The following is a 71,405-nucleotide window of genomic DNA, read 5'->3' as shown; positions in this document are numbered from 1 at the left end:
TATACAAATGGGCATATAATAATAACCTAGTTTTAAACCCCTCAAAAACAAAGTACCTTATATTTGGATCTCAGTTACAGCGCAGTCGGATAATTTAATTCTGATCCTAGATTAGTGATTAATGGTAAAAGGATTGAGAGAGTGGATACAGCCAGAAATTTGGGATTGATAATAGATAGTGATATGCGCTACATTGATCATATCAATACAAAAATAAGAAACTCATTTTACAGGCTAAAAGTTTTTGTATGGTATTCGCAATTACCTAACGGAAGAGGTGAGGCTGGTTTTGGTTGAGTCGCTAGTATTGTCACAGTTTAATTACTGCGACACCGTTTATGGACCATGTCTGCTGGCTAAAACCGCGCATGCAATTCAAAGAGTCCAAAATTTTGTTTCTCGGTGCCAAAGCGAGCCCATGTCACACCGTTTCTTAACGAGAGGAAAATTCTAAATATGGCAGCACGTAGAACCTTGCATATTGCTAGTATGGTTAAAAATGTAGTTTCTAGTCAAAAACCAGAATAAATTCCGTTGGATGAAAGACGTTCACGATCGAAACACTCGCAGTAAGTATCTAAATAAAATGAGTGCTCCGCAATATAAAACAGCTGGTTATCGTGGCTGCTTTAAATATTCGGCGTCTAAGATCTGGAACGACCTGCCCCCGCCTTTGCGCGCTAAATTGTCCCTTCCAACTTTTAAACGCAAATTGAGCTTACTATTAATAATGACCAAATTGCCACAGAAGATATAATTATTTAAAATAGTGCTGTGCTACACTTAGGACACTTTCTTGCATATATTTTATAATTTGTTAAAAATATTATAAGTATTTCCTCATACAAAAAGTACTTTAGTCTTTTTTTTGTAACTGTCAAACTAGTAGACTTGTTAATGAAAAGTATTTTATTAATAATTTTAGGATAAACAGTTAAACTTGTTAATTAACTTGTTAATTGTATGAAATTTTGTAAACTGTATGAAACTGTAATAATATTTTGTTAGAGTTTAACTATGAAATTTTTCGTGTAATCTAATTATTCTAAATTTAACCTGCATATATATATATCTGTAAAAATAATATCCCGCGCACATATCAATGTGGTTCAGTAAGGGGGCGGACTGAAAATCAGCGCTGTGCGGTCAATTCCTGGTGAACTGGTTGGCGCAGCATATGCTGAGCCCGCTCCTTTTGTCGCGCATGCCAATTTTTTATGTTATTTGTTTCCTGTAATTTCTCTTTTGTTGTGTGGCAATAAATGTTTTCTTATTCTTATTCTTATGCTAAAATAAGTTTTAAATTTACCTCCGACGTTTCGAGGACGGCGTTGTCCCCGTGGTCTCGGAGAAACGTCGGAGGTAAATTTAAAACTTATTTTACGCGATTAAGTCCCGTCGTTGTGAATAGTTACAATCTTATGAAGAATAGGGGATATTACTGCAATGTTCTGCCACTACCTATCGAACCGCGCTGTATGCGGGTTCGTGTCCTCCGTGGGTCTGCTAGTTCCTTTCCAAAGCAAACGTTCAGCCAACCAACGCTATCGAACCACGCAGTATGCGGGCTCGTCTCCTCCGTGAGGTCTGATACCTGACCGCTGACTGATGGGGTCGCTGCACGTCGGCGGCTGCGCCCTGTCGTTGATACGACCACCACGCACCACCGGAGCACTGCTCCACGGTGGCCTTAAAAAGGTCCTGTTGCAGGCAACTGCGGTGGTGCGTGGCACAACCTCGTGGTCTTCGTTTGTTTCTTTGTTTGGTAGGGAGATGCTGTAGCGTGACGCTACATCTGTCGTTTTGTTTTGGAAACTACTTGCTTGTCAGTCATGTCTAGTTTGCTTGTTTGTTTAGTCGTGTCGTATAGTTTGAATTGATTCACGCAATTACGGTTAGATGGCGGTTTAAAGAAACACATGGAACCTTTTTGGACGATGATATTTTCGAGATTGGCAGGTTACAATTGCGTTGAATTTTGAATTTCAATTCTGATTCGGAAAGAGAAATTTGTTTTCTTCGTGATACTTCAGATGGATGTTGGGATTGACGTGTAAAGATCTGTTTGTGATAAATTAGATTTTTTCCTGGTTTTTTCGTCAAAGTTAACCTTTTAAGTTTGAAGAGGAACGTTTTCTTCTGAGGTTGCTAATAACAACTTCGAGTGCGCTTTACTTCCCGTCGTTCCGCGGCCTCGTTGGCCGCAGTTGCCTGCAACAGGGCCTTTTTAAGGCCAACGTGGAGCAGTGCTCCGGTGGTGCGTGGTGGTCGTATTAACGACAGGGCGCAGCCGCCGACGTGCAGTCGGCAGTGGATGGTCGTCGACCCCATCAGTCAGCGGTCAGGTATCAGACCCACGGAGGAGACGAGCCCGCATACTGCGTGGTTCGATAGCGTTGGTTAGCCGAACGTTTGCTTTGGAAAGGAACTAGCAGACCCACGGAGGACACGAGCCCGCATACAGCGCGGTTCGATAGGTCACGGTACAGCTTCGGTTGGCCAAACAAATTGTCATCGTCTACGGAGTTTGAATATTTTTTTAACGTATTGGAATCGGTTCCCGTTTAATTTATTTTTCCCGGTTCATTGTTATTTTTTTGTGCAATATTTCTTTTAATTCTGTAAAGTCGCTTATCCGTATTCCGCATTTATTTAAGGCATTGTCTTATAAAATTCTAATTGCCCCTAATTGTCAGGCGAAACTAATATTCGGCAATAAATTTAGGTACCTATCACCCGTTGAAACAGCCATTATCGTCCATAATCTCCATCTCATTAATCCATTTCTTTCCTTCTACAGCTAAATTTATACGCCATTATCTTTCGCTCGTACGGAAAGCGGACTGTCAGAAAAACAATTTGTTTTGGTTACATTAATTTTTTAAATTCCAAGTGTAATTTTTTTTAGTAACTTTCGGAAGTGCTTATCAAATTATACGTGTTGTGCACAAGTATTTGTTTTACTGCAAATTTGAAGAGCAAATGCCGTAAAAATTTGAGGATTGTCTAAAACCCCCTGGTAAATACGTTCATACCAAGGATCACCAGAAGGATCCACGCCACGCGCGAATGAGATAAGCGCAACTTGAGCGCGGGACAAGGCGTCAGGAACAACATTAAGAACACCCTTCTTATGCTCAACTTCAAAGTTATATTGGGAAATCAAAGTTGCCCAACGAGCCAAACGTCCAGTAGGATTATCAAGGGTGATCAACCATTTAAGAGCAATGTGATCAGTAACGATCTTAAACTTCATTCCATCGAGATATCCACGGAAATGCTTGATGGAATCAATAACGGCGAGAAGCTCATGTTCGGTTGTACCAAACAAATTGTCATCGTCTACGGAGTTTGAATACCATAGGCACCCAGGGCCAGTTGGCGGGAGTGGTAGTGTTCTCGATTTCCGCTAACCTATGTGCGACGAACGTTTTGTACCTACGTGGGTCCGACCGTATCCACGTGAGTGCCGTTTTGGAGTCAGACCAAAAATACTTGTCCTTTATTACGTAGTCTGACTCTTTGACTATGGTCTCCGCTAACCTAGTCGCTAGTACGCAGCTCTGTATTTCCATACGCGGAATACTAACTACCCGGACTCTTACCTAAGACGGATATGGGGCTAACATAACCGATCGGATCGAATATCGACATCGCACTACTCGTAACCTGTCGTTTTGTAGGTAATTTCTGACCGTTAAGTACGTCCTCGGGCGTGTTGCGAAAGCTTACGTTGAAACCTAAGGTGTCACGCTTGTGATTCCATTTCAAACCTAACGTACGTTCGCTCTCGCTAGCGCCTTACAATGACGTTTCCTCCTTACTTTTTGTGCCAAACCTATAATGAGTGGTCAGCATGCAAAATAACCCTGGATTGAAAATTACATTAACTTACTTTTGATTTGTACAGCCACCTTTGCATGATTTACGCTGGGCTGTGCATGGTAAGCTGACGTGACGACACCCACAACCCACAACGCATGGTTTTTGCAGCCAGGTTTGCAGCCAAAATGGTCCAAGAGGCTTAATTGCGACCAAATCGCTGTAACTGCCGACCATTCTGGAGTCCAACTCTCTTTTTCCTTAGTCCATCCCTAAGAAGATGTACATGATGTAGTGTTGTGATCCTGCCGGTGAGTAAGGTTGCCAGAGCTCGAGGGAGAGGAGTGTTAGGGTCGGCAACGCGCATGTAACTCCTCTGGAGTTGCAGGCGTACATAGGCTACGGAGACTGCTTAACATCAGGCGGGCCGTATGCTTGTTTGCCACCGACGTAGTATAAAAAAATAGTTTAGCTTGTAGATTTTTTTTAAATATATTTTGAAGAAATTTACACTCATTAAAACTATTCATATTTCGTGAAGTATGAGAGGTATCGGTGTCGGGTTTTTTGTATAATACTTGTTATTTATTCAGTAATATATACGTGCATTAAACTATTCATGCTCTATTTTTTTTTTTTGAGAAATCAAGTAAAAACTATCAATCGAGAAAAAAAAAACTTAAGATGCCGTTTTTTGTCAAAAGTATTCAGTATATATTTTTGACTATTTTTTTAAAGTAATGTATATAATGAGCTTTCATTTGAGATATTAAACATTTAAATCGGTTCATTGGTTTAACTTGTAGAATTTTTTGAAATATTTTTTAAAGAAGTGGCGCCATCTCTGTTCCTAAGGGGTGAAAAGTAAAAAATGCTGCGGGTCAAATCACTCAGTTTGGTCCCTTCTAGCCTCAGAATCATGACTAAAGCATAGAAGTCGGGCAAAAATGCTTCGCAAATATGTATACCCGTACTTTACTTCCTTACGAATTAGATAATGTGCCGAAAAGAGATGCATATATGCTTGTTATTTCTAATTTACGTACGGTGTCATAAGTTTGATAATTTGCTAGGGATGTAACTGTGTCGACTTTTTATATCGATAAATTATGCATAAGTTTATGTGCCGTGTAAAATAATAATCACGAAATTGGCAAATTGATAATAGTCTGGCTAATGAAAGTTGAACCTGAAAAAACGCGGCAATTTCAAGAAATCTGTAGCAGGCGGCTCGTTGAAATGAAATGAAATGCGTGGAATACAAGGATTGCATAACTTTTACACTTTACTACGTATGGCCCACGTGGCCCACAGAACTGGATGACACTAGACTTGCACTAGACCAAAGAGTATAATAATATAACAAAGATAATATAACACTACGTAAATTACTTAATATGACTAGAACGTAGTGATTATATGCTCTTTGAGTATGACATTAATACTAAATAAATTTAAAATGTGTTTAAAATATGGTAAGATATATTTTAATTTCACATTACCGGTCCAACGCGCTACCAATGCCATTCTTATAATTCTTCCATTTTTATTACAGGGTTGACTTTATCTCTCCTATGCGTAGTTACAAGTAAAGATCCGAAGAATTTAATGGAAAGTGTGCAACCAGCGGGTTCTCCCGTTAAAGTAACGGCGGTTTTCATTAGCTGTGAAATAGATGTAAGTCAGCTATTTACGCTAAAAATATATTCATGTTGACTGAATCTCGTGAAGGTATGATATCATATCATTTTAAAACTAAAGTCGTTGTGCATGATTTATAGGATATACAAAAAAAATCGAACGAAGATGATATTGATAATCGATTTGAGCGTGAAGAATTATTCAAACATAACGCTTTGCGTAATTGCGACAAGAAATTGGCGCTTACTATCAAGCTTACCACCAAATCCACCGTAAGTATTTTAACCCGCACATTGACAAACTTGTACTGGTACGAAGACCCGGATCCGGGCCCGGGTCTATTGCTATTGCTGGCCGTTGAGCAGTACCTAGTATTAATACATTCACCGCCTAGTGGGCGCTCGTAACTTTCCTCAGATGTCACACAACCCACTAGACGGGTTGTTGCTAGTCATAGATCACAAATAATAGCAAAAGCGCCAAGCCACTTGCCACAACTGGCACCTATAGAATTGCATGGTTTTTGGAGTACTGTTTAATTTTTTGTCTGGCAGTGAATGTTTTAAAAGAACTAACTACGGTTATAATACTGACAAATGGGGTGAATAGGGACAATTTTGAACTTTGAGAGAGATTTTAAAGGAATTTTTCCTTGATGGCCACTAATGTTAAGTTTTATAAATTTTTCTCTTATGTTTGAGAATCGATTTATAATAAAATATTTCTTAATTATTTCGTTTTATAGTCCTTTTTAAAGAAAACAGGCCATTTTGATTCATACTGGATCCGGGGTGACTAGGGACGACTAAGGTACAAATATGGACAAGTGATCACGATCAGGATTGTCAAAAATATAATAAGTTAACAGGTAAGTACGACTAGTACGAGTACCTGGTCTAGATAGTTTATTGTACAGTCGCCAACAGATAATTATATCGGAGCGGCCGAGGTACACAGTACAAGGCTCACAAATATCTGAACACGTTTCTATTGTCAAGGCGTTAGAGTGCGTGTTCAGATATATTTGAACACCTTGGCTGCTCCGATATATCTGATGGCGACTGTACTTAGGTACTTTAAAATGATTAGGTAAATATTATAAGTTAAAACACGAGTTTGTTGTAGGTAATCGTAAATATATATATATATACTAGCTGTTGCCTGCGACTTCGTACGCGTGGATTTGTATGTTGGTAGTAATAAATTTTACATGACTATGAGCATAGATCATTATGCAGCAAAATATATCAGTAGGGACGGTTAATCATTTGTTAATAATTATACAACGTATGAAATTTGTCTTTCACAAACTACGAAGTTTCAAGCCCCTAACTGAAAATAGTACATTTCGATGCTAGTGCGGAAAGTATTTCCGCACGTGTATCGAACGACGTTTTTTAATACAGTTGCGAAAAAATAAGAAAAGCAACAAGTAAGGAATGGAATTCGAACCTTTTATATTATTAATTGTGTGACACTGACATCATTGACATTGACATTATGAAGAGGTGTTTTTCTAGCTTTTATTCGACTAGAATAGATTTTGTTATTATTATTGAACCCACTTCAATGAAAGTTTTTTTTTCAAATGCATGTTCTATATAGAATAGAATAGAATTTCATTTAATCAAGTAGGATTTTACAATCTCTTTTCAATCGTCAAAAGTACCTATACATTACAATTAAATTAAAAAATAAATAACAGCTTACAAAATACAAAATTCAACAATTAAAATTTTAAATACAATACAAATACATTTCATAATTCATTCATCTACTTATAGAAGGCCATGCATCTTTATCATTAATATACTCTTCGACTGTGTAATATGCCTTATGCGGTAGACCAGATTTAACATATTTTTTAAGTCCAGGAAATGGTAAATCCAGTGCCTCCCTTGGTAACTTATTGTAGAACTGTATACACTGTCCTAGAAAAGATTTCTTCACTCTCTTAACACGAGATCTAGTTATTGCTATTTTGTGATTATAGGTATTTCTAGCACTGTGCATTTTCTGAAAAGTTTCTACATTTTTAGAGCATATAATATGCAGTCATATAGGTATTGTGATGCCATTGTTAGTATATTTATTTCTCTGAAACGTTCTCTTAATGAAACACGTGACCCTAAATTACCTATATATATGTTCCGCACTGCTCTTTTTTGCAATACAAAAATGGTTTGTATACCGGCAGCTTTACCCCAGACTAGAATTGCATATGACATTAGGCTGTGGAAATAGCTAAAATACACCATTCGGGCTGTTTCCACGTTAGTTAGTTGCCTAATTCTTCTGACTGCGTATGCTGCCGAACTCAATCGGTTTCCTAGAGAAGATATATGGGGACTCCATTGCAAATTTTTATCTATGATCAAACCTAAGAAGAGAGTCTTATCCACCATTTCTAGACATTCATTATTTAAAAATATACTCCCACTAGTAATTTTTACATTAGGTAATGTGAATCTAATCCACTTTGTTTTTTTGGAATTCAACAGCAAATTATTAATTGTGAACCAATTTACGACCATATTCATGGTACTATTTATGTCTGTATAGTCTTCAATATTTCGACTAATTTAAAAATTAAACATGTGTCATCCGCGAATAACACAATTTCACAATGATCTTTTACAATACACTATATAAGACAGAAACAATTGTAAATATTAAAACATTGTACTATTATTACCTAAATATCGTTATTTACGATTATTTGTGTATCGTATATTTATAATAAAAACAATATCGAATGTTGCCTTTGGAAACTTAAAACATTCTTGCAGGAAGAAAATACGCCTCTTGCTAGACAGGCGTTCCGTTCCATTCAGACAACTTATTAAGAACGGTTTTTCAGTATTAAAAAATAAACGTGTTATAATACTTAAAATGATGAAGAGGTAAGTAATAAAATATGAAATATGCATATTGTTCGTATTCTTACATTAACAGTAGGTTTTTATGTTGATTACGACGTTTAAAGGAAACTAATATTAACACTTATCAATAAGTAGTCATGAATTGGAACAAGTAAAAATTTTAACAAATTGGAAAATTAAAAAGCACTAGTTCGGGAAAACCAACTTTCCGCACGCTAAACAGCCACGAAAACTATCACTTTTTGAGCGTATTAAAAAACTGTTCTCGATATAATCCCTCTCAACACTTAGATTTTCAAGTCCATTATTTAAAAAAAAATTTCGCTCCCGATGTAAACTTTATTAATACAAACTTTTCAAACACGGTGCAATTAGTTTTCGTCTATTTTAATATAATGCCCTTTTACCAAGTTTTATGTTTCTAGCTTAAACGAAAACTTGTACCACGTATAAACTTACATCCCCTTTTTAACCCCCTTAGGGGTTGAATTATTAAGAACGTTGTAATAACTTATTTTGTAATATTATACAATGCCTTTCTAAGAAGTTTCAAAGCATTTGTAATGGATTTAAACTTTCAACCCCTTTTTAACCCTTTTAGGGGATGAATATTTAAAAACGCTTAAATTACTTTTCTTGTATTCTAATAATATGCCTTTATACAAAGACTGAAGTCCTGTACTCAAAAAAAGGTTTGATCTCTATACAAACTTTCAACCTCTTTACCACCTTGGGGGATGAATTTTCAAAAACGATGAAATCAGTTTTCTACTCTTTTAATGAGATACCTTTTTACGAAGTTTCTAATTCCTAGCTTAAAATAAAATTTGAACTCTATACAAACTTTCAACCCTTTTTTAACCCCTTTAAGTGGTGAATTTTTAAAATCGCTGAAATTACTATTCTTCTATTCTAATAATATGCCTTTATACAAAGATTCGAGTCCCGCACTCAAAAAAATGTTTGATCTCCATACAAACTGTCAACCCCCTTTTCACCACCTTAGGGGGTGAATTTTTAAAAACGCTGAAGCGGCTATTATGCCTTTCTAAGAAGTTTCAAAGCATTTGTAATGGATTCAAACTTTCAACCCGTTTTAAACCCTGTTAGGGAACGAATTTTTAAAAACGCTGAAATTACTTTTCTTGTATTCTAATAATATGCCTTTATACAAAGATTCGAGTCCCGCACTTAATAAAAATGTTTGATCTCCATACAAACTTTCAAGCCCCTTTTCACCACCTTAGGGGATGAATTTTTAAAAACGCTGAAATTAGTTTTCTTGTTTTTTAATATAATACTTTTTTGCAGTGTTTCAATTTCCTAGCTTATAATAAAATTTGAACCACAAGACAAACTTTCATCCCCTTTTTAACCCTCTTTAGGGGATGAATTTTCAAAAACGCTGAAATTAGTTTTCTTGTATTCTAATAATATATCTTTTTACCAAGTTACAAAGTGCTAGCTTAAAATAAAACTTGAACCCCATACAAACTTTCATCCCCTTTTTAACCCCCTTAGGGGTTGAATTTTTCAAAATCGCTTCTTATCTCTTGTACACGTTACGTTTTGCCTCCTCCTTTTTGGTACGGACGGCTAAGGTATGGAATGCGCTCCCGCCATCTGTATTCCCTGATCAATATGACCTCGGTCTCTTTAAAACAAGAGTGAATAGGCTTTTACTGAACCGGTGAGCTCCATCTTAGGCCCCGTCTTCACTTTCCATCAGGTGTGACTAGGGCCAATCGCCGATCAGTTTATAATAATAAAAAATAATAATAAAACACTATAAATGCAACCTGGTGTGCAAATTTCAACTTTCTAGCTTTTGTGATTTCGCCTCTGCGTTGATGAGTCAGTCAGTCAGGACACGTGCATTTATATATATACACGGTGTTTCATGACCCACTGAAAACCTTAAAACAGTTTGTTCAGAATCGATCGCGCTATGTTATAATGGGGGTATTTTTTTTTCACCTCAGCAGCTCGAACAAGCCTACTTTCGTCACTCCCTGGAGTGAGGAAAGTGCGACTTTCCTCACTCCAGGGAGTGAAACAATGTAGCTTTTTAATTTAGTGAAGTCCATGAACTTCATACTTTTATTACATTTTTTTTTATGGTACGGTACGGTACGGTACGGTACGGTACGGTGTACGGTACGGTACGGTCCGGTCCGGTCCGGTCCGGTCTCGTATTGTATCGTATCGTATCGTACATATTATAATACTTTTTTTTCTGTTTATTCTGTGTAATTAGAAATACATTTTAACCTTCAATATGTTCTCACTACTGAGGTGAAAAATTATGTGTGCAACACGAGAGCAAAGTTATTTTACATCTCGTGTTTTTGAGTCCCTCGCTACGCTCAAGATTCTACCTTAGAATCACTCGCTTCGCTCGTGATTCAATTATAGAATCTTTCGCTTTCTCGGGACTCAAAATAAACACTCGCAAGAAAAACTAACTTTCCTCTCTTGTTGCACAAATAACTATTTACATGCCCATTCTGCAGATTTGTAATGCATCAAGATCAGTAACTAGCATTTGACACATTATTTGTCAATGAGCAACACACCCTTAACTGGCCATTGGTAAACCTTATCTCGTTGCAGTAAGGTATGCATATGGTCTGTTAACAGTGTTTACGAACTGTAATAGATGTTATATATTAAAGAAAAAGTGACGAAGCCCTCTAGTGGTGAAGGCCGGATTCGAACCGGCGTCTTTAGCTATCGCGGCTAATGCCATGAATCCCTAGGCCACCTCGCCACGGCGGTACCCGTCCCAATTTTTCGACTATATGGCATCTTAGTAAGACTAGGCGTCTTTGACCAGCTCTAAGGACAAGCAGTGCGCGCTTGCACCTCCTAAACGAATTCCTTACGGATTTACGTTGTAGCGAGAGAGACTGGTGGTGGACACAAATCAAAATATTTAATAAAATAATTTGATTTGTTCCTAAACTTGTTCACAGATGGCAGCACCAGTCTCTCTAGCTACAAGTAAATCCGTAATAATATAATATAATAATAATATATAAAAAAATATTCGTTGCTTAGTTTTTTTAACAATTCTATTCGACTGGTAATTCTACACAAGATACTTCGTCGTTTAAGTGACATCAAACATACATATTACCATCGTAAACACTGTTAACCAGGGACCGGACAACCCTTTCCGCGATAAAACCCTTTCAATGGGCGACACTTAAACACGGCTAACACATTGAAAGACTTTCCCTTTTGAACTGCAAGCCCATTCATACCCCTACCTTTGACTAACCCTTACCGAAAAGCTAACCAAAAATAAGGCTAGCCCTTAATAAGGGTTACCCTTATCTTTAAGCGCTTTTTATAAAGGTTTCCCTTTGCGTGAAAGAGACAGGATTAGTATATATCTACGGTAGTGTATGAAAAGGAAAGAAAATACGTGCCTAGTCAAAGAACGCCGCCGTCGCCGCCGACGATCGCTCGGATTCGAAGTAATGTGTGCTTTATGAACAAGGTAGACGACTTAAATTAGCACGCTTATATGCTAAAAGTGAAGCCCTTTATAAGGCTAACCCTTATAAGCAATATGCAAGGTGTTGGTGAGCGGATGATAAGGGTTTTGTAAGGGTATTTGGGCTACCGATTACTCAAATGTGGTAGCTTTATATAAGGGTTTTTAAAAGCAAAACAAAGGGTTTCGTCTGGCAAAGGGTATGGTGAGTTAAGCCTTATGCAATACCCTTATAAAACCCCGATAAGGGATAGCGGGCCGGTCCCTGCTGTTAACTGACCATTTGCATACCTTACTGCAACGAGATAAGGTTTACCAATGGCCAGTTAAGGGTGTTGCTCATTGACAAATAACGTGTCAAATGCTAGTTATTGATATTGTTGCATTACAAACTTGTAGACTGGGCATGTAAAAATAATAAAAAATAAAAATAAATTACCCCCATTAAAATATAGCGCAATCGATTCTCCTGTCGATTCTGAACAAACTGTTTTTAGGTTTTCAGTGGGTCGTGAAACACCGTGTATACCTATCTATATCCCATTCAGAAATTCAGCCTTATGCTTTACTTATACATTAGTACTCAAACAAAAAAACACCAAACAAAGAATACCTAATTATAATAGTTATTTTTAACACACTTGCTCAAAACGACGTTTTTATTCCACGCGTGTGCATTGGTCATTACACGCATCAGCTTTCTTATTGCGCGTTCGCTTACAGCTCGCGCGCACAATATCGCCTCGTGTGTAGTGACCAACTTAGCACACTTGTATCACAATGTACTATTACGATACAAGTGCGGAAAAGAGGGAATTCGAAACGATCAGTGGCGATAAATTAAAACACGACCGCAGGGAGTGTTTTAAATCGGCACGAGTTGCGAATTACCTATTCGCACGGGCCATATGTACTGTAAAACGTTGTACGATACACGTGCGAATAGGAAATTCGAAACGAGTGGCGATAAATTAAAACACGACCGCAGGGAGTGTTTTAATTTATCGCCACTCGTTTCGAATTTCCTCTTTTCCGCACTTGTATCGTAAATAACTATTTTGGCAGCCCTGTTCCTATTGATCCTTTAGCGTCCTTATTCCCACTTATTGCGTCCCTATTAACTACCATTGGCGTCCCGCTTCATCCCTAAGTCGCCCCTATTCATCCCCGTTGCGTCCCTATTAAACCTCGTATTTTTTCGAAATTTTCATGGAGCTCTATTTTCACACTTTTTGCTAAAAAACAAAAATTATTTATAACTAGTGGCTCTGTGAGCTGTAGACCTCGCGAGCATAGCTTAAGATAAGATGGATGTGTAGAGCTGTCCTGCCGACTAACCACCAAAAGATCAGTAGATAGCGGATGGAATGTTTATTGTTAAAAAAGATTAGAAATTAAATTAAAATTCTTGTTTGAGACTTTGACAAGGCACTGATATTTTCAGACATTAATTAGCCTCATGCATGAAGTTTATATTTGAACGAAATATGTTTTATTCGGATGTTTGTTACCGTTATATCATGTTACAAATGCATTTCCGTTTTTAAATTACCATTTAATTGCTTAAAACTAGTGGCTCTGTGAGCTGTAGACCTCGCGAGCATAGCTTAAGATGGATGTGTAGAGCTGTCCTGCCGACTAACCACCAGAAGATCAGTAGATAGCGGATGGAATGTTTATTGTTAAAAAAGATTAGAAATTAAATTAAAATTGTTGTTTGAGACTTTGACAAGGCACTGATATTTTCAGACATTAATTAGCCTCATGCATGAAGTTTATATTTGAACGAAATATGTTTTATTCGGATGTTTGTTACCGTTATATCATGTTACAAATGCATTTCCGTTTTTAAATTACCATTTAATTGCTTAAAATTATAAATAAAAAGTACAAAAATTTGCCCGCGAAAAGCTAGTGAGCGAAACGCTCGAAACGCCACGTGACGTCACGCGTTCGACAGATTAGTGTCATTAGTAGCAAACGTCAGTTGGGCCGCCCAACGTGTGACGTCATCACGCTCTGTCGAATTCGCGCCAAAAATTATGAGCGTTTCAACCGCTCAAAAATTTTCAACATTTTAAATATTTTTTAATAAAATAATGTTAAGGTTTACAAAAGTATTTTTATCATTTCCGGTGTTCCAACGATATAAATTATGAATCCAAAAATAAAAATAAATTCATGCATGGAGCTAATTGTCATGTGCTCGTAGCATCCGTAATCTCTCATTTGAAAAAAATAAACAGATAATAGCTGAGATACCCACATGGTTCAAACCCATGGTGCAATTTTTTTTAAATAATTTTAACATTATAAATTCAATATACAATATTTTTTTTAAATAATTTTAACATTATTTTTAAATAATTTTAACATTATAAATTCAATATACGCGATATAATCCGTTTTCATAGTTTTATTTCATTTTTTTTAAGTTAAGTGTATGTTATTCCTATTATCAATTGAGTGTCGCGAATTCTTCTGCCGATAACTACAAAAACGCTTCTATTGCTAGCTTAGTGCTGTTGGCGTGTGAGTCACATTTTTGAGTTGGTAACAAAATTTTACATTTACTATGGAGAAAACGTGAAATTTTATTCACATTTTTCTATCTCGCCAATCAGTCCTGTTACGTTTAAGAGGGTAGAATAGCTACAGACAGTAGGTACTTCTTTCATACAATTTCCATTTCGGCAGAAAACGGTTTCCACTTACTAAATCTTAACAAATCACTTTGATTTTGATGTTGATCGCTTCAGCATAATATATTGTAGGTTTGTAAATTTCGCTTTAAAAATAATTTTCATAAAAAAATAGCATGTGAAAATAGTTATTTGTTATACAAGGGTGCAAAGTTGTATTTTACCCGCGAGTGTTTCAACACACGAGAAGTAAAATACATTTGCACCCGTGTGTAACACAAAACTTTTCCCCTCACTATAGCGAGGAAAGTGCAACATCCACAGGCGTTAGATCATCTTCATCACTGGAATCACTAATTTTTTTACGATATTATAACAGAAAACACTAGAAATTCGATTTTTACGTACAGTAAAAATTTTGTTGACAATGTTGACATTTCTGTTCTGACGTTCAGAAATGTCAACGATGCGTTTTGAAATTGCATCGACTCAACTTGTGCGTTCAGAATTATATTTAACATCATTACAAAAAATCTAACGTTTCTTATGGAATTTTAAGGTTTATGACTTAAAATTATTAAATAAAGCTAAATTTGGTATTTTTTATTAGATTCTCAAACCAATTATTTAATGATAATTAATATCGAACGAACCATTATCATGAGCGTTTTACGTTTTGTTATCTGTCAAGCTACTTAAACACGCTCCATCCAAGGTCAAATTACTTTCCCCACTAGTGGATAAAATGCGTTTTTCCCCGCTTGTTTTAAAGGATAATAGACGGCTTTCCGAGCTAGTGAGGGGAAAATAAAAGTTTTCATTTTCATACAAACTGTATGGGAGAAGTTTTCCTCGATGGGCCGTATCAGGGATACAGCCGCAGTGGTTGGTGTGAAACGTGACGTGGAAGTTATTGCGAAGACTGTATAGATTAATTACCCAAAATTTTTGTTCTCCAATAGCTTTTGTTCCATTCGCGTTTTTCCCCATTCTGCTTTTTAACCAGGCGTTTATTTTTTCAGCAGTAAATTTAATCACACGCGTATGTCCCAGTCGCTTTTTTCCCCAAAGAGTAATATTTCCGAGAACAAGCCCTTCGTACCCTGAGCCGACGGAGCCCCGCTACGCGGGGCTCCTATTTCTGGGCGGTTTGCCCTTCGGGCATCTGTACCCAACGAACCTAACCTACCTACCTATCTATCGACTTAATGTGACTATCGTGAAAACATTACTCTTTGGGGAAAATAAGCGACTGGGACATACGCGTTTTATTAATTAACGCCTGGTTAAAAAGCAGAATAGAGAAAAACGCGAATGGAACAAAAGCTATTGGGGAACAAAAATTTTGGGTAGCTAATCTAAACAATCATTGCGAAGACCGCATAGGGCCGCTTAGGGACCTCATAGCGTAAAGCAGGCGCCCTGTATGTGAGACTTAAATGTTGGGCTTTACCCTAACCTACAGTGGAAAAGTTGTAGGTAAGGGAAAAAGGCGCCGCAGGCGCCCTGTACGTAATCTTTACAGTGTAAAAGGCGCCGCAGGCGCCGTTTACGTAAGGCGCGCTTTTGATTGTCGGGCTTCGCTCGACACTACAGTGCAAAGCCTGTGTGAAAGAGCGCACTTCGCACGCTTGAATGTCGGGTTTCGCCCGACCTTACAGTGTAAAGGGCGCCACAGGCGCCCTGCATGTAATCTTTACAATATAAAAGGCGCCCCGGGGAGCCATGTATAAAAAACGCGCTTCGCGCGCTTGAATATCAGGCTTTACCCGACCCTATATTGTAAAGCCTGTAGGTAAGAGCGCATTTGAGCTTTTTATGCCTTAATTTTCACACACGGTGGCCTCAAACAAACGCAGTCGTGATATTCCTGTAAAAATGCCACATTTTAACTCTTTTCCAGCTTTTTATAATACCGCGTATTTTAATTTTATAATATTTCAAAAAGATCTATCAAATGAACTCAATTGTATCGAAATCGGTTAATGGACTGATGAGTAATTATTAAATAAACACTGCAAATAGGGGTAATTTTAGATCCGAATGCGTCGTTTCTAGGGCAGAATCAGCGCCATATATGTCAGCAGCACATGCAGGTCCGAGTAATGGCTACTTTCGTTGATACACTGATATCAAAACCATTCATGATATACCGCCACCGCGCCATAACACTTTTTCGTTAATATCGGTTTTCGATCCGAGCCCCTCTACGGGTTTTTAAAGACGTGCACCTTACGTTTCACGTTAAAAAAGTTTGTCAAAAATGACCCTTTTCTCGCATCCTGTAGGTACCTATGTTTTTTCCAAAATCTGTAAACCCCAAAATTCATTAATTTGAAATTGAGGGAAGGTTTTCTAAGACCATTTTCGCGTAGCAGCACGGGATCTGGTAGCTGCCCTCACTGACCCAAACTTGCCCAAACCAACCTGTATACCTGGCTGATTTTTGAATTTCTAAAATTATTGAAATGCTTAGTAGTGGAGATATGTCGAAGGGAGCCACACGAAATCAAGCGCACGAAACTCAAAACCGCACACAAGTGCGGGTCGGACTCGCCCACTGAGGGTTCCGTACGTTTTAGTATTTGTTGTTATAGCGGCATCGGCAACAGAAATACATCATTTGTGAAAATTTGGGTTCATTAGATACAGCCTAGTGACAGACAGACGGACAGAGGAGTCTTAGTAATAGGGTCTCGTTTTTACCCTTGGGTACGGAACCCTAAAAATCGGCCCGTTTAGACCTGACGATGTCACCACCTGTCGAACAAATTAGGTACTACTTAGTTAGGTCACCTGTGTTAAAGTGACATCTTTGTTAGTTATTATTAAACAACTTGTTTGACATGTATAGTGTAAAGGTCACTCACACAAACGGCCGTTGAGTAATATTTTCTCAATTTTTTATTGAATTTTTCAATTGAATAATTGGCTCCATAAACCCGCTCAGACAAACGAATCCAACAACACCTCAAAGTTTATGGTGCAAGAAATCTACGTATTTTATAAGAAAAACTGTAAATAAAATTGTATGAAATTCGGAAAAAGGAGAGAACCACTTAAAGCTAACTAAATGTATGCCTCCGCCGTTCAAAACACTTTAGAAAATTAAAATAACAAAAATAAAACATATTTTTTAGGGCTAGTTAAATAAAAGCTTGTAAAAATGAAACGAATACGCTAAGCCCGCACTTGATCAATTAACTTCAAAATAGAAAAATAAAAAACAAATTAAAAAAACAATACGAAATTTAACTTTAAATGTAAAAAACAAAATACAAAAAGTTATGTAGCAGCATACAATTACTGGGGATCGAACCAGGGACCACCCGGTGCAAACGAAAAAAGCGAATGTTTGCAAAACACACCATTATAATGCTTACCTAAGCTGACGAAATTCAGCTACTCATTCTCGAGTAAAAACTAAATATCTAAATACAGCCAAAACCAGCAATATAAACTTTCTGAATTTTTCGAAATTTAATCTGTAAACATATCTCAAAAAGAAAACACTATTATGGTATCGATACGACTTTAGGCACGAGCTATCACGACTCCGCCATTTTGAAAAATTTTAAAAAACCGGATCGACAAAAAAAATCTATTTAGTCATAGAATTTGGTTACAAAATTTCACGAGAATCGGTTGAGAATTGCGACCTGTAGAGGAGAACATCCGGACATACAAAAGCAAAATGCGCGAGTCAAACCGTCATTACCATGTAACTAATAGGTTCTCAATTAAATGCCAAACCAACTTTTCACTATCAGAAGTGTCACAAACAAGTAAAAAGTTTTAAAGCAATTTTTGGAGCTCATATCAAGCATTTGTTGACAGACTCAATTTTAAACTGTTAGTTTGTCAATATATCACGACTTTCATGCTTTTCCAGTCTTTCAATAACAAAAAAACCGGCCAACTGCGTGTCGGACTCGCGCACCGAGGGTTCCGTAGATTACACAATTCAAACAATGTATTTTTGATGTAAAACCGGTAGTACTATTAGTTATTCTGTGGTAAAACGTGAGTGAAAGGTAAATTGCTGTTTGCGATTTATGACATATAGCACAATCGTATTAAGTCTCACCTCGAAATCCTTCCAAAGATATGTATTATTGTATTTATTTGGTGTGTATGTTAATTAAAGGTCTCTTTTTCATGTCCACACTATTTGACATTTGGGGACCTCGAGGAATCGCAGCCATCTTGGAAAATGTGTACCATCCTGGAGAAATTTGCGTGTTACTCTAAATATACGTTCTCTTTGAAAATATCGTGTAAGGCAACATTAAAGCTTATTAAATTCTACACAAAAAAGTCCTAGATAACTTTGCGGAAAAAATACATCTTGTTATAAATAGAAAATAATAGCTGAATCCAGATTTAGCGCTTATACCCTTTCAGGGGATATTCTCTTAATATGAAACTTGGAGGAATATGAATTCCACTTTTGTCTATACATTTGTACACGTTCTACTCCAATATCAACATTTTACTCGACTGCGACTTAAACAGAAAGTAGGGTTATGGGTTTAAATACTGAAAATCAGTACACCCTGTAGCTCAGGATACTGGACGGATTTTTGAAAATGACATATCGGTAGATTCCTCTTGCCCTTCACAACCTGTTTACACCTGTTTTATTAAAGAAAAATTAATACAGCCGCCTTGAATAGCCGGCGAATAGTAAATCATATTTTTACTTCTAGCGCCTAAACTATTGAGTGGATTTCAATAAAATAGACATCAGTAGATCCATAATTGGTACACGAGTGCTATGCAATACAAATTTACTAAAATAAATGGAGGAAAAATGTGTAAAACTTAAAAATGTGACTACAAAAACAGATTTTAGGACTTAAATGGGGTTTAAACAATAGTGACAGTAATGAAATTTGACACCTACAATTTCAGGGATCCCTGTTTGCGTGTCATAAAATTGGAGCTTCGGGGACCACGGGGATCAAACGCCATCTTGAAAAGTATGTCTTTTTTGGTTTTTCTTTTTTTCTCGGAATATCTGGGCTTAATGTGAATACTGTGTATGGCGAAATAAAAGCTTATTAAATTCCACACTAAAAAGTTATACTACACCATGTCCCAAAAACGAAGCCTTTTTCTAGAAATAAAACAAACAGGTGTAAACAGGTTGTGAAGGGCAAGAGGAATCTACCGATATGTCATTTTTAAAAATCCGTCCAGTATCCTGAGCTACAGGGTGTACTGATTTTCAGTATTTAAACCCATAACCCTACTTTCTGTTTAAGTCGCAGTCGAGTAAAATGTTGATATTGGAGTAGAACGTGTACAAATGTATAGACAAAAGTGGAATTCATATTCCTTCAAGTTTCATATTAAGAGAATATCCCCTGCCGGGCTAGCACATGATTGGCGCGAGAGTATCTCGCCGCGACATAGACTACCCGTCCCCCTTTAATTCATACAGTTAGTAAAAGACGGGTAGTCTATCTCGCGGCGAGATACTGTAGCGCCAATCATGTGCTTGGCCTACTGAAAGGGTATAAGCGCTAAATCTGGATTCAGCTATTATTTTCTATAACAAGATGTGATTTTTCCGCAAAGATATCTAGGACTTTTTTGTGTAAAATTTAATGTTGCCTTACATCATATTTTCACAGAGAACGTAGATTTAGAGTAAAACGCAAATTTCTCCAGGATGGTACACATTTTCCAAGATGGCTGCGATTCCTCGAGGTCCCCAAATGTCAAATAGTGTGGACATGAAAAAGAGACCTTTAATTAACATACATACCAAATTTCATAACTTTGGAAGAGATTTCGAGGTTAGTCTTAATCAACAATCGGTGCTAGGCGTATTAGTAGTCATTATAACTTAAGTACTTCACTCTGCTATTAATAGACCAGGAAATAAATGCCCAAAAAAAGGTATCTATAGAGGGAAATGCTTGGAACACAATTTTTGACTTTGTAGCTTTGTTTGACTAGTTAGGAGGTGAACATATTAAAGTCCCCGGCCGTAACCCTGGTGCTGGGGGGATAGGGGGGTTTAAAAGGTTCAATTTTTCGGTTTTTCGATTATATTTCTGAAACTATGCGTCTGAGCGACTTGGCCACTTATACAAAATGAAAAGAGATTTAATTTGTTACAGGTTTTATTAAGTCAAGTTTTTCAATATCTTGTAGTTTTTGAGATATCCGCTCTTGAAGGTTTATTTAGGGCTCTCATTTTTATCTTGATTATTACATCAGTGAAGCTGCTAGGTGAGCGACCGGGGGTGCTGAATTCATTTATGGTATCAATATTGACACCATTCCTAGGTAAAAACAAAATTTAAAAAAAAGATTTTTATAAAACTCCTCTTTACGCTTAAACCGCCGAACCGATTTCGTTGAAATTTGGTATAGGGATGGTTTGAGTCCCGGGACAGTACATAGGATAGATTTTATAACCAAAATCATCTTTTGAGGGTGTGAAAAGTGGGGTGGAAATTTGTATGGGAAATCAATAACCGCTGAACCTATTTAAATAATATTTGGGATGGTCTACATGTTTGATTTAGTTGAAAATGATACCAAACATGACTTCAATGAGTTCAAACCTAAATTTAAGCAGTATTAACCTCAGGAATTCAACTTCGGCGTAGAAGCTGAATTCCCCTCACACCAAATTTCACCCCTTCAGAGTATGATTTTTGAGATTATTTATTTAATCGTATGGCATATGGTGATAATTTGTAAAATAGAAACAGTGTAAGTGTTGTAAGTTATTAAAGATGTACACATAGACCAGTCAGCCACTTTATGGCTTCGTCGCTCAGGGTGATCAGGTCTTCGGGAGGGCCGGCGACATAACGCGTTATAGAACAGTCATGAATGATGTGCTGGATGGTTTGTGCTTCCGCACCGCAGCCACAGGCCGGGGAATCCACCCACCCACATCGGTGTTTGTAGTAGGCGCATCGACCATGACCAGTACGCAGTCTATTAAGTTTGCACCAGTTTCGTCTAGGGAGGTCCGATCCCATTATTCTGGAGCCAGGCGTGATATCAGAGCCTAGTTTTCCCGCCATTAACAAGTCCCACGATTTTGCCCACTCGCGTTTGAGATTAAATTGAGTATCGGCTAGGTTTTTGGCGATGTTATATGAGGGATTCCTGGATTTGAGCCGTTGCTTGTTTGGCTCTAAAAACTCTGCATAACATGGTAGGTTAGGGGTCTTTTGGATCTTGGACACTTCCTGAAGCAAGGCGTCCTTCCTCCTGAGTTCTGGCGGGGCAATCCGTGACAGCACGGACAGCCAGTGGCAAGGCGTAGGTTGGAGCGTCCCGGATACGACTCGCATGGCTTTGTTCAGCTCGACATCTACTCTGGAGGCATGAGCACTGCCTAGCCACACCGCTGCACAGTATTCTGCTGTTGAAAACACCAGAGATAGCGCTGATGTTCGCAACACTTCGGCACTTGCTCCCCAAGAGGTGCCACTTAGTTTTTGCACGATGTTGTTGCGACTCTGGAGTTTGCGAGCTGTGTTGGAGAAGTGTTGTTTGAACGTCATGGAGCGGTCGAGGGTGACTCCGAGATACTTGGGGGTGAAATTGTGTCTAACTAACGATCCGTTCAGGGTCACCTTTAATTCACGCTTCGCTAATAGGTTGTGCAAATGAAAGCAGCAGACATCCGTTTTACTTATGCTAGGAGTTAATCGCCAAACTCTGAAGTAGTCAGCCAACAGTGCCAAGTCACTGGATAGTGTAAGTTCCAGGTTGTCAAAGTTTTGGTGTTGAGATACTAGGCAGATGTCGTCGGCGTATATAAACTTCCTAGCGCTGGTGCTTGGGAGGTCAGATATGTACATATTGAACAGTATCGGTGCCAGCACTGATCCCTGGGGGAGTCCATTACTTAGCTTTCTGACATCACTAACATTAGAGCCCAAGTATACTCTGAATTTTCGCTGACAGAGCATGTTGGAAATCAGGTTGGCAACGGCAATGTTTGGGACAACCGAAAGAAGCTTGAAGATAAACCCCTCTCTCCAGACGGTGTCGTAAGCTGCAGTAAGGTCGATGAACACGGCTCCGGACTTCAATCCCTTCTGGAAGCCGTTTTCTAGGTGTGTCGTAAGAGCCAGGACCTGTGGTCTGTACAGCTTCGACCGGGTCGAAAACCCGCTTGTTCTACTGGGACTATACGATCTATCAGGGGAGCTATCCTACAATAAATGAATCTCTCGAGCAGTTTGTAGCAGTTGCTTAGCAGAGCAATGGGGCGATAGCTGGAAGGGTCGTCCACCTTTTTCCCAGGCTTGAGAATTGCTATAACTTTCGACTCTTTGAAGGTCCTGGGGAGTTTGTTCCGGCTGAGGACGTTGGAAAAGAAGAGAGAGAGCCATTTCACCGCATTGGGCCCCAGCTTTTGCAGGAACTCGTTGTAGGCTCCATCCACTCCAGCGGCTTTCCCGGCCGATAGTCCTTTAATCGCGTGTATTTCTTCAGCTGTGAAAGGTCTTGCCAGGTCAGGGTCTTCCACCAGGTTAGACTTCAGCTCCTTAAACTTTTTCTTAATCCTCCTGGTTTCTAGTTTATCGCCCTTAGCTCTGGATGTCGAAACAATTCGGTTTGCTATCTCGTTTGGTTGAATTACAGCCGTGAGCCGTGAAGGTGCCGTTTTCCCCGTAAGTTTGTTCAGAACACTCCACGCTTTTCGGCTGGATCGCTTGAAGTCCATAGATTCGACTGTGTCTTTCCACTTCTTTACTCTGTTGGCGTCCAGGGAAAGTAAGAGCTCGGTTCCTATAGAGCAGTCACCCGTTTCCCGGTAGGATCTGTATAGGCTTTCGCTTTCGCTACTACATCCGGGGACGCACTCTTTCCTGAAACCTCTGCAAATGTTGCGTTTGGCAGATGATTTTTGAGATAAGAACTATCTTATATCCTGTCTTGGGACTTAAAACATATATTTACCAAATTTTAACTAAATCGGTTCAGCGGTTTAAGCGTGAAAAGGAGTTTAAAAAAAAGTTATTTGTTCAAAGTTTATGTTTTTACTTCGGAAAGGTGTCAATGTTGATACCATATATGAATTCAGCACCCCCGATTTCAAGAGCGGATATCTCAAAAACTACACCAGATATCGAAAAACTTGACTTAGTAAACCTTGTAACAAATTAAATCACTTTTCATTTTGTATAAGTGACCATGTCGTTCAGACGCATATATACCGAGATATAAACGAAAAACCGAAAAATGGAACCTTCAAACCCCACTCTCCCCCCAGCACCAGGGTTACGGCCGGGGACTTTTGATATTTTCACCTCCTTACTAGTCTAAACAAAGCTACGAAGTCAAAAATTGTGTTCCTAGCATTTCCCTCTATACCTTTTTATTGCTTGGCCTATAAGATTGTAACAACCTACTTGGAACAGAATTCAGCAGATGAGTATGTACCTATCGATCACGTCGTGGACGGGCGCAGCAAGAGGCGCGTGCGGCTGCTGAACCCCTACGTGTTGCGCCTGCGTCGCGACGCGCCGCTCGAAGCGTACAGGTTGAAGTTTATCGAAGTAAATACCATTACCTATTATTCTCTTTACGCAGATGGATTCGTTATTATACACTTGAAATTAGCATGACCAGCAAAAACCAACGAAACCAATAATCATTAACCAAATTATGATAAACTTAATATGTAAATCATTTACAGACTGTAAGCGGATTGTTGGCGACCTCAAAAAAACAGAATCATAAATATGCTAACGAACAGTCGAGAAGGGTAACTTTGTACAGTTTGTACTTCGTTTTTTTTTTGCATTAGAAAGAACTTCGTATGCGTGTATCTTTTATCAGGCGTGCCATAACATAATATTGTTAAAAATAATGGAATTTTCTAATTTTGCATGGTCATTGGTCAATACTTATAATTTACTTCAAAATTTTACTGCAAAAAGTACCCGAATTAGAATCACAAGTTTACTTCTGCGAAGTTCTTTCTAATGCTAAAAGTATAGTTATAAAATCCGACTTATGTGGCTCAGTAATATTAATATACTATTACCCACAATGATTTTATCACACTTGCAAAGAAGATAAGGAGAACAGCAAAAATTATTCGGCCATATTGTTCTTTTTTGTCGTGAGGAGGGTCAATACAGGTAAGCGTGGCTGGCCTTCACACTGTGGCCTGTTTACGCATGTAGTGTTTATTGCGAGTTTATACATTTGATCCTTGCTACTACTGGAGTTTAGTGTAGGGTTGCCATAAGTGTAGGGACGTCGACCGGGACAATTTTTTTTTTTTGCGTTTATGATTTAGCGACACAGAGGAGTGCAAATATTGCTCCGTTGTGTATCACCGGGACACCAAGCTTCTAACGGGGACATGTCTAGGTGTAAGGGGACGTATGGCAACCCTAGCACAGAATAAGTAATAGTATTATCATACAGAACGGCCACGCACCGCCCCGCCCCGACTCGAATTACCTCGCCCCGCGACAGCAGATTGACGGCCGTTTGCCGGCCGCTCAGTACTATTTTTAAGCAACTTACTCACACTACGACGCATGACGCGTGTACAGACGTGCCGTTCACACATAGAAACGCAAGTGATTTTTGATGTATAGCGTGTCCGCCCTGTTACCTTAGTTTAGTGGCAAATGTATGAACTCGCTATAAACACATATATTAATGTTTAAACGTGCCTCCATGTGAAGGCCAGCTAAATACACTTACCCGTATTGACCTTAAATGGGAATTGTTACTCCTCACGATGCCACACTTATTAGTTATTAGTATTGACCTTATCTCTTTAGATTATTAATATAACCATTAACTCCATAAACTTACAAGCAAGGAGTAATAACCACCTATATTTCAGGGTATAATATACCTACATATAACCATAACTCTGGGCGGATCCGTGGGAGTACTCTAGGCTGTAGGCTGTAGGCCATTATCTGCCAGTAATCAGTACTATCAGTAGGTACGACTGCGTTGAACTGCAACCACGAGCTAGCAGAACAAAACTATGAGCTCAAAACCCTATACATATTACTTTATGGTATTATCGGGAAATGAAATTTCCGGTATATCCACCTACAAGAGATAAACCTATGTGTTAAATAGGTACAGGAAATAAATAAAACCTTAAATCAATATGTCATCTATGGAATGCTTGGTTATTTTATACTGGAAGTCACTTACCTTCGTACAGATGTAAAAAAAAGCCTGACCAGGAATATATGATCATTGTCAAGAGGGCGCTATTATTCTCATTTATATGGCAACAGTTCAGTATAGTCTGAACAATGTGGATTGACAACTCGTTTGACTTACATCTACTTTTATTCACCGTAATCAAAATCAGAACCCATTTATTTGGTGTCTACACTTTTTTTTATAGTCGGTACTTCTTTTTTGCCGTATAAAATTCATGTATTTTCTTAAATCGTCTAATTTCATCTTTTTTTTTTTTGGTTTGCATAAAACCTCAGGAGGTACAACCTTCTCTCGTAATCCGCGTAATCGATGCCTCCGATTTACCTAGAAATTTATATAAATTTACGCATATGTATTTAATTTAGTCGTAACATGCCAGATGGTGTGATTACTATTAGCCACACCATCAGCTCAGCTCAGCTCTATAGTTGAAAAAATATTTCATCTAATATCATGTTACTCCATTCTGGGAAGAGGCCTACATCCAAGATTGGATCACCAAAAGGTCACAATGATGATGATGGTGGTCATGTTACTAGGTATATATTCCGTAACCTTACATAGGTTCTGCTACATTGTCAATTAAACAGATTGATCGTCTCCAAAGCCCATTGTAAAAAAAAATCAAAATTAAACTCATTTTTGTTACTATGTTTCCTCGCTTGTATAACATAACACTACAATAACTAAGTCGTAATAACCAGACTATAATGACATTTTGATTTGTTTACCTATCAGCTCTGATGTTTATTTGGTAACATTTCGTAGCGAAATAGTTTAATTTCCCGAACTGTTCTTTTCCAGCAGTTTATTATTTACATTATTAACAATGTTCCGCTCCTGGCTATGTATAGTTTTGGGCATTTTTGTCATTTATTATTTAATATTCAACACTTAAGCATTATTCAAGTAAACCGCCACAACAAAACTGACAACAGTGACAACCTATCATTAAAATTATTGCCAGTGTAAGAAATTAGTTCCAATGAAATTCCTCAACATGGCGTATGATCATATATTTCTGGTCAGGCTTTAGTGCATAATTGTTTTCAATCCTATTTTCTCGGAAACGTTCGTATTTGTCATGCTACTTCAGTCAACCTCAGTACTTTTTATACTGAGACTGACTGAAATAGCAAGACACGTTCATACGTTTCCGTGAAAATACAAGGGAAAATAATTATGCACTACATCTGTATTTAAGTTTTTCACTTGAGCACATACCGTAGTGGCACCAGTGCCCGACTGGGAACCAGTACCCATCACTTCTATTTTTGTTTCAAGAAAATAAGGGTAGGAAGCCGGTTTCTTAATGTGCTGTACCTGCACAGTGTTGCCATATTAGGAGACCGATTCCCTACCCTTATTTTCTTAGATAAAAATAGAAGTGTCGAGTATCTACTGGATCCCTGTCGGTCACCGGTGCCACTGCCACTACATTACTTGCCACAAAACAGACTCGTGACACTAATGGAGGTCTAAATATTATGGATGACTGGCATTCAAAGAAGGTTATGCCTGAGCCTAGGCACGTGTTCCCCGCGAGGGTGAGCTACGCTGTTCGGCTTGCGGGACCGGTGGCGGCGTTCTCCGCCGAATCTATACTTGCGTCTTCTCAGGCCCGTGGCGATAATGGTAAATAAACTCTAAAAGATCTGCGATAAAGTGTACAAAAATACATAGGTATTCATCACTAATCAACTTTATTTGTAAATACAGAACAAAGGCAGAGCAATAAGATCGCTGCAGATTTAGTGTCCGCGTCGCTTTTATCAGCGAGCCCACGATTCACGCTGAACATGGCGCGACGCCCCTCGCACGTCACAATAAGTCCTCGGAATCCTAACCGAAGTGCAAAGAGCGCGCCAAAAACTAACCCAGGTATACCTTACTCGTAATTGCTTCAGTAATCGTCAGTGATTACTTCACACTTAATCTTATTTTCCCTCGGAAGATCTTCGCAGCTTTGGTCGGGCGATCCTGTCTGACGAGACGATAGCTGTTCCTCCGCGTCTATTATTACTGCAAATATATTCTTCTTAACTTGGGTTTGCATCCAAGGTGGCATTTCTCTTGTACTTTTGAGAATACAGTTAAAGAAGGATTCTAAAGCATCGGGGTCTTTACGAAAACTGGGTGCGGGTTCTGAGTCGACGGCGCGGTCGGGGCACCGCCGCTTGGCAGGCAGCGCTGCCGTGCTGGGCTCTGTACTAGGAGAGGGCGCGCTTACATCTCGCTGTCGCTTCGATCCACTGTCACTTATAGGTTCCATGTCAATATGCTCCGTAATACGATACTTCATATGTGGTTCGAGGAATTGCATGTGTTTAGCGTACTTCCAAGTGGTTATCTGAGCTGGAAGTAATTTATTCTTTCCTAGCTTGGCCCGTTTTAAAGCGTCTCGGTGGTTATCTCGCAGTTTCTTCCATTCTGATTTTGCAATGTGTACTGAAACAAACCAACCATAAACAATAATTGATTTAACCTACTTCATCTTAGCGGCACTACTGCACAAGGAAAATGCGAACTAGCAGAAGTTTATCAGAAATTAAACAGTAACTTTAATTGACTGTAATGATGATTTTGGGTGTAATTTATCTTATAAGGACCGCATCGAAAAGTAAGTAGACAACTTCAGAATCTTTTAAATCCCTAAACGCAACTAAAGGTTAAATTGTATATGCTTATGTAGGTATAAGATTCAATTGCTGTGCCCTTACATGGTCTATATTCCACGTAAATGTAATATATTGGCAATTAGTACAATCGGATTAAGTCTCACCTCGAAATCCTTCCAAAGTTATGAAATTTGGTATGTATGTTAATTAAAGTGTTATTAGATTCTGTCTGTCTATCTGTATTGTGTGATATGTTTATGTATGTATGTATGAATATATATATATATATATATATATATTTATTGTATATATTACATTTATGCATGTATTGATATTGTTATATATTTAGTTGTGCTGATATATTTTTTTTTCCTGTACTCGTTCTCCATTTATTTTTGCTACCCTTATACATATTTCTTCCTTGCGCTAATTTCTACTACCTGAAGGTTGTCTGAAAGAGTAGTAGTAGGAGAAAAGAGTAGTAGTAGGTGTGAGAAAAGAGTAGTAGTAGGTGTGAACGTAAACAGTCCATATCATAAGTCAAGGAGCATTAATATTCGAAATAATATATAAAAATGTAAGATCTGTACCTCAAGTAGTGCCAAAACATCGACCAGGACACTGCACTCTGGATTTTAAGTGAATCAAAACACCGGTGAGCCACATTTCACTTATTTTCGACAAAATAATATTTGGAATCAGTCCTTGAATCACTCACACAGACACAAAGTTTGAATTAACTGTTTTAAAAGGATAAAAATAAAGATAAATAATGGGTATTTAAACAGCTGATTCGTGACGTATCGTCAGGATGACACATGACGTCTGACGTTTCATTTCGCGGCCCAAAGTCAACTCGCCAGAAAAGTTGCGTTCAGAAATTATTAAAGAAATTGAATCGCAAAGATTGGTGTCAAAGAAATAAAATATTAGAAGATAAATATAACATTATTTATACAGAAAACTTAACCGAGGAATAAGTTTATAACATGGAAAACAATAATCCATCCAGATTTTTATAATAAAGCATTTTAGGAGATTACCCAAATAAATAAATAAAATTGGAACATATAAAATGCCACCAAAAAAAAATATTACGATTTGCGCAAACTGCAAAAACACCATAAAGACGAGGCAGTTTTTAAAATGCTCCTCATGTCAGAACACTTACGATGTTACCTGTACTAATATTAACGAAACACAATTTCGAAACATGCCTAAGCAAAATAAAGATAACTGGATGTGTAATCATTGTCACAAATTAAAGGAAAATCTAGAAATTACTAAAAAAAGTATAGCACGTACATTACAGTCCCCGTCCCCAGTCCCTGAAAGTAGAAGAGAAAATAAAGACATAAAATATGATGTCAAAGTGTCTACAAAAAATTCTTTTGACTCTTTGCCTGATGAGGATGACCTAAATTCATCATCATCATCATCATCAATTACCGACGAAGGGTGCAATAAGATAAATAGAAGCTGTCCAGAGATAGGTGAAGGACTAAGGGACAAATTAGAAGCACTACAAACAAAAGTCGATGATTTACAGGATAAGCTTTCCAGCGCAGATACTGAAATTGAAAACCTCCTAACCGAAAATAAGACACTGAAAAGTACTATAGAAAAGCTAACATCGAAGGTATCTAATTTGGAACAAATCTGCAAATCTAGCACGAAGAAACGTAAAAAGAGCCCTAACAAGTCCATACTCGTTTTCACGCCGAACGCGAACGCTACTAAACATAATGACAGTTTTAATGGCCTGACCGCAGATGAAACATCCCGAACAGTTACAGAATTAGTCCAGAATTTAGAACATGGGGTAAAAGCGCCATTAACACAAAATCAGGGTATTGATATGCAAACAGATGTGACTGTACAGTCGGATGTCGTGGTACATACACAAACTGCTGTCGCCGTGCCAACAGATGTCGCTTCAGAAGAACCAGAAAAGACGGACAAAACCACGCAGGTTGAAAAATTGTCAACAGATGGCGCGCGTAAAGAGTTAGACGTTCCAATTAGAAAACAGGCCAATAGAATATGTATGATAAGCTCTGACCAGTTCAATAAAATTTTAAAAGTTGCAAATTATAATTTAGGTGAATCTTACAATATCTGTCACTATCTCTATCCAGGAGTCGGGGTTCGAACTCTTTTTGGCAACCTAGAAAGCAAATTGTTAAATTACACTAAAGATGACTTTTGTATTATTTTTATAGGCGAAGAGGACTTCAAAAAATCACAATGTTATGACAATTTAGTATTATATATAAGACATATGACATCCACATTGTCGCATACCAATATTATTGTGTGTTCTCCAACCTATAATGTTGGCTACTTTAATAATATGTTTAACTGGAGGGTTGAATTCTTTAACCACCTATTACACGCAGATAATGCAAATTATGAATATGTTTATTTATTGGACAGTAATCGAAACCTGGCATACGATCATGAGATGTTTCACTTGAATTCTGGTCGCATTAATAAATATGGTTTAAATGTAATTTTTAGAGATTTAAAGACATTAATTGAATTAATTCAGACTGACATTTACAATAGTATTTCAATTGAGCAGTCATATCGCAGCAGCACACAAGACTCAGAGTTTTTTCGTGAATACTACTAGTACACGTAATGACACAAATGGTTACAATGAGCTGACAATAATGCATCAAAATATAGGAGGACTAATAAACAAGCTTGACCAGATACAAATTGCATTACACGATTTCCACTCAAAAAGCCAGGAGATCGATATAATCTGTCTCAGTGAAACTTTCTTAAAAAAAGGTTCAGAAAAAAATGTCAAACTTGATAATTTCAAACATGGAGCATTCTATAGCAGAAACGCCTGTAGAGGTGGCACAGCTATTCTAGTAAACAAAAATTTGCAGGTCAAACAAATAGAGTTTGAGTCGAAATTAGCCACAGATCATTATTTTGAGTGTTGTGGAATCGAAATTATAGGATTGGATGTGGTAATCATTGTTATTTATAGAATTCCAGTACAAACGAAATCTCATGTTGGGATCTTTATCCACAAGCTCGATATATTGCTATTCCAATTAACCTCTAAATTTAAGAAAAAGAAAATTGTCATCTGTGGAGACTGGAATATTGATGTTATAAAAGATGGTCAGTTTGCAAAAGATTTAAAAAGTACACTGCAAAATTATAATTTTACAATGCACATAAGTTCCCCCACCAGGATAAATGCATGCATTGATCAGATAGCCAGTAACGTAGATAAAGTTAAAGCATATACACATCAGCTATGCTTATCTGATCATGACATGGCTCAGACAATTACTTTTAGTGTTAAACGAAAAAATAAATGTCTGACTTGGTTTGATTACAAAAGAGATTTTAATAAAGGTAATATTGCCAAATTCATACAGTGTATCTCAGCGCTATCGTTCTCTGAGGTACTGTTCTCAAGCGATCTTACGGAAGCATTTACATTGTTTTATGAATTAGTGTGCTTATTTCATGACCTATGCTTCCCGGTCATAAAGGTCAAGATGAATAATCGATATAAGAAATCAAAATGGTTAACAAAAGGAATACGTAAGTCCTGTTATATAAAGCGAAAATTGTACTTAAGATATAAATTACTAAAAACAAACAAATCATACAATAGGACTCAATTCAAAAATTATAACAATGTACTAAAAAAATGCATTATTAAATCACAAAAAATCAATAACATCAATTATATATCAAGCAATAAAAATAAATGTAAGGCGACATGGGACATAATATCTGCTAATTTATCAAGTGCAAATAGTTATAACGAGATTGATTCTTTGAATTTTAATAATGCGACATTTAATAACCCAAAAGATATTTGTAATTTAATGAATGATTATTTTATTAACATCACCGTATCGAAATCTAATGTAAATAGCAATAATGTAAGGAATGTAACAAATACTATTGATAATTACTCTTCTTCAATATTCTTAAGACCTGTTGATGCCAAAGAAGTTTTTAAAATCATAATGTCACTTAAAAATAGTAGGAGCTCTGGATATGATGATATTACAACATATATTCTTAAGTTGATTGCCCCATGGATATGTCAGCCTATAGCTCATATTATAAACCTTTCGTTTGATCAAGCGGTTTTTCCCGAGCAGTTGAAGCTGTCCGTGGTGAAGCCCTTATTTAAAAAAGGAGACCGTAAGGATCCCAATAACTATAGGCCCATAACAATTGTTCCAGTTATTTCCAAAATAATTGAGAAAGCAATGTGTGAAAGGTTAACGGGATTTTTAGAAAAAAACGGTCTATTGCAGGCAGAACAATATGGCTTTAGAAGAGGACATTCAACTGAATTGGCTTGCTTTGATTTAGTTAAATATGTATCTGAAAGCCTGAACAGCAAAATTCCAATATTGTCAATATTTTTAGACTTAAGTAAGGCGTTTGACTGTGTTGAACACGACAAACTCCTTGCAAAGCTTGAATGCTATGGGATTAGAGGAGTTGCACTTGATTGGATAAAAAGCTACTTGTCACAAAGAAAACAATGTACTGAAGTAGTAAAAATAGAAAAAGTAGGTAAGAGTTTTGTTAAAGCCAAATATCGTTCAGATTTTCGTGAGGTACAACTAGGTGTTCCTCAAGGGAGCAACTTAGGTCCCCTATTGTTTTTAGTATACATCAATGATCTACCACGGGCAATCTCGCATAAGTGTATACTATTTGCAGATGACACAACTTTATTAATAAGGGGTGAGAAAGTTGATACATACGAGACTATCGTAAATAATGCATTGGTTGACATTAACAATTGGACATGTAAAAATAATTTAAATATCAATATGGCAAAGACATTTTTTATTCAATTCTACTCATATAATAGTATTCCAATTCAATTAAATATCAATTACAATAATTTATCTATATCAAAATGTGAAAATATTAAATTTTTAGGATTATTCATTGACCAGCATCTAAACTGGAAAGAACATGTAAATGCGGTGTGTAGTAGATTAGATAGGTTCGTCTTTGCATTAAGAAAATTAAGATATACTGTCAACTTTGAGGCAGCTGTCACAGCCTATCACGGCGTGGTATCATCAGTGCTAAATTATGGGCTATTACTGTGGGGAAATTCGGTAGATGTCGAAAGAGCATTTCTATTGCAAAAAAAATGTGTCCGTGCAATAATGAGAGCCTGGGTAACTGATAGCTGCCGACCACTATTTCAGAAATTAAAAATATTACCGCTGCCATGCATGTATATTAAAAAAGCATGTTTACTTGTAAAAAACCGTCCAGATTTGTTTAAAATGAGATCTGAATTCTTCTCAAGCCAGAGAACTCAATACCAAAATCTACTTTATCAACCCCGGTGCAACTTGGATATATATAAGAGGAATGCGTACAATATGTGCATAGTTCTATACAACAATTTGCCCAACAGTATAAAACAACTAAACGCTATGGAATACAAGAAAAAACTAAATAGTTTTCTGTTAGAGCACTGTTTCTATAGCGTTAAGGAATATTTGGAATGTAATTTGCAGTAGTACCTAAGAATTAATGGTTGACAAATGTATTTATTTAAGTTAAGTGTTCTTATTATTAATTAATCAATCAATTACTTATTATGAATTTTAATATTGGAATTTTAATCTATTAATTATACTATTAGATAACATTTTTTTTTTTTTGAAAATTTGCATGTCATGCGACTGAATACTGTACACCATATTTTAAAAAAACAACATCTGTATTTTAGAATTAAGTATTCTTGCAAATAAAGAATCTTTATCTTTATCTTTATCTGGAAGAGATCGCTTTTAAGCGATAAGACCGCCTGTTGCTGCTTAGTTTTTTATGTTAATTTGCTGTATTTAATCATGTTTCATTGTGCACAATAAAGAATATTATTATTATGTGTATCTCCGTTTTAAAACTCTCGGGTCTTTCGATCCCGGTCATTTATAAGGCGTGCGTGGGGATATAGATCCAACACGTAGAGGCCGTTTGGAGAGATTTGATGTCATGTAGAACGCCTGCTGGAACCCATTCATGGGTACATCAATAGATACCCGTGAACCGGTTTCAGCAGGCATTGGAAGCTATGTAGAGAATATGGACAGAGTACTGGTCTATGGTTTAAGTTTGGGTGGAAAAAAGACTGGGCTATTGCAAAGAAGTCCGGACACCTGCCATAACATTGCTTGCACAAGTTATCGAGGCAGGCGGTGACTCGCCACTCGTTAGATGGGCACCTGATGCGCCATCGTAAAGACGGCCAGGCGCAACACCGGCGTGAGCGGCTCAGGGGTGTCAAGAGGTGTGCTGCGCTTTCTCCGAAGTTACTCGCGGCGTTATGCCCTTTAACACTTCCACCCCTGGAGCATATAGCTCTTACGACTCCCCTCTGGACATCCAATGAAGGCAAGCCAGAGCTGAGAGTCCTGCGGGTCCCCTTGGGGTCCACTCCGACCGACGAAGACACGCCGGAGACGGAGACCCTGACCGACTCTCTGATTATTATTATTATTATTTTAAAGGTCTCTTTTTCATGTCCACACTATTTCACATTTGGGGACCTCGAGGAATAGGCCAGGAAATAAATGCCCAAAAAAAGGTATTGAGGGAAATGCAAGGAACACAATTTTTAACTTCGTAGCTTTGTTTGGACTAGTTGGACTAGGAGATGAACATATCAAAAGTCCCCGGCGATAACCCTGGTGCTGGGGGGGAGAGGGGGGTTTGAAGGTTCAATTTTTCGGTTTTTTCGATTATATCTCGGAAACTATGCGTCTGAGCGACATGGCCACTTATACAAAATGAAAAAAGATTTAATTTGTTACAAGTTTTATTCAGTCAAGTTTTTCGATATCTTGTGTAGTTATTGAGATATCCGCTCTTAAAATCGGGGGTGCTGAATTCATATATGGTATCAACATTGACACCTTTCCGAAGTAAAAACATAAACTTTGAACAAATAACTTTTTTTAACTCCTTTTCACGCTTAAACCGCTGAACCGATTTAGTTGAAATTTGGTAAATATATGTTTTAAGTCCCAAGACAGGATATAAGATAGTTCTTATCTCAAAAATCATCTGCCAAACGCAACATTTGCAGAGGTTTCAGGAAAGAGTGCGTCCCCGGATGGAGTAGCGAAAGCGAAAGCCTATACAGATCCTACCGGGAAACGGGTGACTGCTCTATAGGAACCGAGCTCTTACTTTCCCTGGACGCCAACAGAGTAAAGAAGTGGAAAGACACAGTCGAATCTATGGACTTCAAGCGATCCAGCCGAAAAGGATGGAGTGTTCTGAACAAACTTACGGGGAAAACGGCACCTTCACGGCTGACGACTGTAATTCATCCAAACGAGATCGCAAACCGAATTGTTTCCACATCCAGAGCTAAGGGCGATAAACTGGAAACCAGGAGGATTAAGAAAAAGTTTAAGGAGCTGAAGTCTAACCTGGTGGAAGACCCTGATAGTTTTTGAGATATCCGCTCTTCAAGGTTTATTTAGGGCTCTCATTTTTATCTTGATTATCTACATCGGTGAAGCTGCTAGGCCGGGTTTGGGATCGTTTTCGTATAAATCGGGGGTGCTGAATTCATTTATGGTATCAAAATTGACACCATTCCTAAGTAAAAACAAAATTTAAAAAAAATATTTTTTATAAAACTCCTCTTTACGCTTAAACCGCCGAACCGATTTCGTTGAAATTTGGTACAGACATGGTTTGAGTCCGGGGGGGATGGTCCAGTAGGGATAGTTTTTATAACCAAAATCATCTATTTAAGGGTGTGAAAAGTGGGGTGAAAATTTGTATGGGGAATCAATAACCGCTGAACCTATAAGTTATATATATATAGTTGATAAACTTGATAATGATACCAAACATGACTTCAAACCTAAATTTAAACAGTATTAACCTCAGGAATTCAACTTCGGCGAAGAAGCTGAATTCCACACACCAAATTTCACACCTTCAAAGTATGATTTTTGAGATAAAAACTATATTATATACTGTCTCGGGCGGGACTTAAAACACCTATTTACCAAATTTCAACTAAATCGGTTCAGCGGTTTAAGCGTGGAGTTAAAAAAAAGTTATTTGTTTAAAGTTTATATGTTTTTACTTCGGAAAGGTGTATTGTTGATACCATAAATGAATTCAGCACCCCCGATTTAGACGAAAACGTTACCAAACCCGGCCTAGCAGCTTTACTGATGTAGATAATTAAGATAAAAATGAGAGCCCTAAATAAACCTTCAAGAGCGGATATCTCAAAAACTATACAAGATATCGAAAAACTTGACTGAATAAAACTTGTAACAAATTAAATCTCTTTTCATTTTGTATAAGTGGCCAAGTCGCTCAAACGCATAGTTTCCGAGATATAATCGAAAAACCGAAAAATGGAACCTTCAAACCCCCCTCTCCCCCCCAGCACCAGGGTTACGGCCGGGGACTTTTGATCATGAAGCTGTACCCTAAACTGGAGCGAGCTGTCACTTTTTTTGCTATACTAAATTGAACCTTATCACCGAGCCAGAAAGGTGTTCGTACCAGACTAGAGAAAACGGTCCACATGAGATAGCAAAAGTGGGTCGCGGTGTCCCACTCGCACATGTTGCCAATGTTAAAAAGATACCATTTTGGTAGTATTTATATCAATAACTAAAAATTAAATACCTTCTTATATTATTTAAGTGCTATATTCAGAGTACGGTTCTGATATCTTTTACGTAATTTGTAAATAGTTATAATGTCAATATTATTAACTGATTTAACCAAGCATGTGCACAACAAAAAATACATTAATTTTAATATGGTAGACTGTAATAACTTTGAATATTAATTGGTATCCCCAACTTGATGAAGAAAATTTCAAAATACATGAATGGCGGCGCTCAAGATTTATTTGCGAAATAAAGTATAAAATGGGTATAAGATGTTGTGTGAAAGGTTGCAGGAGTGAAAGTTTTGCTGATTGTGGTATATCTTTTCACAGATAAGCCTCAACTATTCAAGTTTACGATAAAAATACAAGACAACATTGTCAAACTCATTAGGGTGACTATGATGTCGGCACGATGTGAATCGGTCTTACAGAATTCTTATTAACTACGTACTTACTTAATGTAAAAATAAGTTTACCTAAATAAGTATATCTTTATTTCGGCATGTTTAATTATTTGGTTGACGTAATGAGAGCTACCTATATCATTGCCAAAATTTAAATCCAGTCCTTAAATATTACAGACACATTTATACATAATATTTAATTACTGAAATGTTGGTTCAAACTATATATAATCGATTCTATATAGGTTGGACACATATTTTCGTCAGTACATAAAGGCGGCATATTTGAAAAAGAAAAATGTTGCAATCAACTACGATGACGCTTAAAGAATAGCTCAAGTGTGCGAAAGAGAAGCCATCACGTACATACCATGAGTGCGAAAGAGGCAGACTACAAATAAAAAAACGTGACCATTTTTGAGTTGTGGACGCCAACGGCTGACATTTATAGTTTGTCAAAGGACTGTCTTATTTCAAACATAGACAGAGAGAATCATACTATCTTTATCTTACACTAGTACCCGAAAGAAAAGGATGAGTATAGTTTTTTTTGTTCTTATTTACTGCCAATTTGGTTTGACCAATTATATTTATAATATAGTTGGTCAAGCAAATCTTGTGAGTCGAAAAAGGCGCGAAATTCAAATTTTAGGGTTAATTTTTAGGGTTCCGTCCGAACCCAAAGGGTAAAAATGAGACGTTTTTCCTCAATCATCCGCCATTGCTATTTGCTACCAAAAACAAATGAATACATATGAGAGTATATAATATGTATATTATACTTATAAGTGATAAGCAGATTTTTTACGATGCCTGTTTTTGAGAGATAGCATCTCGAACATATACGCAATACAATAGAAACGACATCAGCATTAGACTTGCTTAACGTCTAAAGGTAAATATTTGCATCATAATTATCACGTAACACACATAATAAAATCTTATACCTATTTAACTTATCACACCTAATTTATCATGACATTTCGTGATTTTTAATCCCACTTGGTCGAAAAATATTTTATTTCATGCAGGTCTCTAAAGACGATGAGATGAGATGTAGGTGTCTAAAGGACAAATATCTATTTTGTTCCCGCGGGATTTTGAAAAAAAAAAACCTGTAATTTTCATTAATATAACTCCCTAGGGAGTAATAGCTTTTTAATTATGCGTGCCTATTAGGGTGACCAAAAGTCATATGATATGACTTAATTAGAAAGAGATGCAACCGCCCACTTTGACTTCTCATGTGGACACACTTTTTGGCTCGTGTACTCCATCCGGTTTATTAAATCTACATTCGTGCTTTTGATATGTTCATCTCCTAACTAGTCCAAATAAAGCTACGAAGTTAAAAATTATGTTCCTTGCATTTCCCTCTATACCTTCTTATTGCTTGGCCTGGATCGCAGCCATCTTCGAAAATGTGTACCATCCTGGAGAAATTTGCGTTTTACTCTAAATATACGTTCTCTATGAAAATATGGTGTAAGGCAACATTAAAGCTTATTAAATTCTACACAAAAAAGTCCTAGATAACTTTGCGGAAAAAATACATCTTGTTATCTATACATATAATAAAGCGCAAGAGGGTCGAAAGTCTGTACATGGAAGATATTGGAAAAAAGTTGGCTGGGGATACTTAGAATCGATAACAGAACACGTTCCAACAGTTTTTAGAATTTATGTCTGTTTGTCTGTTTATCTGTTTTTCTGTTTGTCTGTTTATTTGACCGCGCATCAAATGAAAATGGCTGAACGGATTTTAATGCAAACTTTATTAATCTGTCGAAAAAAACCACGGCTAGGTTATAGGCTATAAAATTTTTAGAAATTTTACCACTTAGGGGGTTAAAGAAGGGATAAAAGTTTGTATGGGGTTCAAGATTTATTTTAAGCTAGCAATTTGAAACTTCGTAAAAAGATATCATTGAAATACAAGAAAACTATTTTCAGCGTTTTTGAAAATTCATCCCCTAAGGAGGTGAAAAAGAGGTTGAAAGTTTGAATGGAGATCAAATTTTTTTTTCGAGTGCGTGACTTGAAACTTTGTATATGGGCATATTATTATATAATACAGGAAAAGTGATTTCAGCCTTATCAATAATTCGTCCACTAACGGGGTTAAAAGAGGGTTGAAAGTTTGAACCCATTACAAATGGTACCGTACCGTACCATAAAAAAAATGTAATAAAAGTATGAAGTTCATGGCCTTCACTAAATTAAAAAGCTACATTGTTTCACAGTACGACTAGGAGTGACGAAAGTAGGCTAGTTCGAGCTGCTGAGGTGAAAAATATAATTTTAACCGATTGGTCATAAACATAAAAAAAACTTTATCTTTACGAAAACAAAAGGACTGTGGGGCTTCTACTCACCTCACCGATAATAATTGCTTGCGGACTACTTCTCTTCTTATTGTATTAAAACTATTAATATAAATAATATAAACATATATAAGAGGGACGGGTAGTCCATCTCGCGGGCGAGATGCCGTCACGTCGCTCCTGTACAAATGCCGCATTGTAACGCGAATCGCATGCAATTATCAGTGAGGTGAGTAGAGGCCCTAAACATGCAGACAAATTGACAACAATGTCACGCGTATTGTACAAATGTAGTGCATAATTATTTTTCATCGTTTTTTCACGGAAACGTACGAACGCTATTTCAGTCAGTCTCGGTACAAAAAGTACTGAAGTAGCATAACAAAAACGAACGTTTCCATGTAAAACAATTATGTACTACATCTGTAGGTACCTTACCTACCTAGTTTTCCGGTCATTTAAAAAAAGTATGCCTGAGGCCTAGTTCCTCCTTCTCTTATACCTAAAGCCTGACCAATAATATATTTGATGATCATTGATTCAAGAGGGCGCTATTATTCTCATGTAGGTATAGGGTGACAGTTCATGAGTTCAGTATAGTGAGTATAGTATAAAAAAATTAGTTCCAGTGAAATTCCGCAACATGGCGCGTGATCATATATTCCTGGTCAGGCTTTATAAATGTAGGTACAGTCACGGACTTTAATTGTTGAGCCATCTAGGGCTTACTTTACATTGGACATTTAATACCGATAGTATTGACAACCAAATTAGCTTGAACCCTAAATGGCTCAACAATTGTCCGTCACTGTACCTACGAAGAGTAGTGATATTAAGATACAAGTGATGCAGCCGCAGCGCAGACATTTATATATAGAGAGAATAACAGTTTTATGCTCGCAAGCTTAGGACTCATGTGATGAACTCACTGTTAGGGATAGAAGGATCGTTGTTTTGGTCTACGACGCATTGCCAGGCTTCGTCCTTCATATGCATTTCTCTGTAGTCAGGGTGCAGTGGGTTCCAAAGACAGGGTTGAGCGCGAACGCTTTCTATGAAGGCTTTCATGTCTGTTTATTGTCTGAAACACGTACGTCGTTAACGAGACGCTAGCGGGCCCAGACTGGCTCGGCCGGACGCGCGCTGCCGGCGCGGCCTCGCGCCGCCTCGCGCGGGACCGTTCCCCGCCCCGCCGACCAGTTCTCACCACCCAGGTTCTTTCAATTGTACTTGTTTGAGCGTAAACCGGTTTCTACACAATAAACTACAAGCAGGTTATGGCTCCTTAGTAGTCCGTTTGAATCTTTTAAAATGTCGTTATACAAACTCCGCTCGCGATTTCTGGGTAACCAGAAAACGGCCACACACGGCGAAGATACTATAATATTTTATCAACAGAAAAATGAATAGTTATTTCATAGAAATTGTTGATTCCATTTTGGCAGAAAACAAGAAGATAAGCGGTCATCCTGCTGGAAGAGTTAAGCGACACGAGAAGAATGTAATCATTGAGGAAGATGATGGCTTAGATAAAGAAAGCACACAGCTTTTTCATGATTCCCAATTGTCAAAGGTACTTATTTAGTTTGAGTAGCAGTACTAGCAGTCTTTTTCAATATTTATACCCACCTTTGCCCTAATTAGTATATTTAATAATTATGTATAGTGATTTTAAAATTATTTCTAGGAATTAATATGAATTGACAATTTTTTTTTTATGTGGGCTATTTTATGTTATGTATTTAAAGAAAATTAATAGTAAGTATATTGTGCAACGTGGGGGGTATGTGAAATATTGCACGAGTCTATACCTGTATTCACGACAGCGGCAGGCTGTAGTGAATTAAATACTCGATATATTCTTACCCCCGGAGTTACATACACTGATTTTCATCACACTTGCAAAGAAAAAAAAACTATATTTTAAGCGAAATAATAGGGAATATTACGCGAAACTCTGCGCAGGTGGCACCACTACCACAATCTGAGGGTCTATCGCGAAACAATAAATTCAAAATTTCGTTATCTAACATTTCTGTCACTCCTGCACATTCGAGCGATAAAGAGGCAGATAGCGAATTTTCGGATTCGCGTTTTCCGGTAGGTCCTCTGTAACAAACCGCCATGGAGACTATATAAAGGAGCCAAATCTCTATGTATGAAAAGTGTCCATCAAAAAACAGTAATTAGGCGGCGACACCATACACCGAAATACTACCAAAAAACAACCTACGTAATTTGGTCGGGTTATTTGTTGCCTTATATGGTTCATGTTATACTCATGTCCCAGAGCCTAACTAGCGCCACCGGAGAGATTAGGAACTATTATTTAAAGCCGAAAGCGGTCACTTTTGCATCAATTCTGCCATAAAAGATTGGCATCCTTTCTATACCATCCATACAAACCGCCTTGATGCATCAATGTTATATTTTATTATCTGAAAACTTGTCAAAAACCTGTTAAAGGTACAGTATGTATAAATTACTCTATGGCAGTGGTTTACTAAAAAGGCTAGTGATGCACTGGTGGCAGAACATTGCAGTAATATCCCCTATTAATTATTATGCTACTACTGCATCGCTGCAATATCACTTGGTGCATGGAGACTGTATAAAGGAGCCAAATCTCTATGTATGAAAAGTGTCCATCAAAAAACAGTAATTAGGCGGCGCCACCATGCACCGAAATACTACCAAAAACAACCTACGTAATTTGGTCGGGTTATTTGTTGCCTTATATGGTTCATGTTATACTCATGTCCCAGAGCCTAACTATATAGCGCCACCGGAGAGATTAGGAACTATTATTTAAAGCTTAACGCGGTCACTTTTACAACAATTCTGCCATAAGAGATTGCGATCCTTTCTATACCATCCATAACTTGGTGTTACTGTTATGTCTCAACTAAGTGATTATTATTTTGTTATTTTTATATTTCATGAATCATGATACTTGTAAGGCAACCGATGATATTGAAAAATGTGACAAAAACGAAATCATTAACATAAGAAAGGAAACGGACAGTGCTGTTTTGAATGACATTAAAACGAACTGGAACTGTAAACCTCAACCACAATGCAGATATAAAGATAATGATTATGTTGGTAACCAGGAGAGAGAATTCGCTTTGTATAAAATAGAAAAACCTACTTTATGGTTTTACGTTCATGTTCATCTGTTTGAGAAATTAAGTACCCTTAAAGGAAACACTCTTTGGAACGACATTACAAAAGGCATGCCAGTCAGGTAATTGTAATTCAAATAGTTTTTTAAATCTCTAATCAATACTTACAAAATAATGATTATTAATATAACTTCAGTGTTAGTTCGATATCACCGGAGTGGAGCAGCCCAGGAATGAACGTGCGGTACAAGCCAGTCGATAGTGTAGCGAGAGAAGATTTTATTCTACCTAAGAGTAGTTTAAGTTTATTAGTGCCGCTATTAGAAGAGAATGTGAACGCGATATCAAACAACATGGATTCATTTGGTACGATTTAGATTTAGTAGAACTGAACTACCAGAGGATAGTTTGTTACGTTAACTGTAATACATTTGTTCTAATTTAAATGAAACTCGATCAAGGGGTTATTGAACTATAGTCTGTTTTTTTTATTCCGTAGACTAAAATGACATTTGAGGAGCTCCCTCGATTCCTCATGGATCCCATCATTAGAACTGCGTTTTGACAAAAACGGGACCAATCTGTACACGTATATACTTACAATCAAAAAAAGAATTTTCATAATCGGTCCAGAAATGACGGAGATATGGAGTAACAAACATAAAAAAAACCGAATTGATAACCTCCTCCTTTTGAGATTTGGAGTTTCTTGAAAGGGGTAGCCCAATAAACTGGGTCTGTTTTTTTGTAAAATATCTATGACTTAAAACTACATTTATAGTGTACGTTTCAGTGCAGACGACGCCAACTATTTGCTGATACCAACAGAAGATGTTTTAGATGTGGATAAGACTGATAAATCATCAACGACTCTTGCGAATGTTTCTTCCAATGGTAAAAAAGAGGTGTGATTCATTATAGTTCCGTTATAGGGGGGCGTTTTCTAAAATAAATATTGAAAAACCTGATTCTTTCAAATCTGGACATTCTTGGGCCTATTCTACTCAGAATCGACAGCATTCTCTATCCTTGTAGGTAAATGCTTCAGAAATGTGCCGGATAAGTTAATGTTTCAATTGCCAAAGTAGGTAGATAGGTATTAAAGTAGGTAGGTACTATCGCCCACACCAGCACACTGTTAACTTTCCATCGGTGGAGCTTATTACAACAGGCATAAGGTAGATACCACCGACATAAACTTAAGAGTGTTGCTGTTTGTATTGTATCTATTCACGTTATTCTTGTTTGATCAAATATCGAAATGTCTCACAAACTAGAAAGTCTCATATTGTTTTTTAGGGTCGACGAAAAGTAATTGTGCGTGTTGCAAGAGCTTTAAACAATGACATGGCAGACAAATTAACTGTTGTAAATCAGGCATCGAACAAGTTTTTAACAACGCGGCATCGGGGCACACGCCACGCTCAAGTTGATTTGGAAGCACGAGCAGATGACAATCAGCTAGTTCACGAAAGGTACCGTCAGCAGCAGAAGTTGCTAAGGTAAAGTGGTCAAAATGATCAAAGTACAACCTATTGTTGATTGAAAGAGTAAGAAAGAGCACATTGTGTACCTACTCGTATATTATCATGACCACCTTACCCGCAAAGCTTCTTCTGCTGCTGAGCTATATGTACCTACCTACATACATAGCTGTTGCCCACGACTTCGTAAGCGTGGATTTGTAAGCAGTAGGGACGGTTTATAATTTGTTAATAATTATACAACACATGAGATTTGTCTGTCACAAACTACGAAGTTTCAAGCCCCTTAGAAGTTTTTCTCCTTTTTAACCCTTTTAGGGTATAAATTTTTAAAAACGTTGGAATTAGTTTTTTTTTTAATTCTTATAATATGCCTTCATACAAAGATTCAAGTCCCGCACTCACAAAATTGTTTGATCTCCATTCCCCTTTTTCAACCCCTTTTTCACCACCTTGGGGGATGAACTTTCAAAAACGGTGAAATTAGTTTTCTTCTCTTTTCGTAACATACCTTTTAACAAAGTTTCAAGTTCAAAGCTTAAAATAAAATTTGAACCCCATACAAACTTTCAACCCCTTTTTAACCCTCTTAGGAGATGAATTTTTAAAAACGCTGATATTGTTTTTCTTGCATTCTAATAATATGCCTTTATACAAAGATACACAAAAACTGTTTAATCTTCATACAAACTTTCAACCCCCTTTTCACCATTTTGGGGGATGAATTTTTAAAAACGCTAAATGTGTTAAAACGATTTCCAGTTTGCTGGGAATTAATTCCTCAAAACGCTATTTTTGGATCTAATTTGATTGGCCTACTAAACGTTCATTTTAAGATAGCTTTGTTTCTAAAACATTCTAGTGCACCCGGCCGAATTGCAATAATTGTTGCTGATAATACTAGAGGCAGTCGATCAACGTTGACGGTGCAAGTAACAAACACGGGGCTCTTCGTGGCGCGATTTAGGTAAGTAAGCCCTGATGACAATCGTACAGTATATCGACAAACGCCGAACGAAAAGTAAAAACCGGCCAAGTAATAACTAAGTAGTAATAACTAAGACTCCACTGTCTGTCTGTCTGTCCGTCTGTAATCAGGCTGTATCTCATGAACCGTGGGTACCTGGTAACCTTTGGGTACGGAACCCTAAAAATGTATCGGAATGACAGATTCTACGGAAAGCCACGTGACACATTATTCAAGTTGCGATCGGCGTTTTCTATCAACGATAATCATGATATAAAACTATGGAAACGGATTATATCGCATATAATGATTTTTTTCTACTCGTCGAGTATAATCTGTGTATTATGCAACACTACAACCTCTTACTCTTTTCAACATAGTCTATGGCACTTCCGACTTAATCATAAGAATTTTAGCGATACGGTTTAGTCAATTATAAAAAATTTGAAAATAGAACTTCATACATTTCGATAAAATATTTCTTGTTGAAGGAGACTCGATTCAATGCTAATTAGCCTACTTAAACACGCTGCTGCGTCGCATCTGCTTTGTGATTGGTTGGCTAAGAAAAACATTTTATTTTATGTTGTAGTAGAAACAATGGCTTCATAAGTCAGAAACGCGCATGTGACACCTTTCATATAGCAACATCCATACCCTACGAAAACCGCTTAGCGTTGCTTGTTAGTCTCCATAGGCTACGGTGGCCAAAATCGAGAAAAAAACTGTCTTGAAATTGAATTTAGCGCGGAGGCCTCATACGAGGAGGTGTCGTTAACCAACCCGCCGGGGGCGCCGGGCCCGGCGGCCGGGGCGCGTACGAGTATGAAGGTATACTTATACTTTATACTTTTGCTGTATACTTTTGGTTTGTTTACTTATATGATTTTACTAGTTGAAAGTATTATTTTTTTGTCTCGTAGAAAAAGTATTGTATACAATAGTGATATAATTAAGCTTTTCAATCCCGTACCTTGACTTAAGCAACTCAGCAAGCTTCGTTGCTTAAACACGGTACTCGACTGAATATATATTATCACGATTGTGTAAAATACTATATAATACCTGAATGTGACTGACTGTGAAGATCCCTACACTTGAGTGCAGCTAGACCTGCCATTTTGCCTTTTGCTAGGGAGTCACTGACAGGATCAGCCACATCTTGAAACATGCTTTTATTAAAACATATTTCAAGCCGATGAAGAAGATGTCACAATTCCTGAGGCCTGTAAAATTTAATAGGTACTTACCTCTCTACAGAATGCAGGAGTGTACAAGCTAGACTGTGAATAGCTATGGCCTTTCCCATGTCGGGCAGACAAAGCGAAGCATTTCCACTCGGGTGAAGGAACACATAGCTGACGTCAAGCACCGTCGACCAGTCTGCAGTCTGGGAGCATATGTCATGGATAAAGCCAATCACTCAATAATAGTACATTGTGATACAATTGTGCTAAGTTGGTCATTACACACGAGGCGATATTGTGCGCGCTCGCTGTAAGCGAGCGCGCAATAAGAAAGCCGATGCGTGTAATGACCATTGACCAATAGACACGCGTTTCATAAGACGTTTTTCAACACACTTGCACACAAAAAAAGAATCTTTGCGGGCGGTTGGGCGCGCCGGTGCCCGCCAGTCCGACCAATTAAAGAAGGCTCCGTTTCCATGCATATTATTAGCAATCAGTTACCTTCTTAACTCAGTCGGATAATATAATAAAAAAACACGAGTGTTTAATATCTAGGATTATGAGCCAAAAATCGGTGGAATAAAAACGTCGTTTTGAGCATGTATGTTGAAAAGTATGATAAACCTCTGGTTCTTGCCAAGTAGAAGCGATACATTCCCAGAATGCTGCGCGAGGCCATTGAGATTAAGAAATACCCAAACTGTAATATATAGGATGGCTTTTCTCTACTACTAGCTTGGGATCCAGTAGTCCATCTGATAAAGGAACAAGCAAGACCATTGTGTTGAATGATGTTGGACATTCTTAGTATAATAGTATTACTTGAAAATAGTTGTAATGTATGACTAGCCTTATAAACCTATTTTGCATGTATAACTAGTCTTAAAATTTATAGTTTTTGATTCATTCTTTTTGTATGTGGGTAGTTTAGCACACTGTAATTTTGATAGAGGTAAATATGATATGATATGTGTCGTGGATAGGGGCCTGTGGTGGCCTATAGCGGTGACGGTAGTGGGCGCAGTACATCGATGTATGCCTACACAGCTAAATAGTATGCTACCACTGCTACCAGTGTATGAAATAAACTAACGGACTCGTCAACCTAGTGCCTACTATACTTTCGTACTAAATAATAAAATAACTAGTCACTCTAGCAACGGAAATCGATTTAATTTAAAATAAAAGAATTACAATTAAACGTTCAAATCTTTATTCAAGTAGGTAGGCATATTACAATGCGATTATGAACGCCAAACAAAGCTATTCCGGTTCCAACCGTACACCTCTTGAGCCGAGAAGATTTAACCCTATATGGGACCGGCAACAAACTCGGCGGGACATATCTTTTCAAAACAACACTTATTTTCTAATTTTTACAATAGTAAACCTCTAATGACTCATAAGAAATCAAATTAACACTCGGGATAAAACACTTAGCTAAATGATTAAATAATGTTGGAATCTATAAGCTTTCAAAATAATCCTTCAGGTATAAGCCTTCAGGAACGTAGTGAGTTTAGGCACGAGGTTGGCTAACGTCCGATATCTAGCACGGTCCGATCGAAAATCTTGGAATGAATGCCGCGGAGCGGCGGAGCCTAATCGCTCCCACCAAAATGAATGTAGGCCAACTTGCTTGACCAGTTACCAACAAAACTGCCAACTCGTACCTAACTTCACGCAAGCTAAACCACTTGACGTTCCGAAGCCTGTACCTAATCTTATTTCAACAAGAATGCCAATAGATGGCGTTACTCTCTACATAACTCGATAAATTACATTATCAACTAAGTAATACATAGCAACATTTTGCTAATCGATTGTATACAGGCGTCTAAAACTGAAATGTAACGCTGCAATGTGTCCTTCTGGAGTCACGCTCCGACACGGCCATCCTGCGGTACACACGTCCTCGTGTGTGGGTGTATGCATTTGATTCTGAAACAAAACGCACAGCAGAGTATTTCAATCGCTCGGTCATTCCTGACCAACAATTTCGGTCTCATTTGTCAACAAACAAAATCAAGCTATGACTCTACATATGACTCTACATGTGACTACATGTGACTCCTACATGTGACTCTACATGTGACCAAATGTGACTACATGTGACTCTACATGTAACTACATATGACGCGCCAGTCCATCGGCTTGCTGGAATCTAACAACTCCTCGCAAAGAGTATACTGCACATAAAAAGCAGACCACGTGCACCTCTTACATGCTCCGGAACTTCTGATGCAGTTACTAGACAATGCCCAGTCCATCGAGCGCCTTCAGTCCATCGAAAGCAAAACAGTAAGTGAGTGCCCAGTCCATCGGGCTGCCTTCAGTCCATCGAAAGCAAAACAGTAATGAGTGCCCAGTCCATCGGGCTGCCTTCAGTCCATCGAAAGCAAAATAGAGTAGTGCCCAGTCCATCGGGCTGCGTTCAGTCCATCGAAAGCAAAACAGTAATGAGTGCCCAGTCCATCGGGCTGCCTTCAGTCCATCGAAAGCAAAATAGAGTAGTGCCCAGTCCATCGGGCTGCGTTCAGTCCATCGAAAGCAAAATAGAGTAGTGTCCAGTCCATCGGGCTGCCTTCAGTCCATCGAAAGCAAAATAGAGTAGTGAGTGCCCAGTCCATCGGGCTGCCTTCAGTCCATCGAAAGCAAAATAGTAGAGCCCAGTCCATCGGGCGTACTCTCAGTCCTTCGAAAGTACAAGCTTTCAGTTCCTCGAAAGCAAAACAACATGTTAACAGTTAATCCCAAAAAAAAAGGAAATAATAAAAACAAGCGTTACAATAATGTTACTCAGAATCACTAGTACTATCAGCGTCATTAATATCCAACCTGTACCGGTTGCTCAGGCATTTTTCTAATATAATGGGGGTATTTTAAAGTCAAATCTGTGTCAGTATATTTTTGACCCAATTACAGACTGAAACTGAACATTACTGATCAAAATCACATAAGATCGCTTCTTACTTTAGCTTTAACCAAAGGTGAACATGAGTTCTGAACAGAAGTAAAACTTCTCAAAATAAACCCAACGAAATGGGAACTGCTCACCAGCTTAATACAGTAGGTATGATGCACACTTGCACACGTCCTCAAAGGTCCAAGCACGAAGGCCGATGCTCTCCGCCTTGCAGTTGCCGTTGCTGCGGCAGATGGCGAGATGCACGATGTGGTTTTTCATAGCTGGCTGTTACTGAAATCATCATTAGCACGGTATCAGGTTTATCGTGTATGCAGGTTAAATTCCAAGGTTTGTGAAATACTCTAGTGGCGGAAACAATAGACAAGTTACTATGGATACGGGACTTTATATGTCAGATAAAAATTTAAACTTCAATGAATGTGTTTTATTAACAAACACGCATTCCAAAATGAGTAAAACGGCTTTAAAAAGAATACTAATTCGAACAGAGACAGCTAATTAGTCAAGATCGACTGTTATGCTTAGCCATTAAACTCAAAATAAAATCCACCAATAAAGAATAGGAACGAAACCTGTCCTTTTATTTCCAATGCTCCAGCACAGAAGATACTGCACAGCAGCTTCAGTCATGTGTTACAGGCGTGATGGCGTCTGTAAGTTGTCTGCTCAGGCTGCACCACACTGTAACATTAATTATCAAACGCGTAGTTCATGTTTTCATAATCTACACGATTTGTGTCTATCACGGCACTACGGGCAATAATTAGTTGCAATTTATTAACTACAAAACGTTACAGAACAAGAATGTTATAATTTTATGCATTGGCGAATCGGCAGGATTATTTTCTATCGCCACAATTTTATTTTCATGAAAATTGAAATTCGACGGTAGATTCACAATTGAGCGACAAAATAATAACATGTCGTGATAGTTGATGCTTGATTGTAATTAAACGTAATTATATTACAACAAAATAACACGTGATCGCTCTAATTTTAACGGATTACAAATCAACAACAAAGAAACGTGGTGATATCAGAGATAGGGTCACGTTACGACGGCTCTGGTCGACTGCCTAACTTCACTCACCTTTCAATGTAGGTCAGACACGTGAGCTTACCATTACTACGTGTCCAGATTAGGCATGTATGTCCCCGAATACAATCCGGACATACACCACGCTTCCACGTGGCTGTGCAAGCAATACATGATGCTCTTAATAATCCCACTTCTGATGTCGTGGATAGGGGCCTGTGGTGGCCTATAGCGGTGGCGGTAGTGGGCGCAATACATCGATGTATGCCTACACAGCTAAATAGTATGCTACCACTGCTACCAGTGTATGAAATAAACTAACGGACTCGTCAACCTAGTGCCTACTATACTTTCTTACTAAATAATAAAATAACTAGTCACTCTAGCAACGGAAATCGATTTAATTTAAAATAAAAGAATTACAATTAAACGTTCAAATCTTTATTCAAGTAGGTAGGCATATTACAATGCGATTATGAACGCCAAAAAAAGCTATTCTGGTTCCAACCGTACACCTCTTGACCCGAGTAGATTTAACCCTATATGGGACCGGCAACAAACTCGGCGGGACATATTTTTTCAAAACGACACTTATTTTCTAATTTTTACAATAGTAAACCTCTAATGACTCATAAGAAATCAAATTAACACTCGGGATAAAACACTTAGCTAAATGATTAAATAATGTTGGAATCTATAAGCTTACAAAATAATCCTTCAGGTATAAGCCTTCAGGAACGTAGTGAGTTTAGGCACGAGGTTGGCTAACGTCCGATATCTAGCACGGTCCGATCGAAAATCTTGGAATGAATGCCGCGGAGCGGCGGAGCCTAATCGCTCCCACCAAAATGAATGTAGGCCAACTTGCTTGACCAGTTACCAACAAAACTGCCAACTCGTACCTAACTTCACGCAAGCTAAACCACTTGACGTTCCGAAGCCTGTACCTAATCTTATTTCAACAAGAATGCCAATAGATGGCGTTACTCTCTACATAACTCGATAAATTACATTATCAACTGAGTAATACATAGCAACATTTTGCTAATCGATTGTATACAGGCGTCTAAAACTGAAATGTAACGCTGCAATGTGTCCTTCTGGAGTCACGCTCCGACATACCTATATATATTTTTTCCTCAGTCACCCGTTGACTACGAACGCTGCAAAGGAAACGTCGAGAAGTGTTATAAAGTCATAATACGCGATATAATCCGTTTCCATAGTTTTATTTCGTGAGTGACTATCGCGGTAACCGAAGAAAATAATTCATCTTGGCAAGGTATGTTATTAATTGCTGTATTCCTTGCAATTGACTGTTTCGTATGTTCAATTCTAGAGCACAAATACGAGATTGTGATTCGGATCTGATAAAGCTCTCAGAAAAGCAGGAAGAGGACATTACCTCTGAGGCAGTGTCTTTGCCACCACGGCACACGCAGCGAATGCAGCTGCGCCTGCCAGCGTTCCCTCCCGGCGAGAATGCCGAACTCCAGCACTTGCACAGGTAGTTATCTATAGCCTTTTGTTTAGATTTGTTTACTTTACATTAGGGCCTGTTTAGTACTATGCCTTATGGGAAACGGTCGAAGAGATAGTTCAGATCCGGAAACCGCTACCAAATTTTAGTATGTTGTTGGGCATGGTACTGGGTCTCCAAAACTGCCGGGAGACAGCGGCGCCGGCCATCTACTTTAGCGGAATGACGTCATCAAAATGAAGTATTTAATGTACTATAACATTAAAGATGACGTCTCAAACCTTTTTTAGGGTTCCGTACCTCAAAAGGAAAAACCCTTATACTCCTTATAGGATCACTCGTGCGTCTGTCTGTCTGTCTGTCTGTCTGTCCGTCTGTCTGTCTGTCCGTCTGTCACAGCCTATTTTCTCCGAAAATACTGGACCAATTAAGTTGAAATTTGGTACACATATGTAAGTTTGTGACCCTCAGATGGACATGTAACGTAAACATATTAATTTTACACACGGGGGCCACTTTTGGGGGGTAAATGAGAAAATTAAAAAATAAAGTTAGTCAAACTATATCGTGTTACATATCAAATGAAAGAGCTCTTTGTGAGAATCTCAAATATATATTTTTTTTATAATTTTAAAGTAAAAAGTTTAGATGTTATTCAAGAAAATAGGCATTAGAAATGTGTAGTCAAGCGTGAGTCGGACTTAATTACTTAGTTTTTGATCCGACCCCTACGGGTTTTTTAAAGACATTTCACATAAAAGATACATTGTTTAAATTGTGTAATGTACGGAACCCTTGGAACGCGAGTCAGACTCGCACTTGGCCGGTTTTTTTTAAGTAGTCACACTACTATATATAAATTAAAAACTGTAATAGATGTCATATATTAAAGAAAAAGTGACGAAGCCCTCCAGTAGTTATTGATGGAAATCTAAGATTTAAGCGGTAACCTAAACCTAAATAACTGATTTTGTAATAATATACGCAACATTTTATTCACTTTATTAGTTTAGCTGTAAATTTGACATACATCTACTTTTTAACTGACTTCAAGATTTCAAAAGGAGAAGGTTCTAAATTCGGTTGTTTTTTTTAAATGTTTGTTACTCCATAACTCCGTCATTTCTGGACCGATTTTGAAAATTCTTTTTTTGATTGTAAGTATATGCATACAGATTGGTCCCGTTTTTGTCAAAACGCAGTTCTGATGATGGGATCCATGAGGAATCGAGGGAACTCCTCAAATGTTAAAGGCATACATATAGTGATTTTAGTATTTTCATTAACAAATCAAGCATTTACATTTAAAAAAGTGACATTTGATGAAGTGGAATTGCTGATGATGATCAGGACGGAACTCTTCAATGACGCATAGTTCACGTTTGGCGATTTGTTCTCTTCGTTATGTTTGTAAATCAAGTTAGGTTTTCAGACGCATTTTTGTCAAGCTCGAGTTCTGATGATGGGTTCCATGAGGAATCGAGGGAACTCCTCAAATGTGAAAGGCATACATATAGTGATTTTTGTATTTTCATCAACAAATCCAGCATTTCCATTTAAAAAAGTGATTTGATGAAGTGGAACTGCTGATGAAGATCAGAACGGAACTCTTCAATGACGCATAGTTCACGTTTGGCGATTTGTCCTCTTCGTTATGTTTGTTAAGCAAGTTAGGTTTTTAAGACGCATTTTTGTCAAGCTCGAGTTCTGATGATGGGATCCATGAGGAATCGAGGGAACTCCTCAAATGTGAAAGACATACATATAGTGATTTTTGTATTTTCATCAATAAATCCAGCATTTCCATTTAAAAAAGTGACATATGATGAAGTGGAGCTGCTGATGATGATCAGAAATATCAGAATGGAACTCTTTAATGACGCATAGTTCACGTTTGGCGATTTGTCTTATTTTTTATGTTTGTTAAGCAAGTTAAGTTTTATTGACACATTTTCATCAAGCTCGAGTTCTAATGATGGGATCCATAAGGAACCGAGGGAACTCCTCAAATGTGAAAGGCATACATATAGTGATTTTAGTATTTTCATCAACAAATCTAGCATTTACATAAAAAAATGACATTTGATGAAGTGGAACTTTTTTGAACTGCGATCCTCACAGAACCGAACTGCTATCAGAAAAGTGGGTTAGGTTAGGTTAGAACAGTGACCCTTACAGAAACGAAATGCTATCAGAATATCGGGTTAGGTTAGGTTAGAACTGTGACCCTTACAGAAACGAAATGCTACTAGAAAAGTGGGTGGTTTTACCTCCTTTTAGTTAGGCAAACGGTGCTGTCTTTTTCATTTCATTGTCTGGAGTGCACCATCAACAATAAGTAACCTCTCAACGGCATCCCCCATTGAAGTCGGTTTTTTTTCTTAAAAATTATTTCATAAAAAGTGGTATTTCCATGTTTATAGCTCTTAAACCATACATTTTTTTTTGCAAACAATGTACAGATGAATCATAATACATTTAATAACCTTTCATTACATGTAGCACACGTGGATGTGTGACTTGTGGTACCTATAGCTATAATTTACATTTTGCGAATTTCGGCAGTGATTATCTGTATGACGTCATTATTTATCAGTCAGGGACAATAGAGATGGTCTCCCGGCAGTTTTAGAATCCAGGTCATATTGCTAATAACATACTTACTAGAAGCATAAGTGGATTAACCTGAAAATGACCAATTTGGATTTTTTAAACTTTAATGCATTTAATTTTTAACAAGCAGAAACGTCCGCGATCGATGCTATTAAGCTTAGAATAAATTTAAAAGTGGAAAAATTACTGCCTTGGGTGAGACTTGAACTCATCCAGAGGCCGTGAGTTCAAGTCTCACCCAAGGCAGTAATTTTTCCACTTTTAAATTTATTCTAAGCTTAATAGCATCGATCGCAGACGTTTCTGCTTGTTAAAAATTAATTTAGAATGGGTAGCACATCGTAACTGGTGAATTTCCAATATGACTTGGAACTCCGGTGGCCGTTTAAGAAGTATAACGCTCTTACGGGAGATGTCGCTAGGGTCCCCTAGACCCATATAGTGGGAAGATTTGCTGACTATGTATGAGGTCCTGGTGGCTCAGTTGGCAGAGCGCTGGAGTATCTATCCAGAGGCCGTGAGTTCAAGTCTCACCCAAGGCAGTAATTTTTCCACTTTTAAAGTTATTTTACTGCATTTGTTCTAGCATGACACGACATTACATTTTGATGCATAATTTCCAAATTTTTGGTCAGATTTTGTTTTTTTTTTATCATTGCAAGGTTTGAGACGCCATCTTTAATGTTATAATACATTACTTTAAGGTCCGACTTTTGGTTTGGTTGTAAAACCCAAATAATCGAATAGTTTTTACATCATTTCGATTTCATTGTAAATTTCTCTTAAACTGTTGTATATTTTGGTACACAGTGTATAAATAAAATATTAGAACATTTAATTGGCTTTCATTTAAGATCCCACACGTGTATGTGCAATGCATAGTTGGGGTGCAATATGCAATATTCGCAACGAGCCGGGAGTCATTTTGATGACGTCATTCCGCTGAAGTAGGTGGCCGGCGCCGCTGTCTCCCGGCAGTTTTGAAGACCCAGTACCATGCCCAACAACATATTAAAAGTTGGTGGCGGTTTCCGGATCTGAACTATATTTGCATAAGGCAGGCAGTGGACTAGTTATTATAGTTATTACAAATTGATTAGTGCGAATTATTTGATACTATACCTCGATCGGCGATAGATGGGTCTTACACTTCTAATGATGTTTCAAAAATCCAGTTTTGATATAAATAACCTTGTAACGGCGTCTTATCCCACCAATATTTTTATGTGGCTAAAACAAATATGCACGTGTTTTCATGTAAAAACTACATTTAAGTAACATTAATAGATTCGATATGATGTATAGGGTGGGAAAAAATTGTTGAAATAATCCGACAGCTCTATACCTAATAGTGTTCAATATGACTACTTAAATATTATGTAGGTATTACTATAGCAGTGATCTCTATAGCCATATTTTATCCTAAAATCGTTTTATAGTTGGGATTTCATCCCTGTTCAAATAAAACAACTATAGCGGTATGCAGGGAACCTTAATAGCGCAATTAGTTGTATTACCTATAGTGATTCCAAATACTACCTTATACAGTAATTCAAAATTCTTTATTTTATTTCAATACCATTACAAATCTTACAATGGCTGGTGTCTCCTTGTAAGTAATATTGCTCTATAGGTAGTGGTTATATTTGAACCTGTTTTAAGACATGACTATAACGGCTCTATAAAATGGTGATTTATACAACGGCCTTACATCAGTTGCTAATAAAACTATTTAGTTGTATAAGCCTATAGAGCAAAAAGGTATTGCCAGAGGCTTTATTTATACGACAGGTGACCTTTGAAATCTTAATACGACATACATATAGTATATATACAAGCTTTTAGCGTTAATAGCCAAGATTATAGAACTAAAATGTTACTCAGTTGGGAGATGACGTCAACCCATCCCAAATGAGTGACATGAGCTGTTTTTCTTCTCATTCACCAGTAGAAACAACATAAGTTTGCTCATTAAAAAAATTAAATGTACTAAATTACCTATTTCAGACCATCACTATGTTAATATTACGATATTAATAAATAAAACTGCACAAAAATCACACAGTATTGAAGTGTCTGTTCTCAGAACCTAATAAACATAACTTCTGTAAATACCTAGACTTATATAGGTATAACTGGGATAGAATTATAACCAGCAATTGTTGCCCAAGTAAACAACTTGATGGAGTTTTAAATGTTATCAAACACTGTTTTGAAATTAATTTTCCATTAAAAAAGTACCCTGTAAAATCGCATATAAGTAGATGGGTCAGTGAAAATGTACGCAAAGTGCGAAACGAAGTTCGTCACTTGAAAAGAAAATGTGTCTTAAATCCACACGACGACTCCTTTTCCAATAATTTATTATCGCTCGAACAACGTTACGTCAGTCTTAAGATCAGCTCGTAGTGAGTATTTAAACAATGAAATCTCAAATAGCAAAGATAATATTTCTCGTAGTATATGGCGAATAATTGCGTCTGAAACATCCAAAGATGAAAACAGAACTAGGGCACTAGATGTATTGGTGAGTCGATCAGCTGGCGCGAGCACAGCTGATCGAGCCGCCACCGCCGCCGCGCGCTTAACCACTCCTATACGCATGCGCACTCACACGACAACAGGCCGCGGACATCCGACGCACTTAGTTATCTAAAAGGTCAATGTCTCATCAGGAATCTTATCTCTTGCGAGGTCCTTCATCTTCCTCATAAGCTGCGATGGTCGCTGGTCACCCAGCTCCATGTCTGACATCAACTGCTGTAATCGTTTAGCCTCGGTCTCCTCATAGACACTTAATAAGCTGGCTTTTAATGTTGCAAATTTATTCTCATCCGGCGGCTTCTCTAAGATGTCAGCAACTTACTGAATTGCCTGTTTTCCCAATTTAGCAACGACCATATTATAATTTGATTGGTCCCCTGCTTTCTGCTGAGCCAATATCGCTTCTACCTGTAGAAACCATAGCCGCGGTTGATTTTGCCGGAAATCAGGTAATCTTGATGCCAGCGAAATCGCTGACAACTCGATAGTTGCCGCGGTCCCTGGCAAAGATGGAGGTGTCGGAGTCATATTCGGGGTTCGAGTCCGGGGCTGGTTCCAGATCTAGGGACCAGGTCCATGTCCAGTCTACAGATCAGAGTCCGAGTCCGGGTCCAAGCTTGGGTTCGGGTCCGTAATGTAGAGGACAGATCGCCAAATGTGAACTATGTGTCGTTGAAGAGCTCCATTCTGATTATCATCACTCAACTCAGAACTTTTTGATCTGGTGCCATCGTCTCGTTTCTACCACCGCACCTCCCGCCAAAGGAGCAAAGCTCATCCTCACTTTTTAGACACATGGCACACCAAGAATAAGCGGGCATCTCGCTCGTTTCTTCCCAGAACGTGCAGAATGTGGAATGAGTTGCCTCCTGAGGTATTTCCTTTGTGCTACGACATGGGATTCTTCAAGAAGCGGGTATTTAGGGTTCTCAAGGGTCGGCAATGCTTAAGTGGCTACTGTGATGTTGCTTATGTCCATGGGCGACGATGACTGCTTCCCATCAGGCGGCTCGTCTGCTCGTTTGCTGTATCATATAAAAAAAATATCATCAGCAGTTCCACTTCATCAAATGTCACTCTTTTAAATGCAAATGCTGGATTTGTTGATGAAAATACAAAAGTAACCGGCCAAGTGCGAGTCGGACTCGCGTTCTAAGGGTTCCGTACATTACACAATTTAATCAATGTATTTTAAATGTGAAACGTGAGAGAAATGTCTTTGAAAAACCCGTGGCAGTCGGATCAAAAACTAAGTAATTAAGTCCGAGTCACGCTTGACTGCACATTTCTAATAGGTTTTCCTGTGATCTATAGGTAAAGATCTATTTTGGTGTATTTTTTTCAAAATTTTAGACCCAGTAGTTTCGGAGATAAAGGGGGGGGGGGGAATGGTCATTTTTTGCCTATTTTCTTGAATAACTTCTAAACTGGTTATCCTAAAATTATAAAAAAATATATATTTGATTCTCACAATGAGTACTTTCATTTGATATGTAACACGATATAGTTTGAAAAACTTTATTTTTTAATTTTCTCATTTACCCCCCAAATTTGTTTACGTTACATGTCCATCTTTGAGTCACAAACTTACATATGTGTACCAAATTTCAACTTAATTGGTCCAGTAGTTTCGAAGAAAATATGCTGGGACAGACGGACAGACAGACAGACGCACGAGTGATCCTATAAGGGTTCCCTTTTTTTCCTTTTCACTAGATACAAAAAAATAAAAAATAAAAAACCAACCGATTACCTTGATATTTGGAAGTCGGTTAAAAAAACACAACCGCATTGACAACCTCCTCCTTTTGAGATTTGGAAGCCAGTTAAAAAGTAAAATTATCGATACTTTGGTAGGTAGGTACAACTACTACAAGAAATGTCATTCGAAGTACAGGACGACAGGACCCGTCTTTCGCCGATCGAGGTACTTATAAAGAAACTATAAAGTCACAAGACTCGCAATAAGTATATAACAAATGTATGAACTCGCACTAATCACTAATCTAAGTGTAAACAGGGGGCCTAACTTTCTTTGTTTTTTTTTGTTGTTGCCATAGTTTACCTCTTAAATGAGGACGGCGAGTCGGTTGCAGTTCGGGATGCGCTCATAAAGAAAGGCGAGCACTGCTACTGCGTGTGGCATTGCGACTGCATCTGTTACGGTATGTTAATCAATGGAATTGCCAACTGTCAAAGGTTTACATAGATGGCGCCATCATAGCGTACCTGTCCAAATAGTATGTAACCACTATACCTGTCTCTAGTTTTAAGAAAAGCACTATACATACCTCGGCGTGAAAAGGGGTTGCCGGCCTCATAACTATATCATCTATTCTATTTGACCGGCAAACCCTTACTTCACGGCCTCTGTAGTTGTACCTACTATATAAATGGTGATTAAGAATGATAAATATTTAATAACATTCATTTCGACTTGATTTGGTTTCATTTTGTTTGAAGTTTTACACACAGTTTTACAGTTCGTATTTTCCTCGCATTGGTGTTGTGAAAAAAATTGTGTTTCACTCGGTGGCAAAATTTGATTCACCCTCGTGCCTATTTAAAATAGTACCTACATTTTTTGTATTAGAATTGGGAATTTTTATATTATTTTATTTCAGTTTCAGTATCACGAGATTTTTCAATTTTTAGTGAGAAAAAATATCCCCATTTTTTGGTCACTGGCTACGTCCTAGCACAACCTTCTAGGTATGACCGAAACAAAACGGACAAATTGTATTGAATTTTGGGAACTTTTTTTCTCGTATTATTAGAATCGAAAGAGCTCGTGATTCTGAGTAAGAAACACAAAAAAAATCCAAAATAAAAAACTCAAATATTAAGTGGATATACTTAATATAAAAATTTCAAAATCTAACTTACAACTTATAATAGAAATATCCTCATACCGATACTCATACTATACACATACATATAATCACGCCTATTTCCCGGAGGGGTAGGCAGAGACCACGGATTTACACTTGCTACGATCCTGACATACCTCTTTCGCTTCCTTCACTTTCATAACATTCCTCATACACGCTCGCCGGTTTAGGGTGCTCTTGACCTGGCCTTTCTTCAGGATTTCCCCGATCTGATCAGAGAAAGTCCGCCGAGGTCTGCCCCTTGCAACTCCTGTTTCTACTTCTCCCTTATACACTCTCTTTGTTAGCCTCCTTTCACTCATTCTTTCCACGTGTCCAAACCATCTCAACATACCTTTCTCAATTTTTGTCACTACATCTTCGCTCAGTCCACACTTTTCCCTTATAACACTGTTCCTAATTCTATCTTGTAATCTCACCCCACATACACTTCTCAACGCTCTCATTTCCACTGCATTCACTTGGCTCTGATGCCTCTTCTGCCATACCCAACTTTCGCTACCATACATAAGTGTAGGCACCAGCACCCCTCTATGCACAGCCAACCGTGCCTTTTGCGACACCTTCTGGCTGCTCATAAAAGCGTTAAGTGCCCCATTCACGCGATTTCCAGCACTCACTCTCCTTTCAATATCTTTATCATGCTTACCGTCCCTAGTGAATAATGTTCCCAGATACACAAACACTTTAACTTGTTCTACTCTTTCTTGACCAATCAAAATTACACTATACACATATCATAAATATACACCATCCTCATATACAATCAGACAATCACATTGTACATCCTACCTAGTACCTGAAGCCCTACCGCGAACCACGTTCGACGTGTTACCTCTCTGTCGCACCTGTAAATTCGTACGTAAGTGTGACAGGGAGGCAACACGTCGAACGTGGTTCGCGGTAGCCCCTCTAATCTTTAATTTACTGCACCACAAAAATAACTGTGTAATGCATACAATTTGTATAGTAGACAAACTTAATTTTGCGTGCAAGTAAGTGCCATGCGTTATTCTCTAGATCTTCTGGCAAGGTTAAAGACCCGACCTGTTCTGGCTTATTTTTTTATGATTATTTAGATACTTAAGTTTAAGAGCTTATTACACTATCCTAATTTAGTGACTAACAAGAGGGACGACGCTATACGTGAGAAACGATAGGATGTATCTCTTATCGCGTCTCACGTATAGCTATATAGTATAGCGTGTAGTCACTAAATTTAGCAAAGTGTAATAAGCCCTTATACCTGTAAAAATAACAGACTGCCTCAAGAACCTTTTTTGGGGGGGAAATGTTTAAAAATATGAGGGTTGATTTAGCCCCGCTACCCTGCAGTCAGACCTGCAGTGCTGATAATGTTTCATTCTATTTGACCGGCATTTGAATGATGTTTATGAAGGTATCGCGGGCCGCGGCAGCTCGCGTATCTTAGCTGTATACTTTTGGTTTGTTTACCTATATGATTCTACTAGTTAAAAGTATTATTTTTTTGTCTCGTAGAAAAAGTATTGTATACAATAGTGATATAATCAAGCTTTCCAATCTCGTACCTTAACTTAAACACGGTACTCGACTGAAAAGCTCTCTATTATATCACGATTGTATAAAATACTATTTTCTATTACATTATGAATTCATAACTATTTTATTATTATTTCTATTTTAACATACAACTATACAAACTACATCGCTGCGAAAGACCTAATGTCATGTAGGTAGTGACCGCTGATAAAATTTATTAGTATTTGTCATGTGTCAATCAAGTAGAAACGGGAGTTGGAAGGGGCAGACCTCGGCGGACTTTCTCTGATCAGATCGGGGAAATCCTGAAGAAAGGCCAGGTCAAGAGCACCCTAAACCGGCGAGCGTGTATGAGGAATGTTATGAAAGTGAAGGAAGCGAAAGAGGTATGTCAGGATCGTAGCAAGTGGAAATCCGTGGTCTCTGCCTACCCCTTCGGGAAATAGGCGTGATTATATGTATGTATGTATGTATGTCAATCAAACGTAGTAGCAAGTAGTAGTTATGCACCTATGGTTAGTAACGTTTTTCTATTTGTACCCACTTTGTAACCAAACGAATGTTTTGTAATGATTATTTATAATGAATATTTATGTTACCTTGTCTGCACGCTAGTCCTAAGATATATATATTTTTTTGTATTCTCATGTAAGCGAATTTTGTAAATTCTTTTTGAGAATAAAGTTCTTAAACCATTTTAAGTTTCCAAAGGTAACATTCGATATTGTTTTTATTCCTTACTTGTTGTTTTTATTAATTTTTCGCAACTGTATTAAAAAACGTGGTTCGATACACGTGCGGAAATGTCATCACTTCACGAGTACCGAGACATCATAGATGGCAAGACTAGGGACGAGTGAAGAATGACATTTGCGCACGTGTATCGAACGACGTTTTTTAATACTTTCCGCACTAGCATCGAAATGTACTATTTCGAGCAAGAATGAGCGAGCAAAGATGAGAAAAAAAAAACGCTACTCACTTATGGTGTTTGGCAGGCGACAACCCCCGGTTGCCGTGCCGGGAGATGTCTGCGGCGAGGCAAGACGCCGCGGGCTTGCCGGCACGGAACGGCGCCCGCTACGCTCGCGCTTGCCGCTATCCTGATGTGACAACGATTAACATTGCGGTCGTTATTATTGGTGTTGTTGGGATGTTACTCTTTCTCGGTATGTCTTAACGTAAATTACATATAATGCTAATAATTTATCTACTTAATATGGTTCAATTGGGATTTGGGATACTTACATTATTCCTTTTTTGGGGTTCCGTAGCCAAATGGCAAAAAACGGAACCCTTATGGATTCGTCATGTCTGTCTGTCTGTCCGTATGCCACAGCCACTTTTTTCCGAAACTATACGAACTATACTGTTGAAACTTGGTAACTAGATGTATTCTGTGAACCGCATTAAGATTTTCACACAAAAATAGAAAAAAAAAAAACAATAAACTTTGGGGGGTTCCCCATACTAAGAACTGAAACTCAATTTTTTTTCATCAAGCCCATACGTGTGGGGTATAGGATAGGTCTTTAAAAATGATATTGAGGTTTCTAATATCATTTTTTTCTAAAGTGAATAGTTTGCGCGAGAAACACTTCCAAAGTGGTAAAATGTGTCCCACCCCCCTGTAACTTCTAAAATAAGAGAAAAAAATATATGATGTACACACATGCAAACATGCAAACTTCCACCGAAAATTGGTTTGGACGAGATCTAGTAAGTAGTTTTTTTTTTATACGTCATAAATCGTACACCGCAATGTACCTTTCCACACTCACGTTTCACATAAAAAATACATTGTTTAAATTGTGTTTTGTACCCTCGGTGCGCGAGTCCGACTCGCACTTGGCCGGTTTTTACACAATTTATTGTATTGTATTGTATTCTTTATTGCAGATAACAAGATCCATGTTACATTAAAATCGATACATTAAAACAAACCTTAAAATTAAATTAAATAAAAATTAAATTAAATTAAAATCTCCGTCATTAAACACACAAATCAAATAAAAATAAAAAGGTACATTACAAAAATTCAATAAATACAAAATAAATATTTAAAATGTCCACAAAATTCCGTCAGGTCAACTCACTATATGAAGGCTATTAAACTAATTTAAACAATGTATTTTTTATGTAAAATGTCTTTAAAAAACCCTACGGTCGGATCAAAAACCAAATAATTAAGTCCAACTCACGCTTGACTGCACATTTCTAATAGGTTTTCTGGTGATCTATAGGTAAATATCTATTTTGTGTATTTTTTTCAAAATTTTTGACCCAGTAGTTTCGGAGATAATTAAATTAAAATTAAATTAAAAAAATTAAAAATTGGTTATTTCAGACATTGTGTCCATAAAAAATGTTAGTTGTAATACAAACTTAAAAGGCTATGTTAGTGTTACATGTTAATTATAAATAAAGATAAAAGCAAAAAAAAAAACCAACAAATAATTTAAAAAATAAAATAAAAATAAGTGTTCCACTGACAGGGGCAAGTAGTAGATATTTTTATTCACTACCTGGCCCTGCCAATGACAAGGGCAGTCCAGGCGCTCCGCTGACACCCTCAGCATACTGTTGCTGCTGCCGCGCACCCGTCTTAGCATCGAGGCAATTCTTTTCCGCCTAATAGCGAAAAAGTCATCCGCCCGCGCCTCGGCAAACATGGCTGATGCACTGCAGTGCTTCGGCAGCTTCAGCAGCATCCTGAGGATGTTGTTGTACTGCACCCTTAAGGTGTTATATGATCTCTGTGTAAAGCTTACCCACAGGCTGCACGTGTAAAAAGTTTGACAATATGCTTTAAAGAGCGTCAACTTTTCTTGATCGTTACAGCGATAATATATAGGGGGGAAATGGTATTTTTTTGCCTATTTTCTTGAATAACTTCTAAACTGCTTATTTTAAAATTATAAAAAATATATTAATTTTTAACAAGCAGAAACGTCTGCGATCGATGCTATTAAGCTTAGAATAAATTTAAAAGTGGAAAAATTACTGCCTTGGGTGAGACTTGAACTCGCGGCCTCTGGATCGATACTCCAGCGCTCTGCCAACTGAGCCACCAAGACCTCATCCATAGTCAATTTATAAAAAATATATATTTCAGATTCTCACAATGAGCTCTTTCATTTGATATGTAACTCGATATAGTTTGACAAACTTTATTTTTTAATTTTCTCATTTACCCCCGAAAAGTGGCCCCCGTGTTTAAAATTAATTTGTTTACGTTACATGTCCGTCTTTGGGTCACAAACTTACATATGTGTACCAAATTTCAACTTAATTGGTCCAGTAGTTTCGGAGAAAATAGGCTGTGACAGACGGACAGACAGATAGACAGACGCACGAGTGATCCTATAAGGGTTCCGTTTTTTTCCTTTTGAGGTACGGAACCCTAAAAACGCTATCTTGAATTTTTTCATTTTTGCACTAATCATGATAGAAATTGATATCTAAGGATCCGAAACATACCTTAATATGAATTCGCAGGTAGTCAAAATTGTTAAAAATACCCGCCATATAGGATTCGAAAGGCTTAATAGGAATCCAATATCAGTATTGTAAAAAAACTGCCGCCATCTTCAATTTCTGTTATTTTTCTCAAGATCATAACGAAAAATTATGTATGAGGTACTGAAATGCGCTTTAACATAAATTCGTAGTCAAAATTTAAAAAAACGTCAGCCATCTTGATGACTGTCACCTCATTTTATATTCAATCGCGTTAAAAGTTAATTAGATGTTAGATGTCTATGAATCTACTCTACATATTAATTATATGTTAGATGTCTATAAATCTACTCTACATATTAATTAGATGTTAGATGTCTATGAATCTACTCTACATATTAATTAGATGTTAGATGTCTATGAATCTACTCTACATATTAATTAGATGTTAGATGTCTATAAATCTACTCTACATATTAATTAGATGTTAGATGTCTATGAATCTGCTCTACATATTAATTAGATGTTAGATGTCTATGAATCTACTCTACATATTAATTAGATGTTAGATGTCTATAGATCTACTCTACATATTAATTAGATGTTAGATGTCTATGAATCTACTCTACATATTAATTATATGTTAGATGTCTATGAATCTACTCTACATATTAATTATATGTTAGATGTCTATGAATCTACTCTACATATTAATTAGATGTTAGATGTCTATGAATCTACTCTACATATTAATTAGATGTTAGATGTCTATAAATCTACTCTACTTATTAATTAGATGTTAGATGTCTATGAATCTACTCTACATATTAATTAGATGTTAGATGTCTATGAATCTACTCTACATATTAATTAGATGTTAGATGTCTATGAATCTACTCTACATAGTTTTTTGGCAACCGCGAGTTCTCAGTTTGGGGCGAACTAAGTATTAGTTTGTAATGTACTGCATTTCGCGGTAGCTATCAAGTTTAATAAATAATCTTAGTATGTATTTACTTCAGTTGAGGCATCTACGTCGGTATCGGTAACAGTTATGTCGATAGTTCATTTTGTCAATCTCTAATTTTAGCTAGAGAAAGTTCTAGGCATAGATGTACTTACTAATTATTACTTTAGATTTGAAAGGGTTCTCTGTCACTGTGACACAGGTGTGTTGAAAGGTCTGTTGGGCCTGGTATGGCCGCGGGCCGGCGTGTGGGGCCTGGACTGGATCCTCGAGGAGCCGAGACCTATGGACCGCTATCGCGAGCGCTGCTTGCGCGCTCGCCGGGTGGTGTACGACACCAAGGGTTGGCCGGTGCATCCGGACACTCGCAAGAAGACAGTCAGAGTGGTCAGCTTGTACGTAGAGTGCTCAGTCTTGAACATTAACAAAAATTTGATTCCAGCGTTTTAGTGGTATCGGGATCGGGTACCTAAAAAGTAAATAAAATTGTAATAAGAAAGTGCATGGAAATACGTAACGATAACGATATCTAAATTATTTTAAACTAAAACACTAAAACTAAAATTATAACGTTGGATTAGGAATTCTTATCTTATACTAAATACTAACTTGGAAAATATTTTTCAGACCGGTGGAGTTTATTTTGAATGTTGTATTTTTTATGGTTACTCCTGGGTTGGTAGCAGTAGACACATTAAAGCATTTAACGAAAGGCAAGTCATGGCACGCATCTGAAGCCGTCGGCAACAACAAAGCAAATCTGCCCAAACGTTCGCAGGAAACATTAAGCCGCCGTCACCAATCGCAGGTATTTGATTATTACCCTTATTAAACCCTGAGCCCCCTGAGCCCCCTGAGGGGCCTGAGGGCTGAGGGCCTACCGCCAACATCGATAAATAGGAAATCGTTATCTGGGCCATTCTTTTATTATGTTGTCGTTTTTTTTCAAGTTCTCAGATTTTCATAAAATTTGGTGGGTAGATATAGTTTCTTATTCTGTAAGTACAACATAAGCGCACTGTATATCCTACAAAATCTTTCACTGAGTTACGGAAAACGTATGGAATTTTCCGTAACTCAATGGGATCTTTTTTGTCCCAAATTTGGATTTCGTGTTTATTTCGACCCACAGACCATCCCTGTGATTTCGACCAGAATAAGGAGCTTTTCAAAATGTGTCAAAAAAATAAAAACCGGCCAAGTGCGAGTCGGACTCGCGCACGAAGGGTTCCGTACTATTATCTATAAAAGCGCCTGTTTTTAGGGTTCCGTACCCAAAGGGTAAAAACGGGACCCTATTACTAAGACTGCTGTCCGTCTGTCTGTCACCAGGCTGTATCTCATGAACCGTGATAGCTAGACAGTTGAAATTTTCACAGATGATGTATTTCTGTTGCCGCTTTAACAACAAATACTAAAAAGTACGGAACCCTCGGTGGGTGAGTCCGACTCGCACTTCGCCGGTTTTTTTAGTATTTGTTATTATAACGGCAACAGAAATGCATCATCTCCGAAAATTTCAACTGTCTAACTATCACGGTTCATGAGATACAGCCTGGTGACAGACGGACAGACAGACAGATGGACGGACGGACAGCGGAGTCTTAGTAATAGGGTCCCGTTTTACCCTTTGGGTACGGAACCCTAAAAATGACCCATCTTGCATATTCGAGCGATTAAAATTTTTCCATTTTTCGTTGTTGGCGGTAGACCTTCTGATCTCAGAATAATAACTAAAGCATAGAAGCCGGGCAAAAATGCTTCGCAAATATGTATACCCGTCGTAAGGAAGTACCTTACGAATTAGATAATGTGCCGAAAAGAGATGCATATATGCTTGTTATTTCTCATTTACGTACGGTGTCATAAGTTTGATAATTTGCTAGGGATGTAACTGTGTCGACTTTTTATATCGATAAATTATGCATAAGTTTATGTGCCGTGTAAAAGAATAATCACGAAATTGGCAAATTGATATTATTCTGAGCTTCTGATGTAGATCTTATGCCACCTCTTCTCTAGCAAGGCCACTTCGATGTTTGGTTTTGGGCTTATTTAGAACGCAACTAATAAATACGTATATCTTAGGTAGATTAATAATATTTAAAAAAAACTACATAGAATTGTCTTTATCTCTTAGGTACAGTCACGTCTGAAAATATCGATACGGTCTAAGTGCCAAAAATATACTATAAAAATAGGTACCTAAGGTTTAATTATTAGGTGGGGTAAAAAACACTTGTCGAGATAATAAACAGTCAGCGAGATACTGAAACATATTATACAGTAAATTAAATGATAATACTAAAATTGAAACTAATGCATAAATAAAATTAACTTAAAAATACTTACGTACGTAGGATTTTCCTCGGAGGTACGGTTTCTCTTGCCCCACCTGACCTTACATGAAATGTCTCTACCTATTGCAAGTGGCCCTGCTCAGATTTATCTTATCAGTTATCACACTACATCGCGTTGTGATTTCAACGACAATAAACAGCAAGGAAATGCACTTACACGTTTGAATGAGTATCAATTGTCTAAGACGTCTAAGTATATCATTTTAGTTGTCAGTGAAGTGCACTTCCTTGTTCTTAATAGGGCCACAAGCTGTTCACGCGCCACCAGCGGCTGCCGCGACGCAATTGGATGACGCCCGGGGCCGAGCACCTCGCAACGATGGTATGGAAAAATAATTCTACAATTATTGCTCGGAATAACGTCAAATGTGTACCTAAGCTTTACACATTCAAGGCATATGCCTTAACACAATAGGGTTATTACCCTAGAGCGAAAGCGCAACGCAATTAAGAGCGGGTTGCACCGTGTCTTACTTAATTTTCATTAAGACAAAAACACATTGAGGATTAAGGCCGTTTACTTTGTGGATACTGGATAGGTAACCATGTTTGGACCCGGGTATGTCCTTAAACTACGTCCAAAAGAGAGGTATGGGCACTGTGAATGACATCTCGCTTTGTGTGGTAGGGCACAGGACAGCGGATGTCATTCCAGATCTAGAGCAGAGCCCAACTGGGGAGGTACCTCCACCTTACAGAAAACCGCAGCTAAATAACACTAGACCCTACTAATAGTGTTGTGTTCCTGCCGGTGAGTAAGGTTGCCAGAGCTCGAGGGAGAGGAGTGTTAGGGTCGGCAACGCGCATGTAACCCTTCTGGAGTTGCAGGCGTACATAGGCTACGGAGACTGCTTAACATCAGGCGGGCCGTATGCTTGTTTGCCACCGACGTAGTATAAAAAAAAAAAGGATGAGATGACTCACGTTAGAACGGTTCGAGTCGAGGCCGAGGGGCCGAGGCGTCCAATACTTTGTTTTCTATGTAAAGCATCACGAGATTACTGATATGAGGCTTCGTATAGAAAACGTAGTGTCGGTCACTGTCACTTCGCCCGAACCCGGACTCATCTACGAGTAGCGTGAGACGTTATTTAAGAGTTGCTACGCGGCCTAAATAAGATGGCTGCTTGTGTAGGACTGTTTCTCGTGCACAATACAACACAACATGTGTGTCACATAAACAGCAAGGATGTTACTTATTTATTTTCCTTTCCTTCCAGTTATTTCCTTTGGTGCAACACGATCACCAGCGGCCTGAGTTAGGCCCTGGCCTTGCATCGGAGAGTAATTCTGACCAAGAAGACACAGCGTTTGTTCTCATGCGCATGAAAGAGAGTTCGGAGTCACTTGCTGTAAGCTTACAAAGATCATTCGAATAGATACCTATCTAAATAATATTAAAACTGCTGTAGATCCTACTGCAAAGCGCATCCTCTAATGCTAAATAGTGTAGCGTGTTTTGAAATTCGCATATTCTAGACAGATCTATGTAGGTAGTATGTAGATTGGCGTTTTCTAAAGTAAACGTTTTCTTAATAAATTGAAAACCTGATTCTCACAGATCCTGGTGTTTTTGGGTTCTTTTAACTCACAATCACTAGCATATTCAATCCTGATGATAAAAAATGTCTCAAGAATTTGTATGAAAATCGTACATTCCACTACGCCACGAACATACAAGTAAAAAAAAACCGGCCAAGTGCGAGTCGGACTCGCACACCGAGGGTTCCGTACATTACACAATTTAAACAATGTATTTTTTATTTGAAACGTGAGTGAAAGGTAAATTGCGGTTTACGATTTATGACGTATTAAAAAATACTACACTAGATCTCGTTAGAAACCTTAATATAATTTTTGAAGACCTATCCATAGATACATTCATGAGCTCATTCTTCTCAGAATCGACAGCATTCTCCATCCTGCCATTAAAAAAAGATGTCCCAAAATGTCCATTCCATTACGTCACGTTTTAGTGTGATTTTTTTTCACTTGTATGTACTTACGTGACGTAGCGGAATGTACAATTTTCATACAAATTTTTGATCACTTTTTTATCATCTGGATTAAATATGCTAGTGATTCGGAGTTGAAAGAACTCAAAAACACCAGGATCTGTGAAAATCAGGTTATCAATATTTATTTTAGAAAACGCCCAAATACGCGGGGAATGGCGGGGCGGAGGTGATTCCTGCTCTCAAAATCCATATAGACACAGTGCGAGCAGAACCAACCTGCAAGAGGTAAGAGTTCGGACACGACAATGGTTAGCTGTGTCGAAGGCGAACTAACTTTTACCATAGCGCCACTATATGTACTTACCACATGCATAAATTATGCTGTGTGTGGGGCACCATGAAGGGGAGATTCTGGCCCTCGACAAACCACATTGACCTCGGTGCGAGGCTGCCAGGCCTGATGCAGAATTGCCAAGCCGCAAGGAGATAAAGTTCGGACACGACTCAAAGCTCATTGTCAATCCGACGGGGTGAAGACCCCAAGGCAAGATTTTAGTCTACACAAAAGACAAAAGCTAAGTTTCTCATAAAGCCGAAGGTACGCGTCATACGTAATGCGCATCCTGAGGCCGAAGGCGGAGTTACTGTGGAGCCGCGATTAAACGACCTAATTATTAGTGTTATAAAATAAATTGATGATGGAATAAAAGCTAGGCCTGACGGTCGGGTTCACAGCCCCGTGAAGGCAGAAAACCTGAAGTAAACCTGCATGTTGCGCTTTCAAGCAAGGACGAAGACCGAGAAACAGGAACACATTTCCAAGCTCTGTTGTCCTGCAGCTTCGGTCTTGCATGGAAGCGCGCCGCAATCGGACGCTTCAGACCTTCAGCCTTATGTGGAGTTCGGCTTTCAGTCTCAATCCAATGAACGGAAGCTCCGAACAAATGTCCCCCCGGGCCAACCGCTCTATGCAGAGCTCGACATTCGGCCTCGCTCTTTTAATAATTTGGCCATTGTATTCAATTATTTACTTGTGACAATAAATAATAAATGCCACAAAATGTTCCTCAATTCAGTATAGTGCTGGCCTATTGACGAGCACTGGTATTTTCATCATTGGTCCTTAACCGAGCTCAGGATTAATGAAGATCGACCTTTGATCACGCA

The 71,405-nt window shown here is 37.9% G+C and overlaps 2 protein-coding genes and 2 long non-coding RNA genes across 5 annotated transcripts; 3 read left to right on the top strand and 1 right to left on the bottom strand.

Annotated features, from left to right (window-relative positions):
* The first annotated feature begins 23,359 nt into the window (after positions 1-23,359).
* Positions 23,360-69,704, top strand: LOC134753772 (uncharacterized). The gene is made up of 16 exons (XM_063689710.1): positions 23,360-23,371; positions 23,873-24,064; positions 29,853-30,348; positions 42,625-42,961; positions 43,036-43,205; positions 43,638-43,744; positions 44,139-44,314; positions 45,186-45,290; positions 51,785-51,952; positions 57,233-57,300; positions 59,143-59,247; positions 62,493-62,663; positions 66,123-66,315; positions 66,548-66,728; positions 68,522-68,602; positions 69,501-69,704. The coding sequence occupies exons 1-16, from the start codon at positions 23,360-23,362 to the stop codon at positions 69,657-69,659; spliced, it is 2,721 nt and encodes a 906-aa protein (XP_063545780.1). The 3' UTR covers positions 69,660-69,704.
* Positions 27,578-40,919, bottom strand: LOC134754933 (uncharacterized). The gene is made up of 2 exons (XM_063691413.1): positions 40,644-40,919; positions 27,578-28,133 (listed from the first exon to the last, which is right to left on the bottom strand). Exons 1-2 carry the CDS (start codon positions 40,780-40,782, stop codon positions 27,589-27,591), a joined length of 684 nt encoding a protein of 227 aa, XP_063547483.1. The 5' UTR covers positions 40,783-40,919; the 3' UTR covers positions 27,578-27,588.
* On the top strand, positions 32,663-33,137 carry LOC134754985 (uncharacterized). Its single transcript, XR_010129002.1, has 2 exons — positions 32,663-32,738; positions 32,776-33,137. It is a non-coding gene; the product is annotated as an uncharacterized LOC134754985 (long non-coding RNA).
* On the top strand, positions 62,758-63,153 carry LOC134754978 (uncharacterized). 2 transcript variants are annotated; one of them, XR_010128995.1, is made up of 2 exons: positions 62,758-62,801; positions 63,018-63,153. It is a non-coding gene; the product is annotated as an uncharacterized LOC134754978 (long non-coding RNA). The 2 variants fall into 2 exon arrangements; XR_010128994.1 differs by lacking the exon at positions 62,758-62,801 and adding an exon at positions 62,857-62,954.
* Positions 69,705-71,405: the final 1,701 nt, after the last annotated feature.

Source organism: Cydia strobilella, chromosome Z (genome assembly GCF_947568885.1).
Source record: "Cydia strobilella chromosome Z, ilCydStro3.1, whole genome shotgun sequence".
Lineage (NCBI taxonomy): Eukaryota > Metazoa > Arthropoda > Insecta > Lepidoptera > Tortricidae > Cydia > Cydia strobilella.
The sequence above is the reverse complement of the archived record's forward strand: the minus strand, read 5'-3'. Positions and strand labels throughout refer to the sequence as shown.

What these genes read in the sequence shown, in the direction of transcription:
- LOC134753772 (XM_063689710.1), top strand. An exon ending in GAACTCCAGCACTTGCACAG is followed by an intron (nt 51,953 to 57,232) that starts GTAGTTATCTAT and finishes ATCTCTTGCGAG; the next exon opens with GTCCTTCATCTTCCTCATAA. An exon ending in CCGAGCACCTCGCAACGATG is followed by an intron (nt 68,603 to 69,500) that starts GTATGGAAAAAT and finishes CTTTCCTTCCAG; the next exon opens with TTATTTCCTTTGGTGCAACA.
- LOC134754933 (XM_063691413.1), bottom strand. Translation starts at nt 40,782, where the DNA reads ATGAAAGCCTTCATAGAAAGCGTTCGCGCTCAACCCTGTCTTTGGAAC. An exon ending in CGATCCTTCTATCCCTAACA is followed by an intron (nt 28,134 to 40,643) that starts GTGAGTTCATCA and finishes GGTTTGTTTCAG; the next exon opens with TACACATTGCAAAATCAGAA.